This window comes from Triticum aestivum, chromosome 5D (genome assembly GCF_018294505.1).
Source record: "Triticum aestivum cultivar Chinese Spring chromosome 5D, IWGSC CS RefSeq v2.1, whole genome shotgun sequence".
In the NCBI taxonomy this organism is placed as follows: domain Eukaryota; kingdom Viridiplantae; phylum Streptophyta; class Magnoliopsida; order Poales; family Poaceae; genus Triticum; species Triticum aestivum.
Genome location: NC_057808.1, coordinates 329344741 through 329416283, shown reverse-complemented (window position 1 = coordinate 329416283; position 71543 = coordinate 329344741). Strand labels below are relative to the sequence as shown.

The window sequence follows — 71543 nt, the reverse complement described above, 5'->3', positions numbered from 1 at the left end:
TCCGCAGCTCCTGCTTTGAGTTACAAATATGAGCAACGGCACCGGTATCAAATACCAGGAGCTACTACGAGCGCTGGTTAGGTACACATCAATAACATGTATATCACATATACCTTTGCTATTGCCGGCCTTCTTATCCGCTAAGTACTTGGGGCAGTTCCGCTTCCAGTGACCGTTTCCCTTGCAATAAAAGCACTCAGTCTCAGGCTTGGGTCCATTCTTTGTCTTCTTCCCGGCAACTGGCTTACCGGGCGCGGCAACTCCCTTGTCGTCCTTCTTGAAGTTCTTCTTACCCTTGCCTTTCTTGAACTTAGTGGTTTTATTCACCATCAACACTTGATGTTCCTTTTTGATCTCCACCTCCGCTGATTTCAGCATTGAATATACCTCAGGAATGGTCTTTTCCATCCCCTGCATATTGAAGTTCATCACAAAGTCCTTGTAGCTCGGTGGAAGCGACTGAAGGATTCTGTCAATGACCGCGTCATCCGGGAGATTAACTCCCAGCTGAGACAAGCGGTTGTGTAACCCAGACATTTTGAGTATGTGCTCACTGACAGAACTATTTTCCTCCATCTTACAACTGAAGAACTTGTCGGAGACTTCATATCTCTCGACCCGGGCGTGAGCTTGGAAAACCATTTTCAGCTCTTCGAACATCTCATATGCTCCTGTTGCTCAAAACGCTTTTGGAGCCCCGGTTCTAAGCTGTAAAGCATGCCGCACTGAACGAGGGAGTAATCATCAGCACGCTGCTGCCAAGCGTTTATAACGTCTTGGTTCTCTGGGATGGGTGCTTCACCTAGCGGTGCTTCTAGGACATAATCTTTCTTGGCAGCTATGAGGATGATCCTCAGGTTCCGGACCCAGTCCGTATAGTTGCTGCCATCATCTTTCAGCTTGGTTTTCTCTAGGAACGCGTTGAAGTTGAGGGCAACATTAGCGTGGGCCATTTGATCTACAAGACATATTGTAAAGATTTTAGACTAAGTTCATGATAATTAAGTTCATCTAATCAAATTATTCAATGAACTCCCACTCAGATAGACATCCCTCTAGTCATCTAAGTGAAACATGATCCGAGTCAACTAGGCCGTGTCCGATCATCACGTGAGACGGACTAGTCAACATCGATGAACATCTTCATGTTGATCGTATCTTCTATACGACTCATGCTCGACCTTTCGGTCTTCCGTGTTCCGAGGCCATGTCTGTACATGCTAGGCTCGTCAAGTCAACCTAAGTGTATTGCGTGTGTAAATCTGGCTTACACCCGTTGTATTCGAACGTTAGAATCTATCACACCCGATCATCACGTGGTGCTTCGAAACAACGAACCTTCGCAACGGTGCACAGTTAGGGGGAACACTTTCTTGAAATTATTGCGAGGGATCATCTTATTTGAGCTACCGTCGTTCTAAGGAAATAAGATGTAAAACATGATAAACATCACATGCAATCAAATAGTGACATGATATGGCCAATATCATTTTGCTCCTTTGATCTCCATCTTCGGGGCGCCATGATCATCTTCGTCACCGGCATGACACCATGATCTCCATCATCATGATCTCCATCATCGTGTCTTCATGAAGTTGTCACGCCAACGATTACTTCTACTTCTATGGCTAACGTGTTTAGCAATAAAGTAAAGTAATTTACATGGCGTTATTCAATGACACGCAGATCATACAAAAAATAAAGACAACTCCTATCGCTCCTGCCGGTTGTCATACTCATCGACATGCAAGTCGTGATTCCTATTACAAGAACATGATCAATCTCATACATCAGATATATTTCATTCATCACATCCTTTTGGCCATATCACATCACAAGGCATATGCTGCAAAAACAAGTTAGACGTCCTCTAATTGTTGTTGCAAGTTTTTACGTGGCTGCTATAGGTTTCTTAGCAAGAACGTTTCTTACCTACGCCAAAACCACAACGTGATATGCCAATTTCTATTTACCCTTCATAAGGAACCTTTTCATCGAATCCGTTCCGACTAAAGTGGGAGAGACAGACACCCGCTAACCACCTTATGCAACTAGTGCATCTCAGTCAGTGGAACCTGTCTCACGTAAGCGTACGTGTAAGGTCGGTCCGGGCCGCTTCATCACACGATGCCGCTGAAACAAGATAAGACTAGTAGTGGCAAGATAATTGACAACATCTACGCCCACAACAAGTTTGTGTTCTACTCGTGCATAGAAACTATGCATAGACCTAGCTCATGATGCCACTGTTGGGGATCGTTGCAGAAATTAAAAATTTTCTACGCATCACCAAGATCAATCTATGGAGTCATCTAGCAACGAGAGAGAGGAGTGCATCTACATACCCTTGTAGATCGTGAGCGGAAGCGTTCAAGTGAACGGGGTTGATGGAGTCGTACTCGTCGTGATCCAAATCACCGATGACCGAGCGCCGAACGGACGGCACCTCCGTGTTCAACACACGTACGATTGGGAAGACGTCTCCTCCTTCTTGATCCAGCAAGGGGGAAGGAGAGGTTGATGGAGATCCAGTAGCACGACGGCATGGTGGTGGAAGTAGCGGGGATCTCGGCAGGGCTTCGCCAAGCACAGCGAGAAGGAGAGGTGTCACGGGAGGGAGAGGGAGGCGCCAGGGGCTTGGGTGCTTCTGCCCTCCCTCCCCCCTCTTTATATAGGGGTCCAGGGGGGGTGCCGGCCCCCTGAGATCCCATCTCAAGGGGGGGGGGGGGGGCGGCGGCCAAGGGGGGACTTGCCCCCCAAGTCAAGTGGGGTGCCCCCACCCCTAGGGTTTCCAACCCTAGGCGCAGGGGAGGCCCAAGGGGGGCGCACCAGCCCACCAGGGGCTGGTTCCCTTCCCCACTTCAGCCCATGGGGCCCTCCGGGATAGGTGGCCCCACCCGGTGGACCCCCCACTATAGGAATCAACTATTTTGCCGTCTGCCACGGCGGACGGCAAAGGCATGAACGGCGGACGGCAAAAGGCTCCGGCAAAGTAGGCTACGGTAAACAGCTACTTTGCCGTCTGCTTCCTGGCGGCTGACGGCAAAGGCCCTTTGCCGTCTGCCGCGGACGGCAAAGAGAGCGGACGGCAATAATTGCGCTGTCGGTCCGTTAAGTGGGTAACGGCAGGCCTTTGTCGTTCGCCGCTGACGGCAACCTTTCTAGTGCCTTTGCCGTCTGCCGCTGACGGCAAACTTTCTAGTGTCTTTGCCGTCCGCCATATGATGTCATCTACACGTCACTACATGGCAGGCCTTTGCCGTCCGCCGCTGACGGCAAAATCGTTTACTCTTTGCCGTCTGCCACTGTAGGCAAACTGACCAAATGGGTCAGCTCCCAGGAAGCACAGCTGGATGCCATGTGTCTTCTTTGCCGTCCGCGGCAGACAACAAAGAGCCCGTTGCCATATTGGGTCTTTTTTCTGTTTTTTATTAAATCCAACAATTTTCATAGAAAATATATATGACATATATAGATATATTTCACAAGGCAATTACAGAGCAAACATATAAGATATCCAACATGCATAGTTCCATCATACATAGTTCCATCACATAACTTCATCACATATGTTCCATCCAACTACCAAGTTCCATGCATAGTTCCATCCAACTACCAAGTTCCATGCATCGTTCCATCATACATAGCAAGTTCAACATAGAGGCATCCAACCATATATATTACAATAGTTTCATCCAACGATACATGCATAGTTCAACGATACAAAAGAAACAGAGAAAGGGATAAGGAGCACTCCATCTATGCAAGCTTTCGTCAAGTGAATGAAATCTGCAAAATGAAAAATAAGAAAGTTAGAAATAGGTGACTAGAATAAGAAGACTAGAACAAGAAGAGTATAACAAGAAGAAGACTAGAACACGAAGAGTAGAACAAGAAGAAGACTAGAACAAGAAGAGTATGTCATTTATGAGCTAACTTACGTGAAATGGATCATATATGAGCTAACTAAGTTGAAATGGGTCGTTTATGAGCTAGCTAAGGTGAAATGGATCATTTATGAGCTAACTTAGTTGAAATGGGTCGTTTATGAGCTAATTAAGGTCAAATGGATCGTTTTTGAGGTAACTAAGGTGAAATGGATCGTTTTTTAGCTCACTTAGGTGAAACGGATCATTTATGAGCTAATTTAGTTGAAATGGATCGTTTTTGAGCTAACTTAGGTGAAATGGATCATTTATGAGCTAATTTAGTTGAAATGGATCTTTTTGAGCTAACTTAGGTGAAATGGATCATTTAAGAGCTAATTTAGGTGAAATGGATCGTTTTTTAGCTAACTTGGTGAAATGGATCGTTTATGAGCTAAATTAGTTGAAATGGATCATTTATGAGATAACCTAGGTAAGATGTGTCATTTTGGAGTTAACCTAGGTGAAATGGGTCATTTTAAAGCTAACGTAGGTAAAATGGATCATTTAGGAGCTAATCTAGGTAAAATGGGTCATTTTTTAGCTAACTTGGATGAACTGGATCATTTATAAGCTAACCTAGGTAAAATGGGTCATTTTAGAGCTAACTTAGGTAAAATGGATCGTTTATGAGCTAACTAAGCTAATTATGCAATTTTTGACATAAGTAAGCTAAGTACAGATCGTTTTAGAGCTAACTTAGGTAAAATGGATGGTTTTGGAGGTCAGTAAGCTTATTAAGTCATTTTGGAGGAGAAGAAGCTAAGTCTAGGTCATTATGGTAAGCATTGGAGGAAATAAAGCTAAGTCTAGGTCTTTATGCATGTGTTAAGCAAAACACTAGATAAACTTACCAAGATCCAGGAGGTGTAGGAGCGGGCTGGCTCGTGTCGGTAGCTGGAGAAGGATCGTGCGATGCTTGTCTGGAGTTACGCTGCACCAAAGATCATTTCCAATGTCTTGTTAGCATGATGACACTCAAATGTTAATACTAGCAAGTAATGTCCATTCAAATTAAACTCACCGTGGTCCCAGGAGCAATCACTGGCATCGGCGGAGCGGTCTGACCGGTCTTCTCGCACACAGACTGCACATTTGGTTTTGACGACTCAGTCATACTAGTTAGTAATGAGACAAACACTACATGAATGTTTTGGCTAATCTGCAGAAGAAACTTACCACAAGGAGCTCGTACATGGCCCTTGCCTGCATGTCATTCCGTGCCCTCTCCTCCTCCATCATCTTTGTCGTCCTCTCCTCCAACTCCCGCTGCCTCTCCGCCGCCTCCGCCAGAAGTTTCTCCGTTCTATCTCTCTCACTCTGTATAGCAGCCTGCAACACCACTCACATGACCATTTGTAATCATTGATGGAAGCGCACACAATGTAATGGAGAAAGATAACTAAGTACGTATCACTAACCTTGATGGCGAGTTGCACTGGCCGTTCACAAAGCCTTATCTCAGGAGCGGAGCTCGACTGGCGCGCCTTGATCTCCGGGAGAGTGCTAGGACAACGGATAAGTCCATCTCCAATGGCTATGGAGCCATGGGACCTCCCGCCACCAGATATCATCACCAGCTCTGGATCAATGGGACCCTGGCTCGGGTTAAAGTCCTCCCCTTTCCTCGCCTTCCCCTCATCTCTATATCTCACGAGCTTGTTGTGGGAGGAGATGTTGGTGAAGTTGTTTGCATCATCGAGGTCAGACTGAGAGAAAGCCTTGACTTTCTTGAAAGAGGCAGTGTGGGCCATGGCATACAGGTCGTACACCTCTAGCACCTTATCCACCTTATTGTGGCGTGCCTGAAAGAGAGAAACAATGTAAATTAGTAATTAAAGGGCTCAAGCTAGCATGATGAATGAATTGCATGAATCATGAAGCAAACCACATACCCAGTTGCGCCCGAACTGATATAAGTTGGAGCTGCCTTGATGGTGTGGCACACCTTCCATTTGGGCACGTTTGTCCTTGGCCTCGTTGTGGAGGGCTAGCCATTCTTTTGAGCACCACTCATCGACCAACACCTCCCAACAATCCATCCGATCCGCACACCATCTCGGAGGTGCCTAAGTTAGCAAATAGAAACTTGAGCGCTACGGCTAAGAATTACTAAATGAAGGAACTTAAGTAGAAGGCCTTAAGAATTACCTTCATGTACTGCTCCTTACTCAGGAACTTATCGCGGCACACCGGCTTGGTCTTCTTGATACCATGCAAGGCGTAGTAGTCTCGAACAGCCTGCACCCGAGCCTCGTGCCGTAAGTTCTGGAGTAGGCGCTTGCAGACGTTCTCGATAACATGTGCCGCGTCCTCCTCGTATCCCTCCTCACACCTGTAGAATGTCTGCAATCAAATGAGACAATATTGATTAGTACAATTAATAACTAGCTAGTTGAAGATTTTTAAATGTGTAAAGGAGAAATTACCCAGAACTTTCTGATCACCATGTCTGCCCTCGTGTCGCACACGACACCGTCGATAATCTCATCCGGCGGGGCCGGGGCAGCCACGTAGTGCTCCCAGCTCAATCCAAGCTCTGGAAGCCGACCCTCACCAGGCAACGTGACAAACCCCGGGAAGTTTTGCCGGCAAAGAACTCTAAGGACGGAGTTGGGCCGGCGGACACTATGATGGTGGTCCCAACCCCTGCAGCATGACAAGGCCAACACATTAGTTATTTGAAGAAACGTGAATGCAGAAGGTACAAAAATATTAAATGCACTTACGTACCTCTCCCCATCAGGGAAAATCAACCACCTCTGCTCGCGGGTCGCCGGCACGGACGGGAGCCGTGTAGCACCACGCTGGTAGACGGTGCCCCCCTCCTCCTCAAGATCAGTCGGCTCCCCGCCATCATCAGCATGGCCACTCGGCTCCTCGGGCTGATCCGGCCAGGTACCCCATCCGGACGTGTGCTCCTCCGGGGTCTCATGGGCCGAACTCTCGTGGGCCGAAGGCCAGTCGACCCGAGGCTCGTGGGCCCAAGACCCATGGACCGGAGGCTTGTGGACCGGAGTCCGTGTAGCCTCCTCCTCGGACGAGTCCACCCTAGCAGTCACGTGCTCGGGTGAAACAGCTGGGGGTGGCGGCGAGGAAGGCGCCGTAGCAGTCACCCTACCTCCTCTCCCGCGACCACATGCCCCACCTCCTCTCTTCCTACCTCGTCCCCTGCTGGGCACCGCGGTCGACGAAGAAGGGCCCGGCGGTGTGGCCATACTGCCCAGCAACGCTCGGCGGAGATGTGCGTCTGGAATGGAAGACCTCAGACCACGCACCGACGAAGAAGGGGCCTTGGCGCGCTCCCGACCAGCGCCCACCATCTTTCAACACCTGCCATGACAAACAGTAAACAAAATTAGTACAACATAAAAAAAAAGACCGACATGAATAATAATATGTGTATCATCATCAAGTACAACATAAAAAAATTTAATACCTGACACTACTAATAATCTCGATCAGTATCATCAATAAATGCATAATCATCATCATCACTATAATCAATGACGGGCTCATAGGGTTCAGTGGCATCAACATGTGGAAGGCCACCTTGACGTAATCGGTCAAGCAATGACAGGTCATCCGCAGCAGTAACCTCTTCTTGTTCCGGCTCTTCTTGTTCCTCCTCTGGGGTGATGTCGGATTCACTGTCGCTGTCTACTTCAATGTTTTGGGGTGAAGTATAGCGGTTCTTGAAACGCTTTTTGGAAAGACGTGTCTCTTGGAAGAATTCTCCTTCATATGTGTCTGGGTTAATGTGAGGTTCATAATCCTCTTCCTTTGGGGGAGATAGTCTAGCACGTGGCAGCACTTCATAAACGACATCCCAACCTTTCAGATTTGGATTAGTTTGGCAGGCCCACGGTAGATAGAATACTTGGGTCGCCTGTTGAGCCGTAATATAGACATCAGGAACATCTAAATGGGTGCTTTGGTTGATTTCAACTAGCCCTATATGTTCATGAGTCCTTCTAGTCTCCTTCGGCTGAAACCAATAACATTTGAAGACTACGACATTCGGTGGGTTTTCACCATAGAATAGAAGTTCATAAATTGCTTCAACTCTCCCATAATACTCGGTACCTCCTTCGCCGATAGCAGATACACAACAATTTGTAGACTTTCGGTCGGCCATAGATAGCTCTTTGCCATAGGTACGAAAGCGATACCCGTTGATGTCGTATTTGTCAAATGAACGGACCTTATAGTCAAAACCATTAGCGACTTGTCTCAATTCGGCGTCCATAGACTCTGAATTAGCCTACAAGTTTAATATGAAAGGATTGTTGCATTACGCACAAATTAGCGAATGAAACCGGGATAGCCGCCTACAAATTAGCCTACAAGTCTAATAGAAATTACCGTTTGTTTGAACCAAGAGATGAAACCGGGATAGCCGCCTCCTTGCTTTGCGAGAAGCTCATACTCTTCGACAGAATCCTTTTGGATCACCGTTGCATACGAGAATAAGGCGACGTATCGACTGTATGAAATATCCAGGAATAAGAGCAGTTCAAAGGAAATAGAAGTTGTGAAACTATGTACCGAGAACTTACTCGATGTACGGCCGCACTTCTATCAGGTTGTTGAAGATATACAACGAAATGGTCCGCCATTGTTCGTTATCCAAAGATACTGGATTTGAAACACTGGCTGGTGCGAGATTCCCTTTGAATAGGCTGAGGTTGGATCCACCCTTTTTAGGGTCGTCAGCATTGTACCGAGGCTTCGGATTATGCAAATGACGATTTTTGGCTTCGTAGTGTGCTGTCACGAAGTTTGCCGCCTCCTCAGTGATGAATGCCTCAGCCATCGATGCTTCAATTCTACGTTTATTTTTACATTTTTGTCGAAGCGTCTTCTGCATCCTCTCAGTTGGGTAGCACCAACGATTTTGCACGGGCCCCCCCAATCTTGCCTCGGTCGGGAGATGCAAAATCAAATGTTGCATTGGATTAAAGAAGCCTCGTGGAAAGATCTTCTCTAACTTGCAGATCAACTCCGACGCCAACTCTTCCATTTCTTCTAGCATGCCAGGCGATAGTTCTTTCGCACAAAGAACACGGAAGAAATAGCTGAGTTCTGCCAGTACTAGCCATTCATCCTCAGGGATGAAGCCACGCAACATCACCGGCATTACCCGCTCAATCCATATGTGCCAATCATGACTCTTGAGACCAAATATCTTCAATTTATCAAGACTGGCTCCCCTCTGTAGATTCGCTGCATACCCATCGGGGAACATCAACTGCATTTTCACCCACAAGATAATTTCCCTCATAGCTGGCCTTCCAAGATTGAACCATGCCTTTGGCTTCGTCCAGTTCTGCTTTCCTTTCGGTTCTTTCATGTTTTGTAACGGCCTATCACATAGCGCCTCCAGATCGACTCTAGCCTTAGTATTATCCTTTGACTTCCCATCTATGCCGAACAATGTACCAAAAAGTGCCTCGGCGATATTCTTCTCAGTGTGCATCACGTCGATGTTGTGTGGGCAAAGGAGGTCTTTGAAGTAAGGCAGATCCCATAAGCATGTTTTGTGAGTCCAGGCGTGCTTAGAATTATACCCCTTGAAGTACCCTGGATGCTCTGGATCTGGCTCGAGAGCGTTTAACTGATCCAGGGTCTGTTGGCCTGTCAATGCAGGTGGTGCAGAGTTTTTGACAACTCTACCTCTGATGAAGTTCTTCTTGTCTTTCCTGAACTTATGGCGAGGATTCAGGAACTGTCTATGCATGTCGAAGCAAGAAAACTTGCGACCGGCTTGAAGCCAACGAAACTCAAGAGCTCCCTTGCATGTGGGGCACGGGAACCTTCCATGCACACACCAGCCAACGAATAGCGCATACGCCGACAAGTCATGCGTCGAGTACATGTACCAGACACGCATTATGAAGTTCCGTTTGCTATAGGCGTCATATGTCTTGAACCCATTATCCCAGGCTTCTTGCAATTCGTCCTTAAGCGGTTGCATGTACACATTCATATTTTCCCCCGGATAGTTGGGCCCTGGAATTATCAACGTCAGGAAAATGTTCTTTCTTTGCATAATCTGTCCGGGGGGGAGATTGAGTGGAAAGACAAATACGGGCCAACAACTGTATTGGGCTGCCGTCATACCAAACACACTGAACCCATCCGTGCTGATGCCGACTCGAGGATGCCTCGGATCTGCCGCTTTGTCACCATGTAATTCATCAAACTTTTTCCACGCAACACCATCCGATGTGTGTACAATCATCAGATTCCCATCTGCATCTAGTTCGGTTCTTTTGCCCGTTTTGTGCCATGTCATCTGTCTGGCCGTCTCTTCGACCATGAAAAGACGTTGAAGTCTTGGTACGATTGGCATATACCGAAGAACACTAACGGGGATTTTGGTCTGTGTCTTCTCACCCATACCGTTGTCTACCACAACATACCTGGAAGACTTGCAAATGGGACAATAGTTCAAGTCCGCATAGTCAAGCCTAAACAAGACACATCCTTTCTCACAGGCATGTATCTTATCATAGGGCATCTTCAGTGCACGGAGGATTTTGTCCGACTGGTACAGGTTTGCAGGCATTACATGGCCTTTGGGTAGAAAGCGTCCAAATACTGTCATCATTGCATCGTAGCATTCTCTGCCCAAGTTGAACTGAGCCTTCAGAGCCATTACTTGTGAGATGGCATCCAGCTGACAAAGCTCAGTGTGCTCATGGAGCGGACGTTTTGAAGACTCCAACATTTCATTGAAGGCCTTTGCAGATTCCTCCATCTCCTCGTCCGAATCCCGAGCATCATCGAAGTCTTGCACCATGTTTTCCATCCCGGTACCATGCTCGTCGGTGCGACGACGATCCACCTCAGCTCGGTCACGTTGGGAAGACTCACCATGAAATGTCCACACCGTATAATCGGGCGTAAAACCACTCTTCTGCAGCTGTTTGCCCATTTCAGCCTCTGTCCTCTTTTCCCAATTGCCGCACCGTAAACAGGGGCACCAGGTTTTCCTCTGGCCATTTGCAAATGCGGCTCGCACAAACCCCTTGGTTTTTGTGAACCATTCAGTGCTCCATTTGTTCTGACCAGTGTGACCGGTGTACATCCACGCACGATCACTCATCTTGACTTTCAGAGCTACTAGACACACAACAAATATATATATATAATTCACCATGTATATATTCATCAGTTGATCTACTTTGTCAATTTTATTACGTCCATGCAACCTACACTCTAATAGGTAATGATAGGTCCTAATCCCACCCGAGTATGTTTAGATTGGGTTCATTTTCCCATGCTATGCTCCGGATCCTACGCAAAATTTCGGCAGCACCTCCCCGCTGTTCTCCTGATACACGTCTCTGCAATAAACAGAGAGGATGTGTACCCGGAGAACAACAGGGGAGGCACTGACGAAATTTATGCGTCGGATCCGGAGCAAAGCATATGGGAAAACGAACCCAATCTAAACATACTCGGGCTGTCCATGGATAGCGTTGGACAATTCGAAAGAATCAAGGTTAAAATATGCAAATGCATGCATATTTATAACTATGACGCTTTCGAACGGGAGACACATATTGGTTACGCATACTGATGATTCAAGACACATATATAGCTAGCTATCAAGTTTCATCGGAATAGATCAAATAATTAATGGGGGAGGAGGGCATGTCATTTGTGCTCACCCACGAACGAAGGGGCAGAGCTCGTCAAACGCACGGCGAGGTCGTCGAACACCAAACCTTGCAGCGATGAAACAACTGCACATTTAAAACTACCCGATCAACACAATTATATATGATGTTTTTCATAACAAAATCGAAAAATATATGACCTAACTAATAATTCACAAATATATGACCCCGTCGGCTTCTCGAAGGCCAAAGAACACCTTTTCGGGAGGTGTCGGGGGTCGGGGTGTCGTGTCGGTGTCGGGGTGCCGTGTTGGGGTCGGGGTCGGGGTCTCGGGGTCGGGGTGTCGGGTCGGGGTCGGGGTGCCGTGTCGGTGTCGGGGTAAGGGTGGGTGTGGTGTCAGGGTGTCGGTGTCGGGGTGTCGTGTCGGGGTCGGGGTGTCGTGTCGTGTCGGGGTGTCGTGTCGTGTCGTGTCGGGGTGTCGTGTCGTGTCGTGTCGGGGTGTCGTGCCGGGGTGTCGTGTCGGGGTCAGGGTGTCGTGTCGGGGTGTCGCGTCGGGGTGGGGGTGTCGGTCGTCGAGGTCGGGGTGTCGGTGGTCGGGGTGTCAGGTGTCGGGGTGTCGGTGGTCGGGGTCGGGGTGTCGGTGGTTTCTCCTCCTCTCCTCTAGCTTTCTCCTCCTCATCCTCCTCCTCCTCCTCTCCTCTTTCTTCTTCTTCTTCTTCTTCTTCTTCTTCTTCTTCTTCTTCTTCTTCTTCTTCTTTCTTCTCCTCCTCCTCCTCCTCCTCCTCTTCTTCTTCTTCTTCTTCTTCTTCTTCTTCTCCTTTTTCCTCTTCTTAAACCTAGCACTAAGTAACCTAAAACAAAACTAAAACTAAACTAAAAGTAATCTAAACTAAAAACAGAAAAAAAATCTAAAACTAAAAAACTAAACTAAACTAAATCTAAAACTAAACTAAAAGTAATCTAAACTAAAAAATAGAAAAAACAGAGAAAAGGAGAAGAGGGGTGGGGCTCACCTGCGGCAGGGGTGGGGTGCTCGCCGACGGAGGGGCGTCGGAGGGGCGCTCGCCGACGGAGGGGCGGCGGGGTGGCGCTGGCCGGGCGGAGGGGGCGACGGGGCGAAGGGGTGGGGGGGCGACGGCGCGGAGGGGGCGACGGGGCGGAGGGGTGGGGGGGCGACGGGGCGGAGGGGGCGACGAGGCGGCGCCGGGCGGCGGGTGGGGGGCGACGAGGCGGAGGGGGAGACGGGGCGGAGGGATGGGGGCGGCGGGTGGCGGAGCGACGGGGCGGCGACGGGGCGGAGGGGTGGGGGCGGCGGGTGGCGGAGCGACGGGGCGGCGGCGGGGGGCGGGGGCGGCGGCGGCAGTGGGGTGGGATGTGCACGGTGGCGGGGCGCGTCGGGGAGGAGAGAGAGGGAGAGAACAGAGAGTAACGGGCAGGGGGTACGGGCCGTTAGGTAATCGGCTCTTTGCCGTCCGCCTTTTTGCCTCTTTGTCGTCTGCTGGCAGACGGCAAAGAGGTGGGGCGTTAAGTTTTTTCCAAACGGGCGGGGGGGCGGGGGGCCACCTCTCTCTTTGCCGTCTGCTAGCGGACGGCAAAGATTCTTTGCCGTCTGCTAGCAGACGGCAAAGAGCTCGCAGATGGCAAAGAGCTTCTTTGCCGTCTGCTTTTGGGTAGCTGATGCCAAAGAGCTTCTTTGCCGTCAGCTAGCAGACGGCAAAGAGCTGGCAGATGGCAAATTAGCTGATTCCAGTAGTGCCCGGGACCCTTCCGGTGGTCCCGGTACAATACCGGTGACCCCCGAAACCTTCCCGGTGGCCAAAACTGGACTTCCTATATATAATTCTTCACCTCCGGACCATTCCGGAACTCCTCATGACGTCTGGGATCTCATCCGGGAGTCCGAACAACTTTCGGGTTACCGCATACTAGTATCTCTACAACCCTAGCGTCACCGAACCTTAAGTGTGTAGACCCTACGGGTTCGGGAGACATGCAGACATGACCGAGACGACTCTCCGGTCAATAACCAACAGCGGGATCTGGATACCCATGTTGGCTCCCACATGTTCCACGATGATCTCATCGGATGAACCATGATGTCGAGGATTCAATCAATCCCGTATACAATTCCCTTTGTCAATCGGTACGTTACTTGCCCGAGATTCGATCGTCGGTATCCCAATACCTTGTTCAATCTCGTTACCGGCAAGTCACTTTACTCGTACCGTAATGCATGATCCCGTGACCAAACACTTGGTCACATTGAGCTCATTATGATGATGCATTACCGAGTGGGCCCAGAGATACCTCTCCGTCATACGGAGTGACAAATCCCAGTCTCGATTCGTGCCAACCCAACAGACACTTTCGGAGATACCCGTAGTGCACCTTTATAGCCACCCAGTTACGTTGTGACATTTGGCACACCCAAAGCACTCCTACGGTATCCGGGAGTTGCACAATCTCATGGTCTAAGGAAATGATACTTGACATTTGGAAAAGCTCTAGCAAACGAACTACATATCTTGTGCTATGCTTAGGATTAGGTCTTGTCCATCACATCATTCTCCTAATGATGTGATCCCGTTATCAATGACATCCAATGTCCATAGTCAGGAAACCATGACTATCTGTTGATCAACGAGCTAGTCAACTAGAGGCTCACTAGGGACATGTTGTGGTCTATGTATTCACACATGTATTACGATTTCCGGATAACACAATTATAGCATGAACAATAGACAATTATCATGAACAAGGAAATATAATAATAACCATTTTATTATTGCCTCTAGGGCATATTTCCAACAGGCGGGGCGCGGTCGTCGGCGCGGGCGGCTGCGGGTGCGGGCGGCGGCGCCGGCGGGCGAAGAGGAGGCGGCGGCGCGGGTCGACGAGGCGGCGAGGCGGCGAGGGAGGAGGAGGCGGAGGCACGCGGGTGGAGCCGGGCGGCGGCTCGGGTTCCGCGGGCCAGACGCGGGCTCACGGGCCGGCGGCGGCGCGGCGTACGGGACCGCCACGTGGCGCACGGAGATTGGCTGCGGGCGGCGGCGGCTGAAACGTCCGGCGGCGGCGGACGTGTCCGGTGGCGGCGGGGGCGGTTTTGCTAGGGTTTTGACCCGGATTTCGAAGGGGGAGGTATTTTTATAGGTAGAGGGGGCTAGGAGACTCCAAATGGACTGCGGTTTTCGCCCACATGATCGTGATCGAACGACCGAGAGCATGGAGATGACTTAGAGGGGTTTTGGGCTGTTAGGAGAGGGTTTTGCTGCAACACACAAAAGGACTTTGCGGTTACCCGGTTAACCGTTGGAGCATCAAACGACCTCCAAATGGAACGAAACTTGACAGGTGGTCTACCGGTGGTATACCAAGGCCACTTGGCAAACCTCGGTCCATTCCGAAAATGTTTAATACCCGCTCACGAAAAGAAACAAGAGGGACGCGCCGGTGCGCGTGGGAGTGCCGGGTTGCAAAACGGACAACGGGGAAAATGCTCGGATGCGTGAGACGAACACGTATGCAAATGCGATGCACATGATGACATGATATGAGATGCATGACATGAACAAAATGCAAAACGAAAAACGAAACCCAACCACGGAGGGAATATCATAACACATAGCCGAAAAATGGCAAGAGTTGGAGTTACAAATATGGAAAGTTACATCCGGGGTGTTACACACCGACCCCTGTAGCCGTTCTTACTTTTGCCTCTGTTTCCATTATTGGAGTTCTTCTCCTTTATCCTGCCATGAACAGATAATCCCTCGGCTTGGGATGAACTCGAACCATCATGAGGCACCATTAATTTCATCTTCTCCTTAGAGTTCAAAGCTTCATAAACTTCATTAAGCGTGAGAGTATCACGACTGTATAATATGGCGTCTCTAAAATTGGTATAAGAACTTGGCAGTGAACAAAGTAACATTAAAGCAGTATCTTCCTCTTCATACTTAATCTCCATTGCAGCTAGATCAGATATGATCTCTTTAAATTCAGAAATATGATTCAAAACATTACCTCCCTCGGGTAACCTGTGCAGGAATAATTTTTGCTTCAAATGCATCTTGCTGGTCAGATCTTTAGTCATGCAAATCCCTTCCAGCTTTAACCATAGAGCGGCGGCAGTTTTCTCACTCAAAACTTCCTGCAAAATATTATTATGCAAATGGAGTTGAATTTGTGACAAAGCCTTACAATCAATTCTTTTCTCCTCATCAGTCCAGTCCTGAATTCTGTTCTTCCCAAAACTATCCAGTGCTTCGTTATAGTCGGACTGTGCCAACAACGCCCGCATCTTGACTTGCCATAGGGTAAACCTTGTGTCATGGTCCAGCAGCGGAAGATCGTACTTCATGGATGCCATGAGTAGATTAATCTGTGTGCACAAAGTAGTACAAGCCGGTAGAAAAAAATCTTGACGGAATTTAATATGTGGAGCAATGAAACAGAGTAAATAGCACCTGGTAGCTTCCTCTTGTGCACGTAGCAACAGAAGACAAAAAATCTGATTTGGAGAAGATGCCTTCACGTGACGTAGTACTAGTAGCTGGCTGTTGTACTACTAGTACCGATCGCTATGGATTTGATTAGTCTTCAGGCCAGGAAAAAAGTAGCAGCAACAGTTGTTGAGGGGGTGTTTGGTTCAGAAGTCCTACGACTTTTTCTAGTCCCAGGGACTAATCAAAAAAGACTCTCTAGTAGAGTCTTTTTCTAGTCCCTATAGAAAAAGTCCCTCCCGTTTGGTTCCTAGGGATTTTTTTAGGACTTTTTCTAGTCTCTGGGACTAAAAAGTCCCTGAACCAAATACCCCCTGATTCCTACGGGACTTGAAGCCTGCGACTTGTGGACGTGGAGCAGCGGCGACGACTCGGCGGCTCGATGGATCGCCTGTTGGTCTCCGCAACGCGGCGACTTTGTAGCAGCGTACGACGGCTTTATAAAAAATCAATCTTCTGTTGGTCTCGATCTCAGATAAGAAAAGGCTACAGCCGAAAACCAGTCGATTTAGGCGACCGGCCGCGGCGCACGAAACGCAGCCCTAATCCTCTCCCTCCCAAATCTCGTATCTGAAATTTGGCTCTGATACCATTTATTAGATAATAACGAGAAATAAACGAGACAAAGAGACACAAATTTTTACGTGGAAACTCTTGCGGGAGAAAACCACGGACACACGAAGGCGCAATTACTATGAGGAGGAGTATTACAAGCACGAGACGACATACTGTCTTAGGTGCGACTACATGGGTATATATGAGCGCAATACATGAGAGTCCTTGAAGGACAAGTAAACAAGTTGTACTCGTACGCGTTGACGTCAACGCAAAGGCCCACACCAGTTGTACTACGTCTAGTACAATACAGTATAATTTGGATCACAATTTAACATGTAAAGAAATTAGTTGTGGCACGGACGACATCCACTGGAGATTGGCAGCGGTGGCATGAATCTCATTGGTGTCACGGGGATAGGATAAGGCTAGGGTTCGAACAATATACATATATGTTTTCTTATACCGAGTTGTTATGAGATGCATTTTCATAAGGAAACCACCTCAGTTATATATGCATGCAATTTCTCCCACTAAACCAACTCTAGCATAAGAGTTTTCTTAATTGATATTTTTCCGAGAGATTTATTCGAGTCAGTCGTCCTATAGAACCACCATGCATGCCCTAATTAGTATTGACAGGAATATCTTTCGTCGTAATTTTTTTCTGACAAGATGCAGATGCAGACTCTCATACATACATACACTCACCCCCTATGTACGCATGCACGCACACCCTATCCCTATGAGCATCATCGAGAGACTGAGCCGGTACACCTTCTTGAGATTGATGAAGTCATCACAAACGTCTTCGTAGTCGATGGAAATGTCTCCTCCCATTGAACGCACATCGCTAGAAGGCCTGAAATAAATTAGAAAAATGCGAGCACCAGTGTCAGTAAATTCCAAAAAGTACTAGAAAAATTAAAAAAAAATCCAATTTTCTTTTTGCATGGAAGATGCTTCTGTGCGTGAGCTCTGCTTCAAATTTGATCTTATTTGAACATCTAAGTATCTCTTGTTGGAATATTAGGCAAGTTCATGATTAATTCCAGTAAATAATTCATGACTAGAAGAGATACTAGCATGCAAAAATCTAGCAAACTAGAAGAACAGCAAGACATGCATAACAGCAGCAAACACGTAACAATAGCTGTAGAAACAGACATGAACAGAGGATGTTGGACGTACTGATCGTTAGCTATTATGGGTGCGACAGGGTTGATGACGATGTTGGCAACGATCTGCTGCTGACGGCGATGAATACGACGATGAGTAGCACCGCCCGACTTGGACGGAAGACGACCCGTGATGACGAATTTGAGCAGTCGCGCACAGCGCTTCCCAAAAACCTAATTCGTCCTCTCCCGGTGCAGGATCGCAAAGACGAACGGTTCCGGAGACCTGCTCTCCCACGCGCCGATGCACGCCGGCGTTTGGGATGGAGTAGACTACGATGGCGGCGCAAGTTGTGAGATGAGGCAAAACCCTAGGTGTTTTTCGGTGTGTCTCTGGCCGCAGCCGGTAGCTGTATATATATTAGGACCAGAGGCGGTATTGTGTCGCGACCACAATCCCAAACCGACTCGGTTTCTAATTCGTATACTTACCGGACAAGAAATCAAAAACTTGTCTGCCAAGACATAAAAATAAAACGGCAAAAGGAAGCTGCGCTCCTGCAAGGAGACGGACCGGATTTCGGCGGACCATTCACGCGCATGTCGCATGTACGCGCCGCCTCGCCTCGCCACGCCACGGCCCGGCCCGGCCCGGCCAGGCCAGGCCAGGCGAGCGAGCGCGCGCGTGTGGTTTTCCCTTTCTCTTCTCACACACCACTTAGAGTGGTGGAGAGAACCCATTATATAAAGAGGTCCAACTCTTCTTCAACTTCCAAGGTGGGACTAAACTTAGCACCACCACTTGCCATTATACACATGGGCTTTGAGATTTTAGAAATTTCTATGGGCCTAGCCCATTAATTCTAACAATCCCCCACCAGATCTCAAATACCCATTTAGAGATTTGCCTTCTCTCACCACTTGTTTAATATACCAGTGTTTCAGCAGAGACTGTTAAGTTGAACTTCTGCCTAGAACTTTAAGCTACATCCATTCACAACTTGACAATGGACTATGCCTTGAATTGCTAGTTTTGTGTGAACAGGTTTCACTCAAAGTCTTAACCAGTACCTGACCGCCAGTAGGCTACCCCGCGGTTTGGAGCTTATACGTCATACTCCCTGGTCTCTTCGTGAGCTTACTAGAGATCACCCAAATCTCATAGACTGCGACGTTTACAGTCAGAACTCATATAGGTGTGTTCTTTCAAGACTGCTCTGTAGGACAGCATCTTTGCTAATTATAGCCAATAGAACCACATTAAGGCATGTTGCCAACCTGCCTTACAGATCTGAGCCTTACAGCTCTGAGAGTTTTGCATCTTCACTTGGAGACGATCGTAAGTTATTACTCTCCTCAGTTAACCAATAGCTTGTTCTTCCCAGATCCTAATTCACGGGATCTCCGATCACAAAGGTTGGGTTACTACTATGGTGTAACATCTATGGGTCTCATACCCATCTCCCTCGATGCAATATCTATCACATTTCGTGATAGTCCCTTTGTAAAGGGATCTGCCAGGTTTTTGTCTGTTTGTATATACGTAACAGTTATTACTCCGGAGTTTCTCAACTTCCTGACAGACTTCAAACGTCTTTTCACATGTCTTGATGACTTTGCATTATCTTTAGAATTGTTCACTTTAGCGATAACCGTTTGGTTATCACAATTCATAAGAATAGCCGGTATAGGTTTTTCAACAACCGGCAAGTCCATCAAGAGCTCACGCAGCCATTCTGCCTCAACAGTAGCTGTGTCCAAAGCAGTTAATTCTGCTTCCATAGTTGACCTCGTCAATATGGTTTGCTTGCAAGACCTCCATGACACTGCGCCACCACCATGAGTAAATACATACCCACTTGTTGCGTAAAGTACATCAACATCGGAGATCCAATTTGAATCACTATATCCTTCTAGCACAGCAGGATGCCCTGAATAAGTAATTCTGTAACTCATAGTACCTCTCAGATAGCGCAAGACCCTTTCTAGTGCATGCCAATGATCATCACCCGGGTTGGACATGAACCTACTCAGTTTGCTCACAGCAAAAGAGATATCTGGTCTTGTAGCGCTAGCTAAGTACATGAGTGAACCGACAATTTGAGAGTATCTTAATTGATCTCTCGTTTCTTTCTTGTTCTTTCTGAGTGTCACGCTGGGATCATAAGGTGTTGGAGAAGGCTTGCTATCCATAAAACCGAATCGGTTCAAGACCTTCTCAACATAGTGAGATTGCGTTAATGTAATCCCACTCTCATCCTTAATAAGTTTGATGTTTAGAATTACATCGGCTTCTCCCAGATCTTTCATGTCAAAACTTTTTGATAGAAAAGACTTGACCTCATTAATTGCATTAATGTTTGTACCAAAGATCAGTATGTCGTCCACATACAAACATAATATGACACTATTGCCCCCACCATTGCGATAGTAAACACACCTATCAGCCTTGTTAATGACAAATCCTGCAGAAGTCAGAGTTCTTTCAAACTTCTCATGCCATTGCTTAGGTGCCTGTTTCAGACCATACAAAGATTTTAACAACTTGCACACCTTTCTCTCTTCACCCTTTACCACAAACCCGTCAGGCTGATCCATATAGATCTCCTCTTCCAACTCTCCATTGAGAAAAGTTGTCTTTACATCCATTTGATGAATGATAAGACCATAAGAGGCAGCCAAGGAAAGTAACACTCGAATGGTGGTCATTCTAGCAACGGGTGAATAGGTGTCAAAGTAATCTTCGCCTTCTTTCTGAGTGTAGCCCTTGGCCACTAGCCGCGCCTTGTACTTATCAATAGTACCATCAGGCTTTAGCTTCTTTTTGAACACCCACTTACAGCCCACAGGTTTACAACCATATGGTCTATCAGTTAGTTCCCAAGTTCCATTAGAAAGAATTGAGTCCATCTCATTATGAACAGCTTCTTTCCAATCATCTACATCCGGAGATGCATATGCTTCTGCAATCGTCTTGGGTGTGTCGTCCACAAGATATACAATGAAATCATCACCAAAGGATTTTGCAATCCTTTGTCTCTTGTTCCTTCTAGGAACTTCATTGTTATCCTTCTCAAGGACTTCCTCATGTGATTGTTCGAAATATTCATCAGTTGTACTAGATTCAGGAATTATCTCAGAAGAAAATCTAGCAATGCTATGCATATCTTTCATAGGAAATATGTTCTCAAAAATGTTGCATCACGAGATTCCATTATAGTATCAACATGCATATCAGGTACTTCAGATTTTACCACTAAAAACCTATAAGCAATGATCCGTTGAGCATACCCTAGAAAGACACAATCCACTGTCTTTGGTCCAAGTTTGCGTTTCTTAGGAATAGGAATATTGACCTTTGCCAAACATCCCCAAGTGCGCAAATAAGAAAGTGATGGTTTTCTCCCAACCCACTCCTCATAAGGGGTTTTCTCTTTATTATTGTTGGGAACTCTATTCAGGACATGACATGAAGTCAATAGAGCCTCCCCCCACCATGCCTTAGATAAACCAGCAATGTCTAACATGGCATTCACCAAGTCATTCAATGTGCGGTTTTTCCTCTCGGCCACTCCATTTGATTGAGGTGAATAGGGAGGCGTCCTCTCATGAATAATACCATGTTCCTCACAAAATTCATCAAAAACTTTTGGAAAATACTCTCCACCACGATCGGACCTAAGACGCTTGATCTTTCTCTCTAGTTGATTTTCAACTTCAGCTTTATAGATTTTAAAGTAGTCTAATGCTTCATCTTTAGTCTGCAACAAATAAACATAGCAAAATCTAGTCGCATCATCAATCAAAGTCATGAAATATCTCTTTCCACCTTTTGTCAACACACCATTCATCTCACAAAGATCAGAATGTATGAGTTCTAGAGGTGCCAAGTTTCTCTCCTCGGCAGCCTTATGAGGCTTTCGAGGTTGCTTAGATTGCACACAACTATGGCACTTAGAACCTTCGGCAACTGTGAAGTTCGGAATTAAACTCATGCTGGATAGCCGAGACATTAAACCAAAATTAATATGACATAAACGAGAGTGCCAAATACTTGCATCATCATTAACACTAGCACAAATTTGGTTTATTGACTTATTGCAAAAATATGAAAGAGAAAAGCGGAACAAGCCTCCGCACTCATAGCCTTTTCCTATAAATTGTCCAAATCTTGACACGATTACTTTATTGGACTCTAAAACTACCTTAAATCCATCTCGACATAGAAGGGAGCCGCTAACTAGATTCTTGTTCATAGTAGGGACATGCTGCACGTTCCTTAGTTGCACGATCTTTCCCGAAGTAAACTTCAGATCCACCGTGCCAATGCCACGAACAGAAGCATGTGACCCATTCCCCATTAGGACGGAAGAATCCCTTGCGACCTGATAAGAAGTAAACAGGGAGATGTCAGCACACACATGAACGTTAGCACCCGAATCAATCCACCACGAAGATGATTGAAATACTGAAAGCACAATAGGTAAATTACCATACCCATCAGTATTGCTAGCGGTCACCATGTTGACAGTCTTGGAGCTTGTTTTCCCTCCGCGGTCTGCACGTTCAGGGCATTCCTTGGAAAAGTGTCCAGGCTTCCCACAGGCGTAGCACTCTAGCTCAGCCTTGTTGAACTTCTTCTTCTTGAAGGTAGTAGTCTTGGTAGGCTTGTTGAAAACAGGTTTGTTCTTCCCTTTGTTCTTGTTCTGTGGGTACCTCTGCACCATGTTAGCAGTAGGCTGAACCTCACCTCCTTTTTCAGTAGTATCTTTAGCCCGAGCTTTTTCCTCAACATCAAGAGATGCAATCAGATTTTCAACTGATATCTCCTGTCTCTTATGCTTCAGAGTTGTGGCGAAATTCCTCCATGAAGGAGGCAACTTTGCAATCATGCACCCAGCCACGAATTTGTCGGGTAGAACACATTTAAGGAGTTCAAGTTCCTTCACAATGCACTGTATCTCATGAGCTTGTTCAACCACAGAACGGTTATTCACCATCTTGTAGTCATGAAAACTCTCCATGATGTACAGTTCACTGCCTACATCTGTTGCACCGAATTTTGCATTCAGTGCATCCCACAGAATCTTTCCGTCATTTATGTGCATGTACACATCACACAGACGGTCAGCAAGAACACTCAGAATGCATCCCACAAACATAGTATTGGCTTCCTGGAATTTTCTCCGATCTTCGTCGGTCATTCCCTCTGGAGCACCAACACTAGCATGGAAAACTTTCAGAGCAGTAAGCCAGAGCGTGGTCTTCACCTGCCACCTCTTAAAGTGCACACCGGTAAACTTATCCGGCCTCAGTGCATCAGCGAATCCAGCCATAGTTAACTCAGGAAATTGCCTATATTTAGGTTTTTGGATTGTTGGAATATTAGGCAAGTTCATGATTAATTCCAGTAAATAATTCATGACTAGAAGAGATACTAGCATGCAAAAATCTAGCAAACTAGAAGAACAGCAAGACATGCATAACATCAGCAAACACCTAACAATAGCTGTAGAAACAGACATGAACAGAGGATGTTGGACGTACTGATCGTTAGCTATTATGGGTGCGACAGGGTTGATGACGATGTTGGCAACGATCTGCTGCTGACGGCGATGAATACGACGATGAGTAGCACCACCCGACTTGGACGGAAGACGACCCGTGATGACGAATTTGAGCAGTCGCGCACAGCGCTTCCAAAAAACCTAATTCGTCCTCTCCCGGTGCAGGATCGCAAAGACGAACGGTTCCGGAGACCTGCTCTCCCACGCGTCGATGCACGCCGGCGTTTGGGATGGAGTAGACTACGATGGCGGCGCAAGTTGTGAGATGAGGCAAAACCCTAGGTGTTTTTCGGTGTGTCTCTGGCCGCAGCCGGTAGCTGTATATATATTAGGACCAGAGGCGGTATTGTGTCGCGACCACAATCCCAAACCGACTCGGTTTCTAATTCGTATACTTACCGGACAAGAAATCAAAAACTTGTCTGCCAAGACATAAAAATAAAACGGCAAAAGGAAGCTGCGCTCCTGCAAGGAGACGGACCGGATTTCGGCGGACCATTCACGCGCATGTCGCATGAGGCGAGCGAGCGCGCGCGTGTGGTTTTCCCTTTCTCTTCTCACACACCACTTAGAGTGGTGGAGAGAACCCACTATATAAAGAGGTCCAACTCTTCTTCAACTTCCAAGGTGGGACTAAACTTAGCACCACCACTTGCCATTTTACACATGGGCTTTGAGATTTCAGAAATTGCTATGGGCCTAGCCCATTAATTCTAACATCTCTCGGCAAAAAAGACAAATTTGAGGTTTGTGAAACAGTTTACTGTTCAGGTGCTGTTCTGACCCAATACGTGTCTTTTGCTCAGAGCTACTCAAATGTTCAAATGAGCTGAAATTTGAAGTGGACCTCACGCACAGAAGCATCTTCCATGAAAAAAAACCCGGATTTGTTTGAATTTGTTTTTGTATTTTCTTTGAATTTACTGTTCATCCGGTGCATATGAGTACATGCTCAGAAATGGATATTCACAACCTAGAAGCATTAACAAAACTTTAAAGGAGGCGAGGCTTTGATAGAGACGTCTTTAAAGAGGAAAATTTCCATTATTTCACTTGCTAAATTAGCAATTGTCGACCATCTTTTACACTTTTCTTTACAGATCTACGATGCATAATATAACAACACAAGTAATAATAATTACTCAACACACGAGGGCACACATGTATCAAATATATAATACTAGAAAAAAAACAAAAAAAAAACATCACAAGTAGTAATAATTACTCAACACACGAGGGCACAATATCAAATATTCAAGCCTCGGCGTAGAGGTGAGCCGGGAGCTTGGGCTCCACGACGGCCTCCAGTGGGTACTTGCGTGGTGTTGACAGTCCAAAGATCTCCTCCATGCTCAGCTCCACGCCATCAGGGAGCCTCCACGTGAACCCGTGCAGGAGGTTCGCCAGACTTACTTGGATCACCTTCAGCCCAAGACTATACCCCGGGCACATCCTGCGTCCCGACCCGAATGGAAGCAACTCATAATCCTGCCCCTTGACGTCGAGCCTGCTACCGAGGAAGCGTTCTGGCATGAACTCCTCCGGCGCTTCCCACAACTCCGGGTCACGGCCAATAGACCAGACCATGACTAGCACCCGTGTGCCGGCGGGGATGTCGTAGCCGTTGATAGACGTGTCCTCGCGTGAAAGGCGGGGTACAAGCATCGGCGCTACCGGGTGCAACCGCATGGTCTCTTTGACGATGGCATCCACATAGGGAAGGCTCGACATGTCCTTTTCGGTGACCCATCGGCCTCGCCCCACCACACGGTCCAATTCCTCGGTGGCTTTCGCGAGCACCTCTGGCTTCTTCAGGAGCTCTGAGAGGGCCCATTCCACTGTCACCGCGGAGCTCTCCGTGCCGCCAGCAATGAGGTCCTACACGAGCACGTTTCAAAATGGTGTTGATTAGTGTGAAATGTAGGACTTATTGGTGATGTGTAAATGAGTGATGCTGTACATAGTTAATTAAAATCAGTTCAACTGCTTGCACAATCTAAATGAATTGCAATGTCACGGTCCAATTTGGGGTATTGCCACTGATATGAAAAGTTCATTTCTCTATTGTATTTGGTGGAACTTCTCTACAGTTGACACCTGGTGAGACGTGCCTATCAACAATCCCATTATTTGCCCCAGAGTTCAGATAATGGAACTATTAAAGTCTGACTCGCTTAGACCGATAGAACAGACGATAGCAACAGGACATAATATACTTGCTGGCTTTTCTGCTTAGAACGATGATACTTGTTTTGTTTTCAGTGCAGGCAACCAACTACATTTGTGTACGAACCTAGTCTCAAAGCACATGAATTGTTGTTGTAGGAGCAAGCAGGGGATAAATATGCAGTAATTAAATTGAGTGCAGGGAAGGAAAGCAATAGCAGTAGCATTCACCTGAGTGAAAGCCTTGACGCCCTCTCTGTTGAGCTTGACCTCGAGACCGGGATCGCTGGCGAACTGCAGCAGCACGTCCACCATGTCCTTCACCACGAAGCTCTCCCCCTGGCGGCGACGGCGCTCGCTGTGCTCGTCGACGACGTGCTCCAGGAACCGGTCGAACATCTTGCTCAGCTTCTTCATCCTCTTGATGTACCCCTGCAGGTCCATCCAGTCCAGCCACGGGATGGAGTCGCCGATGTTGAGCACACCGTTGAGCAGGAACAGCTCGTCGATCATCCACTTGAACTCGTCGGGCGTCGTGATCACCGCCCCTGCCTCGTCCCTCACCTCCTTCTCCAGGTACTTCTTGCCCATCACCATGCGCGTGATCACGTTCAGGCTCACCGTGGACAGGTAGTCCTTGAGCACCACCACGCGGCTGGCACCGGCGCCGCCGCGGTAGAGGTCGCCGAGGAGGGCGAGCACCTCCTCCCTGCGGATGTACTCGTACGACTCGAGGCGCTTGGCGCTGAAGAGCTCGGTGAGGCACATCTTGCGGGCCTGGCGCCAGTAGGCGCCGTAGGGGGACCAGGTGATGTCGCTGTAGTTGTAGGTGGTGTACCTGCCGGCGGCGGTCTTGGGGCGGTCGGTGAACACCACGTCGTGGGTCTTGAGGAAGAACTTGGCCATCTCCACGGAGGAGCCGACGACCACCGGGAAGGAGCCGAACTGGAGTTGCATGAGCGGGCCGTACTTCTTGGACAGCGCGTGGATGGAGCGGTGCGGGAGCGTGCCGATGAGGTTGAGGTTGCCGATGATCGGCCACGGCTTGGGGCCCGGCGGGAGGTTGTACTGGCGGCGGCGGCGGAAGACAAGCTTGAAGAAGAGCACCGTGGCGAGCACCACGCCGAGGAAGGACGCAAGTTGAGGAAGCTCCATTGGGATCGCGGGCCGGGTGATCAGCTCGATGCAGGTGGGTGTGGCTGAGTGATGTGTTCAAGCTTGAGCTGGCTGTTGAGCTCGTTGTGGTGCTTCCTCAGACTGCGTGCGGCCTACTTATAGATGGCGTCGTGGCGAGGTGGAAGGAGCGCGTGGTGGGAAAGTAGGGAGGAATCGAAAAAGACTTGGAAAACTTGACGAAGACACTGATGCTGACGTCCATTTCGTGGAGAAAACGTGGTGAGAGTTTACTGCTGCTCAGCAACAGACTTCACTGTAGACGGTGTATACATACAACGCGGGATCATGGGATCATGACTAATGTAATTTAGCAACTAAACATGCACGCACAAATTGAATTTGGCTATGTTTTTGTCTAGGAAAGGCTATCTTTAAGCAGATCCATGCCCTTTCTGCATTCAGTTTATTCTAGGAGTCCAGCCTTTTTTTGCTTGATTGTATTCAATTATTTCCATTTCGCCCAGACCTAAAGTGTATGGACATCCATGTTAAAAAAAATAGGCTATGGACGCTCTGACAAATATTTGGTACTCCATCCGTTCACTTTTACAAGTCGTTTCAGACAAGTAAAATTATGTTGTTTTGCACACTGTCTGAAACATCTATAAAGCCTTATAAAAATGAATAGAGGGAGTATTTTGGTCGTTGTACGTGGTACATGCGTATGCATCTCTTTGGGTGAGCACGCACAGCACATCAGGCATGAAACGGGGCCAAATCCGACAAGTTTAATGGCGCGGACACAAGATCTCTGACGCTGATGGCCACACGGAGAACGATACATCAAGCCCATCATGGTTCAGACGCCACTGCACACACGTTCATCTGCCCATCATACCATTACCAGATGCCGGCCACTTCTTGCATCCAGCCTTTTGTTTCTCAATGCACAATCGCATAAGTACATTTCACCGGACGCTGATCAAAGGATCCGATTAAGCTAGCTGTAAAACCGGGGAGATGCGTCTGTCAAGTCTGAGCTAGTACACCGCAACTACCAGCAAACCTCACGGAACCCGACTACCCGAGCTAGCAAAGACCAAATCTTCGTGGCGTGACTTGACCCTGATTAGCAAGTCCGGAGCAGGTGGGCATATCCTATTCGTTCCTGACGCGAAATCGCACTGAAGGAAGAAGTGGCTAGGATAAGAAATTGCCGCTTCGATGTCGGGACCGACCGTACGTGTGGACCTGACGGACCTCTCCGATGGCGTCCACACGCAGGTCGCGAGGGGAATTGCTCGGGCAGCCGTGAGGAACACGCCGCACGGCGGACGTGGAGACGGACCATGGTGGACGACTGACCGCGGAGCTGTCCGTTTCGAGAAAGGAACACTTCATTTCCGGCGCCGATCTTTCGTGGCAGACCTCCCCGGGGCGGCCAGACACCCACACTGCCACACATACACGAATGGGGCGGTTTATCTCTGTGATAGAACGCCGAAATTTGCGCGGTCACGGCATACACCTGCCCAGCTGCACATTTGCCTTGCGGTCCATAAAGTTGTTGGATTTCATGAGTGGGCGCATCGATTTTTAACTTTTAATTTCTGAAACTTATGGTTTTTGCTGTTCGTTCGTCGTATAAAGTTTCAACAGCTGAAAGTTAGCAAAGTTTTGAAAACTCGTCCATGAATTCAAAACAAGTCTTATTCCAAAGCCCTCGTCACAAGAAACACGAATATATGTAAACGAAATTTAATTTAGACTTTTGGTTCAAAACAATGAAAATTGAAAGCCAAAAAAAGGGGTGCATGCCACAAATCCCCTCTTGCTAGAACGCTTGGGAGATGGTGAAAAGGAACAATGACAAGCACGAGAGGAGAGAGGCAATAGGGTGGTACCAAACACTGGACAGTGCAGACAAATCCCCTCCCGGCCTCCCCCATGTCACTCCCACAGGGGTGGCCACTGTTAACCTTTTTCGGCCACCCCTCACCGCACCTTCCTGCCTTCCCTGCAGCCTAGAAAGCTGACGGGAAGCCCATGGTGCTCCAGAGGATGGCGGCGGCGAGGTGTTCATCCATCGGTGGCTCGCCGCCTCGCGTGCGCCGCGCCTCTTGTTCTCAGGTTCGATCGTGCGGTGTTAGCAGCCAGGCCAAAAAAGGTTAGGTGCACGACCGTGCTGGTGTTGGCTTGTGCTTGAGCGGGCCACATTTGGGCCCAAGGTGGACCATGATTGCTAGATCAACGGCTTTGGCATGGAGGAGGTTATGTGGCATTACAATTGTCCCTATGGTGGGGCTGCCAGCGGTGGAGTGGCGGGGTTGGCTCGGAGCTCGTTGGGGGTTCTTGTTTTGCTTGGCTTGGTTTGGACCCCGTGCCCAGGTCTAAAGGTACCACAACGTATGTTATGTCCGTGGGGCTATCGACCGTCAAGACGGAGAAAGTGGCGGCGGTCTAGCCGGTATTGGATCACACAAGAGGGCAGTGGTACAATATTGAGCTAAGTCCTTGCTTCTGGTTGTGACCTATGCAGACGACAACGATCCCTTTGGGCACCACCTCTTTTTCGAAGGCGACGTTGAGGCAGTCTAGCCGCTTCTTTGCTAGGAGCAACACCGGTGGGAAACCTCTAATTGTCTAGGGGGTCGTATGGTGATCGATGAAGGCACCTCACTCCTCTCGGGGGATCGTTCTAGTAGTTCATACCAGCTCGAGGGACCTGAGTTGGTGGTGGCCGGTCGGTGTTGATGGTTCGAAGCATCATGTAGTAGTACTATGAAACGAGATGAAATTCGTCAAAATTCAAAATATGTAGCATGAATCTTAAAGCAACTTGGAACGGCAGGTGCGTGTACAGTATCCAGTGACAATCAGAAAACTGAAAGTTTGAAGTCCTATTTACGTTGGGGCATGAAAAATACTCCCGTGTAGAATAGTGATCACTAAAATAGTGATCTAAAGGCTTCTATATTAGTTTACAGAGTGAGTGTCGAATGAAAAACTTCTTCTCCCTGTAGAAACCTACTTTATTTGGCAGCACAGTCAAGCTCGCACGATGGGACCCCCGTGAAGAAGTGACAGACGACCGGCTGGAGGTCTGCCTCCACAGAATGAAAATACTCGGAAAATGGAAAGGAGAGCACCGTCTCTTTCCCGAAATGGACAGCTCGAGGTCAGTCCGTGGTCGTGGTGGTCAGTCCACCGCACCGTGTATTTCCCACTGCCGTCCGAGCAACTCCCCACGCGACCTGTGCGCATACACCATTGGAGAGGTCCACACGTACACGAACCCGACATTGAGCGGCATTTTCTTAGTGATAGTATTATGCTAACCACTAGTGCCAGTGCGATGTTCCGTCAGGATCTCGATCTTCACCTGCTCTGAGTCTGCCAATCAGGCTCCGGGTCAGTCAAGTCGCCAAGATTAGTCTTCGCTAGCTCACGCCACGTCCATGGTTTTTCCCTGTGGTTTGCTGCTAATTGCGATGAAATATTCAGACCGGAAAGGCGCGTCTCCCCGATCGACGCCCCACCGTTACCCACGCACGATTGCGCTGGCTGAATAATGTGAACTTTCAACAAGATCTAAGCATCAAGAATTTTATCTGCAAGTGCGTTTGTAGGGATAAGTGTAGTGTACGTGAGTGATTGTGTTGTGTTTACAAAAAATTATCTGCGTTACGGATGCTTGAGCCGGGAAGATGTTGAGTAAAACGTGTGCTGGTGGACGTGTGGACCGTGATGGCCTCATCTATCGTTTTCATGGCCGACTCCTGTTGCCTGCCTTGTACAGAGAGCCTCACTCCGATTTGGCCATCGGTATCAGATATATCTTTCTATTTTGCCCCCACACACTTCCCTGTCTGCTGTGCTTGCTCACTGATAGAGACGGATAAATAGAATCAAGCAAGAAACATGCTGCATTCTAGAAATAGGTAGAATACAGAAACAGTGTAGATATGTATAATGACAGCCTTTCTTATACAAGACAGAGAAAATAAATAAATATGCACGCCACATGCGTCGGTTTGTTTGAGCCTCTAGTTTGCAATCTAAGAGCAACTTTAGCGGACCCGCTAAAGTTTAGTGGAGTAAACGGCCGAGTATACTTTATACCAGTACTTTTGCTTCTCTAAAAATTAGTTGTTTCTAATTGATCACCAATATTTAGCGGTGTAAAACAAACTTGAACGGCAAAAACACAAATTCAATGCACACAAACACAAATTGGGTTCAAATAAGTACATAAAGCTTACTTAAACACAGTTTGGTGCCGATTCGGAATAATTTACATAGAAATTAATATGAACTAGAAGAAAATTTAGACTAAACTAACCGAAACTTACTACTCGCTGTGATGCGCTCCCCGACCTTCCGTTCCTCCCTCGTCTCCCGTGCGGAGACCATCGACGGGTCTACGGGCTCCAGCCGCGGCTTCTCACCAAAAGCGAAGTTCCGTTGGCCTTCGTACTGACATGCACTAGTAGAAAAAGAGCCTATTGTCCCGGTTCGTAAGGTCCTTTTGTCTCGGTTTAGGAACCGGGACTAAAAGGTCGTTACTAATGCCCTAGGCCTTTAGTCCCGGTTCTTACACGAACCGGGACAGATGGGCCTCCACGTGGCCGCTGGGGCCAGCCCAGGCAGGAGGTCGTTTGGTCCCGGTTGATGACACCAACCGGGACCAAAAGACATCCACGCGTCAGCATTTCAGGGGCTGAGGTTTTTTTTGAAAGGGGGGAGGGTTTAGGGGGTAATTTAGGGTGTGTAAGCTAGCTAACAAAGAGAAGTGTCCTCTCTTATTTCCGTGCTTGGTTTACCAACGCTACTGCTATGCCTAAACATGGCTTAGATTAAAGTGAAGGCAACATGTGGTGCATGTCGAAAGTAATATTAATCCTAACTTGATCAAGTTTGGATTAGTACGACTTTCGACATGCACCACATGCTTGTTGCCTTCACTTTATTCCAATCCATGTTTATTTCACTCACTGATATATAATAACTCTTAATGCCCGCATCATGCATCATCATAATAACAAGTCCTACTAATCATCATCATACAACTTCTACTCGTTATTAATAACAAGTCATACGATCATCATCCTCATAGTCATCGAACCAACCCTACTTAATTGTTCTAGGCACATGATCATCAGTATTAGGTAGGACCTAAATACACTCTTTAAGGTAAAATATCATAAAATAATATAGACCCTGACTCTTCATTATGAAGAATGGAGATCATCCTGTCTCCAATTCTTGCGCTTCGCTTCCTTTTGCTTCCAAGAACCTCCTTACGACTGTCCATACATTTTTTTCATTCCTTGATTTTCATGTCTCCACTTCTTTTAGAAATCCGGTATGGACAGTTCAGATTCGTAGGATGACCTGGATGTATGTTCAAAACATCAAGGCGACCACTCTGATACATCAGACGAGGCACACAATCCTCTGGGATTATCTGTTGAAAAACATAGTAATAGCTTCATAGTTAGCAATGATGTACTAGTTTTAGAAGTATGCAAAAGATGCACGGATGTCGTAATAGTAAGAAATCTTACCAGGGTATCTCTATAGTAGTTACCGTAGTTCAACACGTGCACTAGTGGCACGTATTGACCATAATGTGGAGGAGTTTTACAATAGATATTGTAATTCTCAAGATCAGTACAAAATCCGACCAGATGAGTTTTCTCCTTATAAGTTAACGCAGAGCCATCGGTGTAGTAGGTTATGTCTACCATGTTCCGCACATTGTTTGAACAATCAAAATAAGCTGTCAACTATTTTGAAATGAACAATATAAATTAGCTAATAACTATGTTTGAGAAACTCATATTGCGGTAGAATTGGAGGCGTATCAACAAGGACCCAAATGTCCATATTGTCTTGCTCGATGTCAGGATCACCAAGATCCATGGTGACAAGCATACCCTCATCAAAACCATACATCTTGCAAAATGCTTCCCAATTTTTGCAACCAAAATGGGTTACGCTCTCAGAATTATACAGATTTACTTCAAAATCTATATCATGATGGGTCCTTAGGTGAATTTTCTTTGTTTCCATATTTTCATGGTCTTCAAAACCCATCCTCTCCAAGACGTAGCGTCTTGCATGGCATGGGATAAGCTAGTCGAATTATAAAAGATGAAAAGTACATGTTGAAATAGTTGAAGTCGTGCTTAATTACGAAAAAAAATAACACTTGTCGTCGTTGCGTACCGTTTCAACATCGAAGGTCTCCTCCAGCTTAATACTGAAGCGCCGATCTTCGTCCAGGTGAGGCCTGTCGCACAGACCTCGGTCGTCGTGGCACCCGTCGCACTCCCCCGGGAGACTTTCGTCGTCCGAGTACGACATTTCCTATGTTCATAATTCAAATATTAAACGTCTACAATTAAATATATGTACTAAAAAACCTAAGTTAGATCATTATTATTCATCACGGGTTGACTATCGGTCTGTTGAGTCTTTTCTTGAAAACTCTCAGCTCACGTGGTGTATACATTCGACCGTTGGTGATGGTCGCTCCTCTTTTCATCCCCGAGTGCATTACACCAAAATGTCTAGCACACGAGAATGAAGGAGAAGCGACCCCCACGACAACAGTCGGGATTCTTCGTCCTCTCATATATATATGGTGGAACTCTCCCTCACTGATTCCTCTCTGACATTTGCGACCGTCGGTGATGGTAGCTCCTCCTTTCGTTCCCGAGTGCATTACACCAAATTGTCTAGCACACGGGAACGAAGGAGAAGCTACCCCCACGACAACAGTCGGGATTCTTCGTCCTCTCATATATGGTGGAGACTCAACAGACTTAAAGTCAACCCGAAATATCGTTTAATTATCTTTCTAAAACCAGTTCGTGGCTGGTCTCACCTCGAGGTTGGAGGGGGTCGGTGACGGGGACGACGGCTTGGATGATGGAGGGGGGCTCCTAGATTTCTGCGGAAACAAAAACCCTATAAGCTATCAACTAATCATATGCATACGCCTTGCATAGTGCTTTCCAATTTTAGCATTCAAAGTAGGAGTAGTTTTCCAATTTGAGCATTTAATAAGCAAAATCAAATCACAAAATAAAGTAGTATTCAAATTAGGATGCATTTAATTATAAGCAAAACTACATCATCTCCATGCGTCCGTACATCGTCGAATATTATCACTAATACACCTCGAATACTATCATACATATAGCATCGCTAGTACAGCTAGAACCGTAGTACCCGACGGGTATCGGCGCGGGCGGTGGACACCCAAAGAGAAGGAACCATCACAGGATCATAGCTCCAGTGAGATCCCTGAAGAACCTGCCAGGTATTGTCGAACCTGCCAGGTATTGTCGAACCTGCCCTCCAACGCAACCATGTAGCGACATACGTGCTCGTCCTCCTCGCTGACACGGTGACGTACCACCTCTGCGGTGTCCGGAAGTCTCGGCACCGTCACTGGCCCGCGCGACCGCAACCAAACAAGGATCGGGTCAACGACGGGCTGGCTCCTCACCAACCTACGCCCCCCGGAAGGTAGCACCTCCCAAAACCAGCCCGGCGGAGCTCAGTCCTGGACATGGCCCCTCTGATCAAGCCGGCCTCCTCCGCCGAGTCGACGACGAGGATGCGGGATTGGCATCGTCGACGTCAATGCGGGAATAATTGCTTTAACTAAAAAAATAAACTAGTTCTATTAATTTTCTTGCTAAAAATAAACTACTTCTATAGTAGTTTTATTAAATCAACTAGTTCAACTACTAAGCACTTACTATAAATAGAATAAAGTAGTACTTACTAAAAATAAACTAGTTTAACTAGTTCTATTATTTTTCTAACTAATTCTATTAAACACTTTCTAAGTAGTACTTACTAAAAGTTATCGGGGAGGGGGTATATCGACAACGACATACCCGATAAAAAATAAGAAGAGGAAGAAGAAGAAAAAAAAGAGGAGAAGAAGAAAGGAATAGAGGAGGAGATCGAAGAAAAAAAGAAAAAAAGAGGAGAAGAAGAAGGAATAGAGGAGAAGAAGAAGAAGAAATAGTCTTTTTTTTTCTTCTTTTTCATCTTCTTATTTATTTCTCCTCTTCTTCCTCTCCTCTTCTTATTATTCTTCTTCTCCTTCTCCTTCTCCTTCTTCCTCTTCTTATTTTCCTTTTTTCTCTCCTCCTTTTTCTTCTAAATATGAACATATACATAAATGACTTTGATCATACACAATTTTCAGATTCCTACACAATATGAACATATACATAAATTGACAAAGAAAATTCTATGAACAAAAAAAAATCATAAAAATTCTATGAACAAAATTACAACAGAAAAAAATCATAAAAATTCTATGAACAAAATTACAACATAAAATAACATAAAAATTCTATGAAAAAATTGACATATTCTTTGCATATGAACACACAAGCATTTGCATATTCAACAATAATATCACCAAAAAATCTATGAACAGAAAAAAATTCTAACTTTTGCATATTCATTTATGAACCAATTACAACAACTCAATTAATAACTACACATCTAAATTAGGAAAATTCATATGAGCTCACTGCGCAAGGGGGCGGCGATCGACGAGGAGGCAGGGCACGGGGGCGACGGTGAGGGGCGCGGCGACGGGCGACGAGGAGGCAGGGGGCGGCGACGGCGACAGTGAGGGGCGCGGCAACGGGCGACGAGGAGGCAGGGGGCGCGGGGCGACGACGGCGTCTCGGCGGCGCGGGACGGCGTCGGAGGCAGGGGCGACGACGGCGACGGTGAGGCGCAAAGGGGCAGCCTGGCGGCGTTGTCGGGGCGGGGAAGACGAACTGAATGAAAAATTTCACAAGTGCTAGTTATATAGACGAAGCATTGGTCCCGGTTCGTGACAGCAACCGGGACGAATGCGACCTTTAGTCCCGGTTGGTGGCACCAACCGGGACTAAAGGGGGGAACTGGTACCGGTTAGTGCCATGAACCGGTACCAATGCACCCCTTTAGTCTCGGTTGGTGCCACCAACCGGGACCAAAGGCCTTGTGCTGCTGCGCCCGTGTCGAAAGTTTAGTCCCACCTCGCTAGCTGAGAGGGGCGCGCAGTGGTTTATAAGCCCCACTGCCGCCCCCCTCTCGAGCACCTCTCCATTGCAGGCTTACGAGACTAATTGTCACTGCTATGCCTGATGGGCCTTCTGCGGGCCTGAATCCTGGCTCATGGATGGGTTTGTAGTCGTATTCAGGCCTTGGTGGCCCAGTAGGTGGCATATTTTTTTCCCTGTTTTTTTGTTTTCTTTTTTGCTTTATTTATTTTGTTTTGTTTCTACTTACAACAAAAAACTTATTTATTTTATTTTATTTTGTTTCTGGTTACTTATTTATTTTACTTTATGATAATTCTTTTTGTTATTAATTAAAGTTTCTAACAAAAAAGTTCTTTACGAAAATTCTTTTTGCTTTTAATGATTTTGAACAGAAAATACTTCATAATTTTAGTTGCATCAATTTTATATAATTTTAGTTTCAATAATACTAGAGGTTGCTTATAATGTTTTGAACAGAAAATACTTTGATAATTTTAGTTTCATAAATTTTATTTATGTTATTAAAGTTTATTTTATTTTATTTTATTTTGTTTCTACTTATATATTTATTAAAGTTATATTATTTTGTTTATAATTGAGAGGGTTACGGCAAAAACTGGATGCACTTCGTGTACAAAACGGACAATCTCTTTCGAAGTATCAGGATTTCATACAGAAACTCGTCTATTACAAAGGGATTTCATTTTTTTAAACTTATTTGAACTCCTGACTTTTTGTGTGTTCAAAATGCACCATTCAAAGACACATCATAAATTTTTAACATTTTCTGACTTCATTTGTTATTTTTCATGCATTTACTGATTATTTTGAGCTATAAGACCCTAAAATTGAAAAGCATTTCAAATGAACTCTGAAAAGGTTGCAAGTTGGCATGGTATCATCATTTCATCCACATAGCATGTGCAAGAATGTTGAGAGGGTTACGGCAAAAACTGGATGCACTTCGTGTACAAAACGGACAATCTCTTTTGAAGTATCAGGATTTCATACGGAAACACGTCAGTTACAACAGGCATTTCAAATGAACTACGAAAAGGTTGAAATTTGGCATGGTATCATCATAATAGTTGTGGAGAGAAAGTCTTCAATTTTTCTTCGCTTGTGTCCTTTCCTTATTGAGCCGTAACCATGGATAATCATCATCATTTATCAGGATGCTTGGGTCAGCCTTGACTTTGAAGGGAGGAATTTCATGAAACTTTTCATAATCTTCGGACATGTCTGACTTGCCCTCCACTCCCACGATGTCCCTTTTTCCTGAAAGAACTATGTGGCACTTTGGCTCATCGTATGATGTATTCGCTTTCTTATCTTTTTTTCTCGGTTTGGTAGACATGTCCTTCACATAGATAACCTGTGCCACATCATTGGCTAGGACGAACGGTTCGTCAGTGTACCCAAGATTGTTCAGATCCACTATTGTCATTCCGTACTGTGGGTCTACCTGTACCCCGCCTCCTGACTGATTGACCCATTTGCACTTAAACAAAGGGACCTTGAAATCATGTCCGTAGTCAAGTTCCCATATGTCCACTATGTAACCATAATATGTGTCCTTTCCCCTCTCGGTTGCTGCATCAGAGCGGACAACGCTGTTTTGGTTGGTGCTCTTTTGATCTTGGGCGATCGTGTAAAATGTATTCCCATTTATCTCGTATCCTTTGTAAGTCAATACAGTCGAAGATGGTCCCCTGGACAACGAGTACAGCTCATCACAAATAGTGTTGTCACCTCTGAGACGTGTTTCCAACCAACTGCTGAAAGTCCTGATGTGTTCACATGTAATCCAGTCGTCGCACTGCTCCGGGTGTTTGGAGCGCAGACTGTTCTTGTGTTCATCGACATACGGGGTCACCAAGGTAGAGTTCTGTAGAACTGTGTAGTGTGCCTGAGACCAAGAATATACGTCCCTGCATATTATTGAGTCCCCTCCAAGCGTGCCTTTTCCAGTCAGTCTCCCCTCATACCGCGATTTAGGAAGACCTATCTTCTTAAGGCCAGGAATGAAGTCAACACAAAACCCAATGACATCCTCTGTTTGATGGCCCATGGAGATGCTTCCTTCTAGCCTAGCGCGGTTACGGACATATTTCTTTAGGACTCCCATTAACCTCTCAAAGGGGTACATATTGTGTAGAAATACGGGGCCCAGAATGACAATCTCGTCAACTAGATGAACTAGGACGTGCGTCATGATATTGAAGAAGGATGGTGGGAACACCAGCTCAAAACTGACAAGACATTGCACCACATCACTCCTTAGCCTTGGTATGATTTCTGGATCGATCACCTTCTGAGAGATTGCATTGAGGAATGCACATAACTTCACAATGGCTAATCGGACGTTTTCCGGTAGAAGCCCCCTCAATGCAACCGGAAGCAGTTGCGTCATAATCACGTGGCAGTCATGAGACTTTAGGTTCTGGAACTTTTTCTCTGGCATATTTATTATTCCCTTTATATTCGACGAGAAGCCATTCGGGACCTTCATACTAAGCAGGCATTCAAAGAAGATTTCCTTCTCTTCTTTGGTAAGAGCGTAGCTGGCAGGACCTTCATACTGCTTTGGAGGCATGCCTTCTTTTTCGTGCAAACGTTGCAGGTCCTCCCGTGCCTCAGTTGTATCTTTTGTCTTCCCATACACGCCCAAGAAGCCTAGCAGGTTCACCCAAAGGTTCTTTGTCACGTGCATCATGTCGATCGAAGAGCGGACCTCTAGGTCTTTCCAGTAGGGTAGGTCCCAAAATATAGATTTCTTCTTCCACATGGGTGCACGTCCCTCAGCATCTTCGGAACAGCTACTCCGCCGGGACCCTTTCCAAAGATTACGTGTAAATCATTGACCATAGCAAGTACGTGATCACCGGTACGCATGGCGGGCTTCTTCCGGTGATCTGCCTCGCCTTTGAAATGCTTGCCTTTCTTTCGACATTGATGGTTGGTCGGAGGAAATCGACGATGGCCCAGATACACATTCTTCCTGCATTTGTCTAGGTATATACTTTCGGTGTCAGCTAAACAGTGCGTGCATGCGTGGTATCCCTTGTTTGTCTGTCCTGAAAGGTTACTGAGAGCGGGCCAATCGTTGATGGTTACAAACAGCAACGCGTGCAGGTTAAATTCCTCTTGTTTGTGCTCATCCCATGTACATACACCGTTTCCATTCCACAGCTGTAAAAGTTCTTCAACTAATGGCCTTAGGTACACATCAATGTCGTTGCCGGGTTGCTTAGGGCCTTGGATGAGAACTGGCATCATAATGAACTTCCGCTTCATGCACATCCAAGGAGGAAGGTTATACATACATAGAGTCACGGGCCAGGTGCTGTGATTGCTGCTCTGCTCCCCGAAAGGATTAATGCCATCCGCGCTTAAACCAAACCATACGTTTCTTGCGTCACGTGCAAACTCAGCCAAGTACTCTCTCTCGATTTTTCTCCACTGCGACCCGTCAGCGGGTGGTCTCAACTTCCCATCTTTCTTACGGTCCTCACTGTGCCATCGCATCAACTTGGCATGCTCTTTGTTTCTGAACAGTCGTTTCAACCGTGGTATTATAGGAGCATACCACATCACCTTCGCAGGAACCCTCTTCCTGCGGGGCTCGCCGTCAACATCACCAGGGTCATCTCGTCTGATCTTATACCGCGATGCACCGCATACCGGGCATGCGTTCAAATCCTCGTACGCACCACGGTAGAGGATGCAGTCATTAGTGTTGGGGATCGTAGCAGAAATTCAAAATTTTCTACGCATCACCAAGATCAATCTATGGAGTTTACTAGCAACGAGAGGGAAGGAGTGCATCTACATACCCTTGTAGATCGCGAGCGGAAGCGTTCAAGAGGACGGGGTTGATGGAGTCGTACTCGTCGTGATCCAAATCACCGATGATCCTAGCGCCAAACGGACGGCACCTCCGCGTTCAACACACGTACGGAGCAGCGACGTCTCCTCCTTCTTGATCCAGCAAGGGGGAAGGAGAGGTTGATGGAGATCCAGCAGCACGACGGCGTGGTGGTGGAAGTAGCGGGATTCCAACAGGGCTTCGCCAAGCGCTGCGGGAGGAGGGAGATGTGTCACGGGAGGGAGAGGGAGGCGCCAGGGCTTAGGTGTTGCTGCCCTCCCTCCCCCCACTATATATAGGGCCAAGGGAGAGGGAGGGCGCAGCCTTGGCCCTTCTTCCAAGGAAGGGTGCGGCCAGGGAGGAGTCCATCCTCCCCAAGGCACCTCGGAGGTGCCTTCCCCCTTTAGGACTCTCCCTTTCCCTTATCTCTTGGCGCATGGGCCTCTTGGGGCCGGTGCCCTTGGCCCATATAGGCCAAGGCGCACACCCCTACAGCCCATGTGGCCCCCCGGGGCTGGTGGACCCCCTTGGTGGACCCCCGGACCCCTTTCGGCACTCCCGGTACAATACCGATAATGCGCGAAACTTTTCCGGCGACCAAAATAAGACTTCCCATATATAAATCTTTACCTACGGACCATTCCGGAACTCCTCGTGACGTCCGGGATCTCATCCGGGACTCCGAACAACTTTCGGGTTACCGCATACTAATATCTCTACAACCCTAGCGTCACCGAACCTTAAGTGTGTAGACCCTACGGGTTCGGGAGACACGCAGACATGACCGAGACGACTCTCCGGTCAATAACCAACAGCGGGATCTGGATACCCATGTTGGCTCCCACATGCTCCTCGATGATCTCATCGGATGAACCACGATGTCGAGGATTCAATCAATCCCGTATACAATTCCCTTTGTCAACCGGTATGTTACTTGCCCGAGATTCGATCGTCGGTATCCCGATACCTTGTTCAATCTCGTTACCGGCAAGTCTCTTTACTCGTTCCGTAACACATCATCCCGTGATCAACTCCTTGGTCACATTGTGCACATTATGATGATTCCTACCGAGTGGGCCCAGAGATACCTCTCCGTTTACACGGAGTGACAAATCCCAGTCTCGATTCGTGCCAACCCAACAGACACTTTCGGAGATACCTGTAGTGCACCTTTATAGCCACCCAGTTACGTTGTGACGTTTGGTACACCCAAAGCATTCCTACGGTGTCCGGGAGTTGCACAATCTCATGGTCTAAGGAAATGATACTTGACATTAGAAAAGCTCTTAGCAAACGAACTACACGATCTTGTGCTAGGCTTAGGATTGGGTCTTGTCCATCACATCATTCTCCTAATGATGTGATCCCGTTATCAACGACATCCAATGTCCATGGTCAGGAAACCATAACCATCTATTGATCAACGAGCTAGTCAACTAGAGGCTTAATAGGGACATGGTGTTGTCTATGTATCCACACATGTATCTGAGTTTCCTATCAATACAATTCTAGCATGGATAATAAACGATTATCATGAACAAGGAAATATAATAATAACCAATTTATTATTGCCTCTAGGGCATATTTCCAACAAGTAGGGCATGCATGTATCTTCTGCACCTCCAATCCTAGAGGGCATACGACCTTCTTTGTTGCGTACGTACTGTCGGGCAATTCGTTATCCTTTGGAAGCTTCCTCTTCAATATTTTCAGTAGCTTCTCAAATCCTTTGTCAGGCACAGCATTCTCTGCCTTCCACTGCAGCAATTCCAGTACGGTACCGAGCTTTGTGTTGCCATCTTCGCAATTGGGGTACAACCCTTTTTTGTGATCCTCTAACATGCGATCGAACTTCAGCTTCTCCTTTTGACTTTCGCATTGCGTCCTTGCATCGACAATGACCCGACGGAGATCATCATCATCGGGTATATCGTCTGGTTCCTCTTGATCTTTAGCAGCATCATCGGGCACATCCTCTAGTTCCTCTTGATCTTCACCAGCTCCCCCCATTGCAGCATCACCGTATTCAGGGGGCACATAGTTGTCATCGTCCTCTTCTTCTTCGCCGTCTTCCATCATAACCCCTATTTCTCCGTGCCTCATCCAAACATTATAGTGTGGCATGAAACCCTGGGTGTGAAGGATTTTCCGGTCAGAGTAAGACTTCGTATTCCCACATTTAGGGCATGGACAACACATAAAACCATTCTGCTTGTTTGCCTCAGCCACATCGAGAAAATTATGCATGCTCTTAATGTACTCGGAGGTGTGTCTGTCACCGTACATCCATTGCCGGTTCATCTGCGTGCATTATATATAATTATGTGTGTCAAAAGTAAGAAAATCAGACAAGTATCTATCTAAAGTAAGAAAATCAGACAAGTATTTATCTAAAGTAAGAAAATCAGAAAGAAGATAAGAACAAGAGGCTCACCACGGTGGTGCCGGCGACGAGATCGGCGCGGGCGATCGACGGCGGTGAAAACGGGGACGGGGTGTGACGGACCGCTAAACCTAGACAAATCTCGGGAAAAATGGAGCTCCGAGGTCGAGCTTCGAGAGGAGAAAGCTTAACTAGTGTGGCTCAGGCATTTCATCGAACACCTCGTGTGCATAGGAGGTGAGCTAGAGCACCCAATGCCCTCCCCCTCGCCGGCCAGCAAAAAACAGAGCACTGTGGAGTGCTCTGCTGCGGCGATGGGGTATATATAGGCAACTTATTTGTCCCGATTCGTGGCAGGAACCGGAACTACCCCCCCCCCTTCTGTACCAGTTCTAGGCACGAACCGATACCAATGGCTGTGGGCCAGGAGCGCGGCCCATTGGTCCCGGTTCGTGCCTAGAACCAGAACAAATAGATCCAGACGAACCGGGACCAATGCCCACGAGGCCCCCACCGGCCACCTGGGCTCACGAACCGGGTCTAATGCCCCCCATGGGTCCCGGTTCGTGAAGAACCGGGACTAATGGGCTGGCCAGGCCCGAACCAAAGCCCTGTTTTCTACTAGTGATGACATGTAGGCCCGCGCCGCCTGCTCGGCTAAATGGAAGGAGCAAATCCAGATCTTCTTGTCGGTGTGCCGATCGGTTATCTCGACCACCCACGTTCTCCAATTCTGCTGCCGCACGCCGATGCACTGCCTCTGTGGCGGCGGCGGCGGAAGATCGGGGAAGCCGGGCAAGCGGCCGTGAGAGGAAGAAGATGTTGCACGGGAGGAAGTAGTTCCGCGACCTCGAGAACGCTCGTGGCGCCGCGGATCCACGTTGTGCGTGGGCGGTGGGGGTCAGGTCATATCGGCGGCGGGCCGGCGTTGGAGTGGGTGCGGGTGAGGTTGGGCGGCGGGGATCGGGTGGAGGGCCGGTGGAGAGGCGAGGTTGGATTTTTTTTTACTCCGCGGCCACGAGGAGGAGTAAATTTAAGGGTCACGCGCTGCTTGCAGTATATATTTTTGGGTCTGTTTAGGACACATCTAGATGTGCCATAGTTATGTCACATCTAACCTGATGTTCACTATGTTTGTGGTCTTTTTTTTTGTCTCAGTTTTTTTTTGTTCCTTGTTGCTGGGTTATTTGTGAAAGGTTAGATGTGACATCCTTAGAAAACATCTAGATGTGAGTTAGACAAACTGTATATTTTTTAGAGGTAATTACACCGATGGTGCTTGAACTTGTCATGCATGTTCAGTTTAGTGTCTGAACTTGAAAAATACATTGAATTGGTTCTAAAACTTGGCTAGCGCATGCAAATACGGTGCTAAACATATATGTGCTGACATGGCACCCCACCTGTCAGTATAGAAGAAAAAAATGGAAACATAAAATTATGCTCATTTGGAGTCGAACAGCGACCTGCTCTTTGATTATTCACGCGCTGACCACTACACCGAAGAAGCAAAATTGCAAATTAAGGCGTGCACTGCTTTATGTATGATAGCATGACTTTTGGTGTTTAAATAGGCTGCATAGGGTGCCCATTTGGTACAGATTAACTTTTTTTAAAAATGTTAAAAGTCTGTAAATTGTAATTCATAATAATAAAGTCAGATTCAAATATTTGTGTATTATTAATAATTACTTCCTGATATACAAATATTTGTGTCATCAATAATTACCTTGTGGCATAAAAATATTCGTGTGCACGTATTGCTAAATTTTAAAAAACAGGCCCCATGTCATGTTGTGGGTTATAAATATTTTCGAATATTTTTGGTACATAAATAATAACCTCATGGTACACAAATATTTATGTGGAGACACAATAAATATATAGAGGCATGTAATAAAATAACTTACTAAAAAATGTTCCTTTAATTTTTAGAAATATTCACTTATTATTTAGAAAACAATAGTTTAAATATAAGCCATGAGTGTTTAAAAATGTTTAGTAAGTACACACTTTTAAAGTGTACAATCATGGATTATATTTAAGAATGTTCGTTAAATACATTTTTAAATGTTTAGTGAATACAATCCATAGATGAGGTAATTATTAATAACACACGAATATTTGAATCTAAAATTTATTATTATGAATATAATTTACAGACCTTTTACATTTCTCTCTGAAAAAATAACATGTCCTAAATGGCCCACTGGATGCAGCGCATTTAAGCACCAGAATCCCTTTTGTTTAGCATTCATTAATATGTAATGGCCAAAGGTGCGATCATACCGTGTGTGGTGCAGTGGTCGGCGTATGCTCTCTTCAACCTGCAGGTCATGTGCTCGTCTCTAACCGGGCACTATTTTTAATTTCAATTTTCTATTTGTTCTGACATACATATGGGACCACTTGTCATAAAGGCACATATATTATTAAAGTAATCTTGCTTCGCCACTACAAGTGGCCCCATGCCATGTCAACAAATACGGGGCCACATCAGCACACTACACGTCTAATACAGATGAGATTAGCACCGTATTTGCACGAGTCAGCCAAGTTTTAGAACTAGTTCGGCATATTTTTCAACTTTAGGCACTAAAGTGAACATCCATAGCAAGTCCAGACACTACTGATGTATTTACCTCTATTTTTTACTCCTTTAAGTTTTCTTGGGCTTTGGCTAGATGCCGGTTAGAGAGAAAAACCAGTTTTTTTTTCTTGGGTAGAGTTGCTCTATCACATGCATGTTTAGCAGCTAAATCACACTAGTCATTATCTGGTGATCCCACGCCGTTTGATTACACCCTTTAGTGACATACTTACATTTCTTCCGATTCCACCTCGTCAGGTAACGCTGAGCATGTGTCTGAGTGTCTCACACGAAATGTTCTTCGTCAGTCAAGTTTTCCAAAGTCTTCTTCAGATTTCCTGGTGCTTTCCCACCTCCACTTCGCACGACGACGCACGCGCTCTTCCAGTTCCACCTCGCCATCTATAAGTAGGCAGCACCACCACGACCTCAACACCCAGCTCAAGCTTGAAGGCATCACTCAGCCACAGCACTTGCATCATCATCAGCGTACCTGCCCGGTCAGGTTCGATCCCAATGGAGCTTCCTCAGCTAGCGTCCTTCCTCGGCGTGGTGCTCGCCACGGTGCTCTTCCTCAAGGCCGTCCTCCGCCGCCGCCGCCAGTACAACCTCCCGCCGGGCCCCAAGCCGTGGCCGATCATCGGCAACCTCAACCTCATCGGCACGCTCCCGCACCGCTCCATCCACGCGCTGTCCAAGAAGTACGGCCCGCTCATGCAACTCCAGTTCGGGTCCTTCCCCGTCGTTGTCGGCTCCTCCGTGGAGATGGCCAAGTTCTTCCTCAAGACCCACGACGTGGTGTTCACCGACCGCCCCAAGACCGCCGCCGGCAGGTACACCACCTACAACTACAGCGACATCACCTGGTCCCCCTACGGCGCCTACTGGCGCCAGGCCCGCAAGATGTGCCTCACCGAGCTCTTCAGCGCCAAGCGCCTCGAGTCGTACGAGTACATCCGCAGGGAGGAGGTGCTCGCCCTCCTCGGCGACCTGTACCGCGGCGGCGCCGGTGCCGGCCGCGTGGTGGTGCTCAAGGACTACCTGTCCACGGTGAGCCTGAACGTGATCACGCGCATGGTGATGGGCAAGAAGTACCTGGAGAAGGAGGTGAGGGACGAGGCAGGGGCGGTGATCACGACGCCTGAGGAGTTCAAGTGGATGATCGACGAGCTGTTCCTGCTCAACGGCGTGCTCAACATCGGCGACTCCATCCCGTGGCTCGACTGGATGGACCTGCAGGGGTACATCAAGAGGATGAAGAAGCTGAGCAAGATGTTCGACCGGTTCCTGGAGCACGTCGTGGACGAGCACAGCGAGCGGCGTGGGCACGAGGGGGAGAGCTTCGTGGTCAAGGACATGGTGGACGTGCTGCTGCAGTTCGCCAGCGATCCCGGTCTCGAGGTCAAGCTCAACAGAGAGGGCGTCAAGGCTTTCACTCAGGTGAGTGAATTAATTATGTTTATCCCCTGCTTGCTCCTACAAAAACAATTTAGTACTCCCTCCATTTTTTTAGTCTGCATATAAGATTTGATCAAAGTCAACCTTTGTAAAGTTTGATCAACTTTACAGAAAAAAATATCAACATCTAAAATACTAAAACTATATGGTTTGAAAATTAATTTCATGATGCATCTAACAATATTGATTCATATTGTGAATCTTGATTTTTTTTCTATAATATTAGTCAAAGTTAATAAAACTTGACTTTGACCAAATTTTATATGCAAACTAAAAATGATGAGAGTATGTGCTTTGAGACTAGGTTTCGTACACAAACGTTGTTGGTTGCCTGCACTGAAAACAAAAACAAGTATCGTCGTTCTAAGCAGAAAAGCCAGCAAGCATATTATGTCCTGTTGCTATCGGTCTAAGCGAGTCAGACTCTAATAATATCCATTATCTGAACTCTGGGGAAAATAATGGGATTGTTGATAGGCACGTCCCACCATGTGTAGACAAGTTCCACCAAACACGGTAGAGAAATGAACTTTACATTCCAGTGGGCAACACCCTCAAATTCAATCGTGACATTGCCATTCATTACTTGGTCACAATACTCGCAACTGATTCTGTAACTGTGTGCAGTATAAGACTCATTTGCACATCACAATAAATTTCGAGTTCTCACACTAATCGGCACCATTTTGAAACGTGCACCTGTAGGACCTCATTGCTGGCGGCACGGAGAGCTCGGCGGTGACAGTGGAATGGGCCCTCTCAGAGCTCCTGAAGAAGCCAGAGGTGCTTGCCAAAGCCACTGAGGAGTTGGACCGTGTGGTGGGGCGAGGCCGATGGGTCACCGAAAAGGACATGCCGAGCCTTCCCTATGTGGATGCCATCGTCAAAGAAACCATGCGGTTGCATCCAGTAGCGCCGATGCTTGTACCCCGCCTTTCCCGTGAGGACACGTCCATCAATGGCTACGACATTCCTGCCGGCACACGGGTGCTAGTCATGGTCTGGTCTATTGGTCGCGACCCAGAGTTGTGGGAAGCGCCGGAGGAGTTCATGCCGGAGCGGTTCCTCGGCAGCAGGCTCGATGTCAAGGGGCAGGATTATGAGTTGCTTCCATTCGGGTCGGGACGCAGGATGTGCCCCGGGTATAGTCTTGGGTTGAAGGTGATCCAGGTAAGCCTAGCGAACCTCCTGCACGGGTTCACGTGGAGGCTCCCTGATGGCGTGGAGCTGAGCATGGAGGAGATCTTCGGACTGTCCACGCCACGCAAGTTCCCGCTGGAGGCTGTCATGGAGCCCAAGCTCCCAGCTCACCTCTACGTTGAGGCTTGAATATTTGATACATGTGTGCTCTCGTGTGTTGAGTAATTATTACTACTTGTGTTGTTTTATTTTTTCTATAATCTTTTTCTAGTATTGTATGGTTTGCGGTGTAACTAAAGTGATCGAGATGTGCAAGGAAGGGTGTAAAAAAATGTTTGGTAATTGCTAATTCAATAAGTGAAATAATGGGATTTTTTCCTCTTTGAAGATGTCTTTATCAAAGTCTCGCCTAGTCCCGCGCGACTCCAGTTGGTGGGTGGGCGATCTAATGGCGCTCCTTGTATATCGCCTCCGGCGGAAGCGTTAAACCCTGGCGATCAGAAGAAGTTCCCCACCACGATGAACTAGTAGGCGTTTCAACTTTCAAACAGCAGCACTTACTGGCCATGGGAACAAAGCACGTTCCATTGATGAAGAAAAAAAAATATGTTGGCCACATTCGTGAGGGCCGGTGGTCGAGTCTGTGAGTGTTTTTTTAATAAGGGGCGCTTTAGGCCATCTTTAAGGTGGACCTGTAAATCTCCCGCAACCGTTCGGACCGCGGAAGCCATTCAACATCGACCTGTATCGGTCCGTGAAGCGGTCCGGGTGCGATTTCTCTCGCAAATCGGAGACAAACGTGGAGAGATTTGCGGGAGTCTGGACCGATCCGAAACCCGTTTCTGACCGCCCTGTCCCAAAAAAGCCCTCCCCTCCCCCGCGCGCTCCCGCCCAGCGCCAACTGCCCGCATTCATGCCGCTGTAGAGCGCGCCGCTTAACATTGAAGGGGGCTCAGGGCGGACACAACCTCTCACTGCCTCCGCCATTAAAGCGGCACGCTGACAGATGGCGTCGCCCCGACGCGTCCTCGGTGTCCGCGCCTATTCAATGTCGGAGACACGTGACTCCACGGGACGGATATCTACCGCGTCCGTTCAATGCCGTTGTCCGTCCGTCTGCCGCCATTAAGCGGGCTCGCCGGCCGAGAAACGCACTCTGGGGCCGCGCATTGACGCACCCGAACGCCTCGCCTCCCCGAAATCCGCTATACAAAGGCAACCACACCCGGCTAACTCCACACCATAACACCAGCTCCTCCACATCCTCCTCCCTTGCACTGCATCCGCCATAATCGCCAGGGGAAAGCACTGTCGGACGGTCTGTCACCGGAGATGAAGCAAGCGGTGGCCGCCCTTGCCGCCGCCTGGCATAGCCGCCGTGCCACGCGGATCAAGGCTGGCTTGCCAGCCAGCTTGCCTGAGGTCTCCGACGACGACGACACCACGATGGAGACGGGCTCCGACGACTCCGCCCCATCTCTCGCGCCTCCTGTGCACGCCGGCTTCATCATGGAGCAGGCGCAGACGCAGTTCAACGCCGTCATGGCGGAGGTGCAGCCTGCGCCAGCGCCTTTGTCGGCGTTCCAGCAGGGACAGGAGGAACAGCGGTACAACATGTTCCTTCTGGAGCGGCACCGGTTGGTGGAGGGCCAGATCTATGGCGAGCGCACGAGCGAGGAGGCCGTGGCGGCCATGGCCGCGGCAAACCCCACCTTCATGGCGGAGCAGCGTGTCATCTACTATGTCGTCCGCGCTCAAGCCGCCGCTCGCCTGGAAGCGGCCGCCGCGGAGGCGCAATTTTAGGTGATCGCGGAGGAGAACAACGCCAGTTTCGCCTCCTACGCGCCGGCGCCACCATTTTCATCGTGGACCTCACGTCCACCGGCGACGGACGGAGTGCGGACTCCTCCGAGGATGAGTAGGCCACGGGAGGCGGCGGTGCCTTTTGTCCCATGTGGGTCGGTACGTCTCCCGTGTTTTACTCTTCCTCCCGGAGACCTCACCTTCACTTCATCGGTCTTATCGTCGATGCTCACGGAGACGGCGGGAGGAGGACGACACGGGCTTGGACGCTGGGCGCCGCCGTCGTAGGATAGGTTTAGGGGCGGTCTCTTTTTTGTTCTAAATGTAGTTAAGTCCGCCGTGTTTGTATGAAATCCGTCATGTTTATACGAATTCCGACCGTGTTTGCATGAATTTCATCCGGTTTGCTGAAAAATAGTTTGAAATATATGCGGCTAGCGTTGGATGTCGACCTCCTGCATCCATGTTCGCGGACTGGTCCCTCCTATCCGCGGACGGATGCGGGAAGATTTTTGCGGGTTGACGGTAGAGATGCCCTTATTACATAGTATAAAAAGTATAAGTATCCATCGTCAAACCAAGTCCAAACTCAGAAGGAAAAAAAATGAAATACAAGTAATCATAAAAGCATCAAACTAGTACGAGCGTACTGTGGCTAATGTTAGAGTATCACCTCTGAGTACTAGTTAATTAAGATTTTCTTTAGAAAGAAGGCCGAGGGCCCGCGTGAAATAAGTGACGCCTTGAGAAACCTCCATGATCAGCTTACAAGACACACGGCAGAACAAGCAAACAAAAAATAAAACAAAAGAGCTCAACTTGATCGTCAAGGTCCTCATCCACCAAGTCGCCATAGCAATGGAACAGATATAGTGAGAAACATGAAGTGAGCAGAGTGAAGGAGGTGGGAACCAAGTCGTGCTGACTTCCATCTCCGCTGCTAAAGAGGCCCACCTGCCCTCTCGCCTTGGTTCGAAGGGCGTCGCACCGTCAGCATGCAGAGCCGCTCGCCTTAGAGCTCGAACAGAATCAGACAAGAAGGTCGCCAAGGGGCAGAAACCAAGCGTGACCACCTAACCATGCCAAGCTCGTCGCATGGTCAACACCGCCGATGTCCATGTTGACGTAAGTGATCGGTACGACGCATCAGAAGGAGCGAAAATCAAAGGGAGGCATCGCCAGAGCAGGTCCCAAGTATCGCCGAATACCTGTCATCAATGGCCCAGCACACTCACAACCCCTTCATCCCACAGCGGCGCTTCCAAGAAGGGGACAACACCGCACGTCGCTGCCGCCAAGTCCGGAAAGGATTGAGTTTTCACTCAGGAACCAAGGGATGAGAAGGAAGGGGTCCTTGACAATGCCTCCAAGAAGGGGATCAACATTCGCGGATGTCGTTGTCGTTGTGGCCGTCGACGAGCCAGGGATTTCTCCCAAAATCCAAACCACCACCAGAGACATGCCACCCCACGGCTAGGACCGGCAAGTCCTAGATCCGAATGGCAAAGTAGCTAGGTGAGGCAACCACCTTCAAATCGGACATGAAAGAAGGACGAAATGCTCCACATACTGCCGCCAACACCCACCATCCACTCACTACCCGCCGCAGGGCAGCACCATCCACCATGGCTGAGGCAGACGCCTTAGATCCGAGAGACCACCCTCACATGTTACCAACCGGCAACAGGCCACAAGCACGCACGCAACCAGCCCAACAGTCGCACTAGTACCACGCCATCGCACTTTGCAACCACCAGAGACACCGACACCCATAGCTGAGACGCACGCACACACATATTCCCGAGGTCGGATCCGAGAGGAAATCTAGGCAGGGGCTTGGTCAACGACGCCAGTTCTGCTAACCTTCGGCACATCGTAGCCAAGGTCTGCTCATCGTCATCGCGAAGACCAGCCATGCCGCTAAAATCAAGAATCGTTGGGACGGTTTGCCGCTTACCGCCACAGAGGAGGCCGGGAGTCGCGCAATTGCATACTTCTTACAAAAATTAGCAACATATGCATAGTTCCAGCCAAAACAAATGTTCCTACCTCATGTGCTTGCCCACACAATCAGCTTCGGTCGATCCCCTCGCCTTGGTGAGTGGTATCCATAGCCATGCCAAACTTGGGTTAATCTTACATTCAAGTATCTCAGTTAGCTGAATCGTCAATTGAGCTAAGCCAACTAAAGCAACATCTGTAAAGGCTCATGAACAATAACCAAACACTAATAATCTGCGTCATCTCCTGACATAACAGACAGAATAATACAACCTAAAACATAGAAGTTCAACTAAAATTTATGTTGAGTAAGAAAAAGTGTCTGGATAGGCATGACTAAATGCTTGTATTCACTTCCTCTATTTCTCTATGAACAATGGTGGCAAAATAGGCTAAGCAGTTTATCTTCATAGTCAGTGATTTCAGTATCTACATCACCAAGTATATCGAACTTTGGTCTTAATTAAGCACCTACGTTATCATCAACTTTGCTTCAAAGTTTTCAAACATCATACAAAGTGACATATATAACTAGGTGGTGTCCCAAGTGCAACATATAATGCAAAGAAAGCATTAGTGATCAAATTATTGGTTCAAAATTTTCAACCAGTTGTGTCTCCAGATAAAAGAACATCAAGAGATAGTCATCATCCAATTCTTTCGCGCTTTTTGTGCTCGGGTTCTTATTTGGATTTGGTCGCAGTGGATTAGCAAACATGAGTCGTTTGTCGTCGTTTCCTTGTGTCGGTGGATCACCGTGCGCACGCCATAGTCCAACATGGCGTTGATGTGTTGCAGCTGCCAAAACGGCATGACTAAGAGCTTGTTCCTCCGACGGGCAAGTCGACCCGGGCTTCCTCAAAGATGGGGAGGTCGACCTGGGCTTCCTCGAGGACGGAGAGACAATCTTACTCGAGGGCTATTCCGGTCAACCTTTTGACCCAGTGTGAATGTAAATAATTTTTATGCTAAATTTTTATATTTATTTAAACTAATCGTGTACTATCGTGGTTTTTGTAACAGAAAAAACATAATATATTTTTAGTGAGCATAATTTTCTGTTACTTATCTATCATAGTTAACCACATAATAATGTTGCTAAATATTGTTACTCTCTGAATTGCTCCAAAATCGTCATGTATGTCAATCAAAAAATTCTTTCTCTTAAATTTAAATTGTACATTCTTCATAAATTACATGTTTTAAAATGTATGTGTGTGTTCATATTTTTTTCTACTATCATTAAATATTATGTTAGAGATTTCCAACATCATACACACTAACAAATAACTTAATAATAGTGTATAGTGTATCACTAGGTAAGCATATATATAGTTACTTCTAGTGTATGACAAATGTTTTTGCGACTTGGGCTCAGTAATAACTGGAAAACATGTACATTATGTTTTACTTGTATTTACTATATATCCCGATGTTAGCCACCACACGCCCAAAAAAAATGTCTTTTGCAAGTCATTTAGCCTGAACATCCTATAACATCGTTCGAATAAATCTTTGTTGTGCATGTCAAAAGATTTAGAGGTCATGAGGGAGGATGAATATTTATTATTTAACCGGAGTCTCAATAGAATTTGCTATTCCTTCATATCCATATTAATTGTCACAGTTTTAGTACATACAACTTTATAGTACTAAAGTTGTATTAAAGCCGTGACAACACGACAATTAATATGGGTTGGAGGAAGTAATAAATATGTACTAGCGGCTTCTTTTGTGAAAGTAAACATTTAGTATAGCTACTCTTCTGTTTGAAATTATTCGAAATTCTGGTTTTATCCTAAGTCGTCTCTTATTTTTGAATCACTAGTACATATAGAAGATTATTTCTTATTTTGAACTGGAGTAGATTTGGAAAAGTAGTTATTGCCTGCTGAAAATCACTAGCAAGATACCCGCAAGAAAAAAAAATCACTAGCAAGTTTGCTTCGGCCCTGTTTCGATGCCCCAGCACCTCGTTTCAATCCAAATAATATGAGCATAGTGTTGACATCAACATTTACTTTCATCCGCGATACTAGCTAAGGCGTTCACGTATCCCTCAAAAAAAAAACTAAGGCATTCACGTGTCGCCTCGCCTGTAATGGTTTTCAAGTTTCTCCTCCACTTTAGTAGCGCACAACACTCATTATAGGCGGGTCGGCGAAAGGGCCGCGGAGCCACCAGTCGGCGATGTACCCGTTGGTGGCCTCCGTGTAGTGAACTCCATCCCAGTTGACGAACGCCGACGGGTTACTGCATGCGGTCGCCCCCGGCATGCCGCAGATGGCGCTGCCGTTCCAGTTGTACGTGCCGCCGGCTCCGCAGCAAGCCCGGAGAGCGTCCGCCTCGGTCACCCCTGCAGCAAAATTCCCAGGCAGCTCAGTGGCTGGCCACGCCGCAAAAAGCAAAGGTCAATAGGAGTACATACTAGTGCAACCAAAGACTCCTTACCGTAATGGCTGGGGTTGCGGAGGATCTTGATGATGGGGCTGTAGAAGTCGGCCAAGATGATGGTGGCACGGGGGTACCTGCCCCTGAGAGAGACGACTGCGGCGCGGAGCCGGGAGTTGTGGACCGTGGCCACGCGGTTGACGTCGATGAGGCAGCCCATGGGGTCGTACTCCGTCGTGTTGGGGCCGGAGCGGCTCGTCAGCATGGTGGGTGAGCACCCCAGCGGTGGGTTCCCCGGCACCACCACGTAGACCGCGCCTCCTTTGATGAGCCCCTGTGGTGCCAAGGTGAACCAACACGGTTTAGTCATGCTTTTTATTCATCATCAATCAAACTAACCAACAGGGCACAACACTGGTTCAAATGCAAAATTCAGTGCTGATCAGTACGGAGCCTGAATGCATTACAGGTTATTTGAAACAGGAAGAAAGTCTGTCAGCATGGATATAGAAGATCTTCATCAGGGTGCAGTCCTTACCAATCCAGAGGTAAGAGCGGGTTTCAATCTAAGCCGTCAATCTATCTAGACCTCTAGTAAGGATAGCAACAGTTAATCAAGGTACACACCTCAAAGAGAACAATATTAGGCGGGTGTATCCTTCCATACAACCATATCCAACAGTCCTCAATCGAATTTTGTGGATGTACCAATCTTGCACAAAGTTAGTTCAATAGTTGCAATACATGATGCTTTTCTTAAGTGTGAGATATGTATTCTAGACTACATTTAAACCACACAATCTGAAGTTTATAGCATGCTGCGGTGTGGTATTGTATTCAAGCTTCAGTGTCCATTTTCAATCACTTGACTATTATTTAAATCCAGTTTTAATCTTATAAAACTCTAAAACCCAACAAACTTTACACTCGGCTTTTAAAATTGGATATATGTGGTATCTCACCTATCTGAAAAGGGTTTGGTGGATGATGTGGTGCTTGTTTCGTTTTCGCGCATGTAACCCATTCAGAACAAATAATAAGTAATTAGAAATCAAGAAAGGGATAATTGATTTGAAATTAGGAATACCTTGGAAGAAAACTAGAATTTTAAGACAAATTATGCGAAATTTCCCAATTTTAAAATAAAACATTAGAAAAAGAAAAGAAAAAAATAAAAATTTGAGGAACATTAATGGAGAATCATGAAATATGGTGAATGCTCACGCAGTATTTCTGAATTTTTCTACAATACTTCTGGTTTTCCTACTTCTTTTTAAAATACATAGTTTTCTGGTGTTTTCCTAGACTTAGATCGTATTTTTCTGATTTAAAAAGCACATACAGGTATATATTTTTTTCTAAGAATCGGTATTTCATCATAAATCTTCACATTCTTCCAAACATGATTTATTCTATATTTTTTGTGTTTATTATTTGTATTTGTGTTGACTGGGTTGCCACGTGGGCAAAACAATCACTGCGTCATCGAACAAATTTCTTTTAGTGGAGTAAAGGAATAAACATATCTTGTGTTGAAATTAAGGTTTTTTTTTCGGTTTTAAAGTTTAGGAACCAAAGTTAAACTTGCCCAAGGTCCAAGGACCAAAATGTACTTTTTCCTTCTAGAAAAAGGAGATAATTGTGTCACATTTAACTCTGAAACTATATTCCATTTTAAACAATAATCCTTTGAATTTATATGTTAAATCCATATTCTATTTCAAAACACTAAATCATGAACCTTTTTTCTTACCAAACATAAGTGTACCCTATTGTGCTTATGCCAATCTTGTGCGAAGGATAACAACAATTCTAATTAGTTCCCTGCCTTGAAAAAAATCAATTGGCCCATTTGACTACTTCTAACTGATGTGAGGTGTGCATCTAATCAATAAGTTATAGCTCTGAGATGTGATGTGCAAAGACAATATACTCCTTCTAATGTTAGAGACCACCCTAATGTGAGGTGTGCGTCTAATCAATAAGTTATAGCTCTGATAGGTCATAGTCAACCCTTACCTTCTACTCCCTTCGTTTCAAAATAGATGACCCAACTTTCTCTTTTTGAGGATACGCACGAGCGTGTGTATCATATATATTAGAGAAGGAGAGGGGGTAAAGAGCCCCTGCCACCAATGTCTTACAGGTGATTACATGCCGTGACGCAACGGCCCACCGTCCACTACTTGTACCAGCACTCCTACGGCTACCTGACTTACAGCTGGCCACCTAGCTAGAGACCCGAGGAAAGCCTCGGTACCCAACTTTATACTAACTTTAATACAAAATTAGTACAAAGTTCGGTCATCTATTTTGGAACGGAGGGAGTAAGAGGTTAGAGATCATCCCAGGGTGTGCATCTCGAGATAAAGAAACTAATTTGAGATGTGATGTGCAAAGACAATACGAACCCTTTGAAGGCCAAAGTCAACTCTTGCCTTCTAATGTTAGAGATCACCCTACTAGTTAGATTACATAGTAAACAAACGGCTCTCAGAAAATCTGTTGTGTTGTAGTACAAAGCAAAAAACGGGTCTCAGAAAATCCGATGTGTTGTACAAAGCAAAAACGGCTCTCAAATATACCTCCACGGCCGTGGCAATGTTTTGGACAACTGTAGGTACATGCGACATCACTTCGTCCTCAGTCTTGCCGGCAAACCATAGGAAGTTGTAATCGTTCACTCCAAACTCCCCAACGAAGAAGAGAGACTTACTGAAGCAACCTTCGCACCCTGTATTAACAAGTTGCTCAGCATTTGACTTGTACGTAGACAGTAAGTAATTACACCATAAAGTCCATAATATATAATATAGACCGGAGAGCGAGTCACTGACCTGAGGTCTCGGTCTTGTTGCAAATCGCTGGCCTGAGTTGCTCGAACCAACCCAGCTGCACGCTCAGAGAATTGTTCAGAAGCTTAAACTGAACTATGTTGTTCTTCTCGAAGTAGTCGACGTCGATCGCCGGTGCGCCGCCGACAGCGAAGTTTACGCCTTTGGAGGCGTCCGAGTCATTCAGCAGGGAGGGTCCAAGAAGGGGGAGACCAAACTCCTGGGCTACAATGCACTCAAACTTCAATGAGTTCATTCAATGCTTTAAGAGTCAAATCATATCAAAACGATAAATTAAGGAGTACAATGGATCAGATGGCTCAACGACTTACCGATGAAATCGATGGTGTTTCTGCCGTCGCTGAGGCGGCCTGTGGGGTGGCCAAAGAAGGTCATCCCGTAAGGAAGCTTGTCATGCACGACGGGCACAGCCGGCACCATCGCAGCGGCCATGATCAGAAAGTTGCCCGCGTCGATGTAGGAGTCCCCGAGGGAATACATGGCGGTGAAGAAGCGTGAGTCGGAGCTCACGCCATGGATGCAGGAGAGGAAGAGAATGGAGAGCGCGAGAATGAGCTTCATGGTTGCTGGAGGTTGGAATGGTGGAGAACCCAAGTCACACGAGGACTAGTTATAATGGGCGCTGCCCAGCTGCTATGCCAGAAGAAGAGAGTTGTGCATCTTGTCAACGAATGGCAGCTTGCTTTCAGCGCGTAAAAACAAAACGAATGCTAGATTGATTATGCATTGTTTGAGGTCGTGGAGAGCTATTACTTATTGGTGTTGACAGATAGCACTGATTCAAAATTGAGATGAGAATATTTCAAGTGCACTTACTTGACCTCCACTGGCAGGTCTCTAAGATTAAGAGTAGGAGAGCGATTGTTTGGCATTAATGGTTATGATAAAGAAATGTTTGATCGTGCCAACTTGACAACTTGATTGCGTGGCGCTAGTATATTTCGATTGCTAGCTAATCAGTTTTAGTTAAGACTTCGCATATGGCTTCAGTAAGTGGTCACCCAGTAACCTTGGTGATGTACAACTGAGCGAGATCTGAAGGGGCAAATCGTACAGTACTATTTTAAGACAGGCTTCAGTGAGTGGGCAAGTAGCCAATTTCAAGGTTCGGCAACAGAAGGTACTGGCGAACTGTTCAGATGCAACGAGTTAGTTCCTGGGGCCAAAAGATGAGGAGTGGCAACGGGCCATAGAGGTTCGGCAACAGAGGGACTGGCGAACTGTTCAGATGAAAACAGTGAGTGGGCAAGTAGCCAATTTCAAGGTTTTTTTTTGAATGGTCAAAGGGGGGGGGGGGGGCATCCCCACCTGAATATATTCAATTGAATTTGCCTAGAAGCCTCGGGGCTCCATACAAGATTGGTTCAAGTGAATCAGAGTACACGGGGGAAAACAAGAGAAGAGATATAATCGAAAACACACAAACACATCCAGAGGAACCTCCGGAAGACCCGCCGAGGAAAAGGCACAGAAGAAGGCCTTCCGATGATCTGAAGCTGGACGCACCACCACCCACCGACCGTCATAACAAATCTCATCAGCACAACCAGCAAGGAGAAGGACCTCAACTTACATCTTCATCTGACTAAGCAAGGATAAGAGCCTTGAACGTTGGTCGTCTCGTCGCCACCCAACAATACCCCGCAGAGGTAGAGGTGTCGTATGGGAACGGGGTGATCCATTGAGTAGGATAACGCCCCCGCTAACCCGGCTTCGGATGAAAATCAGACCCATTCCGACGCATGGTTGAGCCAAGATCTCGCAGACAGAGCACCACCTCCTCGCCAACAGAGCACACACCACCGTCGACCCCAAGCCGGCCGCACCACCGCCACCATCAAACCGCAACGAGCAGCCACCACAGAGACCAACCGAGCTGAACCCAGATGATGCCTTCAAGAAGGGACGCGACGCAAAAATGCGCCGCCATCGTCCGCCCCAGACGAACCTGGGACATGGGTTTCCCGGGAGTTTTTTTCCAAGGGGCAGCCACCATGACAGCGCCGCCTCCAAGGAAGTTCGCAGCGCCCGACAGGAGCAGGACTTTCGCCCAAGTGAGCAGACCACCTCCAATACAGCATCGATTTTGATCGTGGGGCACTACTCTCTGCACCACCACAGAGAAGGGCCACTGCAGCCCCGCCGCCACACATGACCAGATCCAGGCCACCGCAAGCCAGATCCGGCAAGATCCAACATGCCCCCGCCGCTCCCCACCAGAACCGAGCCAATCCGAGGCCGGCAGGCACGCCGCCCACGCGCAGCGCTGCCAGAAGGCAGCACCACACAGCCAAAGCGGACGGCAGCACCGCGGGGGAAGGGCGAGCACCACCACCCTGTGCCTAACAAAGCAACCTCCGCCGGACCCCGCCGACCGAGTCCAGCGGCCATCTCCGACACCACCGACGCCCGCCGGGCGCCAACACGGCAGGGAGGCGCCAGATCAAGGGAAGGCCGATTTCAAGGTTCGGCAACATAAGGTTCGGCTGTGAAAAGAGTACTGCAATCCTTACAAAGCTTTCATAATTCGTAAGGAGTTCATAGCCGTCGGTGCTAAATTGTTTCATGGGGTATTTTCTCAGCACGGGCCATTGAGGCAAGCAACATTTTCACAGCTACAGGTCTTGACGGATGATCAGCTGAGCCAGCCCTAAGCAAAAGCTACAAGTTGTAGGAAGAAGCTGCACTCAGCACTCTTGCCTACCACATTTCCAGTACAGCAGAAGCTGCAGATTTACAGGGCCTTGAAGAAAAGGTTACGAAAATGCAGGATCTGCGGATTCAGAAAAGGCATAATGTCCATGATAACCAAACTTAACCATGTCATCACAACAGTCGTCTCTGATTGGCTAATATCAGGGGCGAATAACAACAGTAAAAAAAATACTTGTAGCATATGTTGCTCCAAAATTTCATGCTTATGTCTGATAGAGAGGCTGCCTCGATACTGATGCCTAAGTCCGTACACAGGTTTGATAGCCTTAAAAGATGGTACTGGACTATTTACCACTGAACCTATCGACCGAAAGTCCTTAAACTGACCGGTTACAGATACTAGCCTTCTCCAGTGGTCACTCAGGGTTTTCGGCCACCTTTTGCTTCTTCGAGTGCTCCTTGTTTTTCTTGGCGTCACGGCGCTCCCGCTTCAGACCCTTTATGTTGCTTGTTACGGTCAATTTTGAGACCTTTCAGACAAAAAAAACATGAATCAGATTAGTATGAAGATTGGTTAAATTCGAACTTCAACTGCTGATGAAAGAAATTAGACACAAACCTCCTGGTCTGGAATGTAGATCCTGCCCTGCTTGCCTTCAACTGGATTATTGGTGACATTTTTCACCTGCAAACATGTTAATGTAGTTGTGAATACATACTGACATACAAGTTCTCAGTGAGAAATTAGGACAGAAAATATGGTTGTTTAGGGCTAATGGCACCAGTTAGCAACCTAACCATCAAGATAACAAAGTCTGATGAGGAAAAGACAGCTGTTCCATTGGAATTACCTTCTTAGCATGACCAGGAGCCTTCATAGCTTCTTTCTGTAAACTTTCAGCTGCTTGTCGGTGCCGCCTAAGTACCAGGTCCACTGAAGGCCCAACTTCAACCAGCTCCATTCTAGGAATAGATGTGCCTGACCTTTTTAGACGGAGAGCGCAGTGCATCATGTAGACGGTAGTAGGAGAAATTGCTGTGCACACGAATATCCGATCTACACCAGCAAGGTTCAGATTCTCTACCACCTGTATCAAAAATAAACTAATTAAGCTCAAGAATTACCCATATATATCCTACACGCCAACTTATCTATAAAGATGCACACCTCTCCTTTGAAATGATCAAGCAGCATTTCCTTCAAATGCTTCAGTCCTTCAACACTCTCAAAGTGCTCCCCAATGAAAGCAAAGAAAGGCTTTGTCCCAAGTTTAGGTGCCAACTTTTTATCATATGCATAGGATTCTATGGATTTGTAGTTCTCAACTCCCACTTCAACGAGGTCATATATGTGGTGATCGTAAGTCCTTCCCAGAACAAGATTGTTGGGCCTCTTCTTTGAATGAGAACCATACTGCAAACACATAAGTAGTTACAGTTAAAAATAATGGAGAATAAAGTTTAGTATGCAAAGGAAAATGAAAAAAAATCATTATATCAGACATGGAAAGAGTTTCAGATAGGTTTCATACTGGTGCTTAGAAAGTCACCATCTAGCTCATTATAAAGCAATTTTACTTCTGGGAAAATCATCTATTGAAATTTATTTTCTCAAATGAATAACAATTGCCCATTCCCAAGAACTACTCCCTCCGTCCCAAAATTCTTGTCTTAGATTTGTCTAAATACGGATGTATCAAGTCACCTTTTAGTATTAGATACATCCGTATCTAGACTAATGTAAGACAAGAATTTTGGGACGGAGGGAGTACATAACAAATCAAGGCAGCATAATACGACTTACCACTAAGAGGCTGCAGTCAGATTTAAGGGAGAAGAACTCCAGGGAAGTTTCACCCCCGCTCTCAAATGGCCTGATGCTGTCGTTCTTCTTGGTGTACTTGACAGCATGATCACGCTTCAGGTGGAAAAGATCTGCCAGCACAGAGTTCAAAACTGCGCTGGTCTTTGTACCATGAAGAATAAGCATCTTCTTGCCATTCTCAACCTAGATCAAGCAGTAGAACATGTGGTTAAGCAACTAAATTAAGATTTACATGTTGTTATCTGTACAGAGCATAGAACATGTGACAGAAAATGTGGCCATTCCTTTTGTGTGTAACTCGATTCCTATAAGAAAAATACAGCACACTACTCTGAAACTAATTTGGGAAATTGCTGGAAGATGCCAGCCTACGCTTGGCCAGAGTCACGAAGACTAACGCTCAAATACTGCATAAGAAACTATCTACACTTCGTTGTACCTATACATATCACAACAATGATTTGCGCTTACTGTATGGTTGCATATTTGTAATAATTATAAACGGGGATGGTGTTCTTCTGGTACTGTGGACTGAAGGCACATTCGCAACAGCTGCATAAAGGATGGAAGGGAGCAGAAGCTTACGAGCTTGGGCGCGTGCTTGAGGAGCTCACGCTTGGCGCGCATGGACTTGGGAACCCTGATCGCCATCTTGCTCATCTTGCTCAAGCCGCGCGGGAAAGGGACTGAGGCCTCTAGCGAAGGGTTTACACCTCTGGCGAAGCTTGGAAAGCACCTACTCGCTGCTCAAACAAAAATTACAGATCAGTGCGAAGAAGATGACAGGAGAAGGGCTGAAAAATCGACCAGCACAAAAATCGCTGCGCCCAGCGGCCAGCAGCATCCCTGGCGAATCCGTACGCCGCAGCCGGACGCGCGTCCGAGCGCTGGCGCCGCGCGGCACACGAGATGGGAGAGAAGAGGGAGGAGAGGCTGGGGGGAGAGAGGAAGGTGGGAGGCTGACCTCTGCCGCCGTCGGGTGGCCTCGTTCGACCGCCGCCGCCAGTCGCGAGAGACGAAGGGAGAGGAGCGCTAGGTCTTTCGTTCGTCTGAGGGTTTTCAGGGGTGGTTTAGGGGGAGCGACGCGAGCGACCGATGCAGCTGATGTCTTGTGCAGCAGGCCAGCGGGCCGCTTCACGGCCTCTCTAGGGTCTGGGCCTCAGCAAAGATACCCACCACTCAAAAGAAAAAACAAAGATTGGGCCGTCAATGGCTTGCTCGCGACAGCGCTTCCATTCTCACTAGCAGCGTAATTGGGCCGACCCAACAGATCTGCACACATTAAAAAGGCATAGCGCGAGCAGGAAATGGCTAAAGGGCCCGACAGGAGTTGCAAAGGTTAACCTGGATGCAGCGCATCTAAATAAAAAATAAAAAAATAAAAACTGGATGCAACAGTTTCAAAGAACAACCCCTCAAAAAAAGAGCAGTTTCAACGCTGAGCAACCCCTTCGATCTAGTCTGCTCCTACGCTTTTTTACCATGTCTCTTGTGCAGATGGCCTTGTAAGCGTTGTAACCACATGCTTATACTCTCCTTCTATCAATGAAAAGATACACAGTTTGCGTATTCGCGGGAAAAAAGGAACAGTAATCGGGGCGCAAGTGCGGCAATATGCCACGATGATCAGGGTAGATATCTTGGCGCCTTAGTCATTGTTTTTGATGGACTAGTTGATCTTGAGTGGCTGAAAGCACACGCTTGTTGCGAGGCTCTCTCTTTAGCGGATGATCTCCATCTTAGGAGTGTCTTGATAGCCATGGATTGTGTGGCTACTGTCAACCATCTGAAGAATGTATTATTGGGAAAATCAGTGACCAATTGGAGACATCAAGCGGAGAATGTTACGGTTTCAAGTTTCTGAAGTAATCCATGAAGCAAGAGAATCTAACTCTGAAGGAAATGGTCTTGCTAGGGCCACAGTTTCTTTAGTTGGGGCCGTTATATTTGGTTATCCATCACTCCGGATATTCTCTTTGTACGAGAAGTTATTGACGTTTAAATAAAGTGTGGTGGTGACCCTAAAAAAACCAACCTGTGGTTGGATGGTTAGGTCATCTAAAACGCTGACCCACAACCTGGACACCGTATTTGTCCAGGGTGACTAGTCCACGCATACGGATACGGGAGCCGGTCATCCAAAGTTGTCCGCATCTGTTCGGTCACATTTTGAAAGAATTTTAACGAGACTGAACAAATTGGATGCATAATTAAACACACCAGATGATATTCATGTTAGGAAACGTTGCATGGAAAACAAAAATACTTCTACACACATGCAAGATCTATCAAGGAGATGCATAGCAACGAGAGGGGGAGAGTGTGTCTACGTACCCTCGTAGACCGTAAGTGGAAGCATTTTACAACGCGGTTGATGTAGTCGAACTTTCTTCGCGCTCCAACCGATCTAGTATCGAACACGCGGCACCTCCGCGTTCTGCACACATTCAGCTCGGTGACGTCCTCGGCCTTCTTCATCCAGCAGGAACGCGGGGTAGTAGATGAGTTCTGGCGGCACGACGGCATGGTGACAGTGATGGTGAAGTTATCTCCGCAGGGCTTCGCCTAAGCACTACGAAAATATGACCGGGGGTGTAAACGGTGGAGGGGAGCGCCGCACACGGCTAGGCAATTGTCTAGGGTGTGCTAGGCGCCCCCCTCCCACATATATATATATATGTGTGTGTGTGTGTGTGTGTGTGTGTGTGTGTGTGTGTGTGTGTGTGTGTGTGTGTGTGTGTGGGAGGGAGGGAGGAGCAGCCATAGGAGGCGCCCAAGTAGGAGGAATCCCTCCCAAGCCGCCCCCCGCCCCTGCCATATATAACCGAGGGGGAAGGAAAGAGGGGGGGAGAAGGAAGGAAGGGGGAGTCCTACTCCACACTTTCCTTTCCCTTCCCCTCTCTCCTTCTCCTCCTAGGCCGGCCTGCTATGGGGGGCGCACCAACCCCTTGTGGCTGGTGCGTTCCCTCTCTTGGCCCATAAGGTCCATATCTTTTGCCGGGGGAGCCAGGAACCCCTTCTGGTGACCCGATAAGTACCCGGCACCCCCCGAAACACTTCCGGTGTCCGAATACCATCATCCTATATATCAATATTTACCTCTCGACCATTTCGAGACTCCTCATCATGTCTGTGATCTCATCCGGGACTCCGAACAACATTCGGTCACCAAATCACATAACTCATATAATACTATATCGTCAACGAACGTTAAGCGTGCGGACCCTACGGGTTCGAGAACTATGTAGACATGACCGAGACACCTCTCCGGTCAATAAACAATAGCGGAACCTAGATGTCCATATTGGCTCCTACATATTCTACGAAGATCTTTATCGATCGAACCGTTATGACAACATACCTAATTCCCTTTGTCCGTCGGTATGTTACTTGCCCGAGATTCGATCGTCAGTATCTTCATACCTAGTTCAATCTCGTTACCGGCAAGTCTCTTTACTCGTTCCGTAATACATCACCTCGCGACCAACTCCTCAGTCATTTGCTTGCAAGCTTATGATGTGTATTACCGAGAGGGCCCAGAGATACCTCTCTAATACTCGGAGTGACAAATCCTAATCTTGATCTATGCCAACTCAACAAACACCTTCGGAGATACCTGTAGAGCATCTTTATGATCACCCAGTTACGTTGTGAGGTTTGATAGCACACAAGGTATTCCTCCGGTATCCGGGAGTTGCATAATCTCATAGTCGAAGGAATATGTATTTGACATGAAGAAAGCAATAGCACTAAAACGGAACAATCATTATGCTAAGATAACGGATGGGTCTTGTCCATCACATCATTCTCCTAATGATGTGATCCCGTTATCAGATGACAACTCATGTCCATGGTTAGGAAACCTTAACCATTTTTATCAACGAGCTAGTCTAGTAGAGGCTTACTAGGGACATGATGTTTGTTTATGTATTCACACATGTATTTAAGTTTCCGATTAATACAATTCTAGCATGAATAATAAACCTTTGTCATGAATAAGGAAATATAAAATAACAACTTTATTATTGCCTCTAGGGCATATTTCCTTCGGTCTCCCACTTGCACTAGAGTCAATAATCTAGTTCACATCGCCATGTGATTTAACACCAATAGTTAACATCGTCATGTGATTAACACCCATAGTTCACATCGCCATGTGACCAACACCCAAAGGGTTTACTAGAGTCAATAATCAGTTCACATCGCCATGTGATTAACACCCAAAGAGTACTAAGGTGTGATCATGTTTTGCTTGTGAGAGAAGTTTAGTCAACGTGTATGTCACATTCAGATCCGTATGTATATTTGCAAATTTCTATGTCTACAATGCTCTGCATGGTGCCACTCTAGCTATTGCTCCCACTATCAATATGTATCCAGCATCCGAATTGGTGTCATCCGAATTGGGGTCAAAGCTTGCATCGGCGTAACCCTTTACGACAAACTCTTTATCACCTCCATAACCGAGAAATATTTCCTTAGCCCTCTTAGGTAACTAAGGATAAATTTTGACCGATGTCCAGTGATCTACTCCTGGATCACTATTGTACCCCCTTGCCAAACTCATGGCAAGGTACACAATAGGTCTGGTACACAGCATGGCATACTTTATAGAACATATGGCTGAGGCATAGGGAATGTCTTTCATTCTCTCTCTATCTTCTGGCATGGTCGGGTTTTGAGTCTTACTCAACTTCATACCTTGCAACACAGATAAGAACCCTTTCTTTGACTGACCCATTTTTGAACTTTTTCAAAACTTTGTCAAGGTATGTGCTTTGTGAAAGTCTTATTAAGCGTTTTGATCTATCCTTATAGACCTTGATGCTCAATATATAAGTAGCTTCACCGAGATCTTTCATTGAAAAAACTTGTTTTCAAGTATCCTTTTATGCTATCCAGAAATTCTATATCATTTCCAATCAACAATATGTCATCCACATATAACATCAAAAATGCTACAGAGCTCCCACTCACTTTCTTGTAAATACAGGCTTCACCATAAGTCTGTATAAAATCATATGCTTTGATCACCTCATCAAAGCGTATATTCCAACTCCGAGATGCTTGCACCAGTCCATAGATGGATTGCTGGAGCTTGCATACTTTGTTAGCACCTTTAGGATCGACAAAACCTTCTGGTTGCATCATATACAACTCTTCTTTGAGATATCAATTAAGGAATGCAGTTTTGACATCCATTTGCCAGATTTCATAATCATAAAATGTGGCAATTGATAACATGATTCGGACGGACTTAAGTATCGCTACGGGTGAGAAAGTCTCATCGTAGTCAACTCCTTGAACTTGTCGAAAACCTTTTGCGACAAGTCGAGCTTTGTAGACAGTAACATTACCATCAGCGTTAGTCTTCTTCTTGAAGATCCATTTATTCTATATGTCTTGCCGATCATCGGGCAAGTCCACCAAAGTCCACACTTTGTCCTCATACATGGATCCTATCGCAGATTTCATGGCCTCAAGCCATCTGTCGGAATCTGGGCTCATCATAGCTTCTTCATAGTTCATAGGTTCGCCTTGGTCTAGTAACATGACTTCCAGAACAGGATTACTGTACCACTCTGGTGCGGATCATGCTCTGGTTGACGTACAAAGTTCAGTAGTAACTTGATCTGAAGTTTCATGATCATCATCATTAGCTTCCTCTCTAGTTGGTGTAGGCATCACGGGAACGGTTTTCTGTGATGAGCTACTTTCCAATTAGAGAGAAGGTACAACTACCTCATCAAGTTCTACTTTCCTCCGACTCACTTCTTTCGAGACAAACTCCTTCTCTAGAAAGGATCCATTCTTAGCAACATAGATCTTGCCTTCGGATCTGTGGTAGAAGGTGTACCCAATTGTTTCCTTAGGGTATCCTATGAAGACGCACTTCTCCGATTTGGGTTCGAGTTTATCAGGCTGAAGCCTTTTGACATAAGTGTCGCAACCCCAAACTTTAAGAAACGACAGCTTAGGTTTCTTGCCAAACCATAGTTCATATGGTGTCATCTCAACGGATTTAGATGGTGCCCTATTTAACGTGAATGCGGCTGTCTCTAATGCATATCCCCAAAACGATAGTGGTAAATCGGTAAGAGATATCATAGATCGTACCATATCTAATAAAGTACGGTTACGACGTTCGGACACACCATTATGCTATGGTGTTCCAGGTGGCGTGAGTTGTGAAACAATTCCACATTGTTTTAAATGAAGGCCAGACTCGTAACTCAAATATTCGCCTCTGCGATCAGATCGAAGAAACTTTATTTTCTTGTTACGATGATTCTCCACTTCACTCTAAAATTCTTTGAACTTTTCAAATGTTTCAGACTTGTGTTTCATCAAGTAGATATACCCATATCTACTCAAATCATCTATGAAGGTCAGAAAATAATGATACCCGCGTGCTTCAACACTCATCGGATCGCATACACCGGTATGTATTATTTCCAATAAGTTATTAGCTCGCTCCATTGTTCCGGAGAACTGAGTTTTAGTCAACTTGCCCATGAGGCATGGTTAGCAAGTATCCAATGATTGATAATCAAGTGATTCCAAAAGTCCATCCTTATGGAGTTTCTTCATGCGCTTTACACCAATATGACCTAAACAGCAGTGTCACAAGTATGTTGAATTATCATTATCAACTTTGCATCTTCTGGCATCAATATTATGAATATGCGTATCAACTACGATCGAGATTCAATAAACCATTCAGATTGTGTGTATGACCATAGAAGGTTTTATTCATGTAAACAGAATACCAATTATTCTCTGACTTAAATGAATAACCGTATTGCAATAAACATGATCTAATCATATTCATGCTCAACGCAAACACCAAATAACATTTATTTAGGTTTAACACTAATCCCGAAGGTATAGGGAGCGTGCGATGGTGATTGTATCAACCTTGGAATCACTTCCAACACACATCATCACCTCGCCCTTAACTAGTCTCTTTTTATTCTGCAACTCCTGTTTTGAGTTACTAATCTTAGCAACTAAACCGGTATCAAATACCCAGGGGTTATTACGAACACTAGTAAAGCACACATCAATAACAAATATCCTTTGTTCACTTTGCAATCCTTCTTGTCCGCCAAGTATTTAGGGCAGTTTCGCTTCTAGTGACCATTCCCATTGCAGTAGGGGCACTCAATTTCAGGCTTAGGTCCAGCTTTGGGCTTCTTTACGGGAGTGGCAACTTGCTTGCCATTCTTCTTAAAGCTCCCTTTCTTTCCCTTGCCCTTTTTCTTGAAACTAGTGGTTTTTTTAACCATCAACACTTGATGCTCTTTCTTGATTTCTACCTTCGCCGATTTCAGCATCGCGAAGAGCTCGGGAATCGTTTTCGTCATCCCTTGCATATTATAGTTCATCACGAAGTTCTAGTAGCTTGGTGATAGTGACTAGAGAACTCTGTCAATCACTATCTTATCTGGAAGATTAACTCCCACTTGATTCAAGTGATTGTAGTACCCAGACATTCTGAGCACATGCTCACTGGTTGAGCTATTCTCCTCCATCTTGTAGGCAAAGTACTTGTCAGAGGTCTCATACCTCCCGACACGGGCATGAGTCTGAAATACCAGTTTCAGCTCTTGGGACATCTCATATGCTCCATGGCGTGCAAAACATTTTTTGAAGTCCCGATTCTAAGCCATAAAGCATGGCGCACTAAACTATAAAGTAGTCATCATATCGAGCTTGCCAAACGTTCATAACATCTGCATCTGCTCCTGCAATAGTTCTGTCACCTAGCGCTGCATCAAGGACATAATTCTTCTGTGCAGCAATGAGGATAATCCTCATATCACGGGCCTATTCCACATTATTGCTACTATCATCTTCCAACTTAGTTTTCTCTAGGAACATATCAAAAACAGGGAAGCTACAACGCGAGCTATTGATCTACAACATTATTTGCAAATACCATCAGGACTAAGTTCATGATAAATTTAAGTTCAATTAATCAAATTACTTAAGAACTCCCACTTAAATAGACATCCCTCTAGTCATCTAAGTGATACGTGATCCAAATCAACTAACCCATGTCTGATCAACACGTGAGATGGGGTAGTCATCAATGGTGAACATCTCAATGTTGATCATATCTACTATATGATTCACGTTCGACCTTTCGGTCTTAAGTGTTCCGAGGCCATGTTTGTACATGCTAGGCTCATCAAGTTTAACCCAAGTATTCTGCATGTGTAAAATTGTCTTACACCCATTATATGTGAACGTAGAGTCTATCACACACGATCATCACGTGGTGTCTCTAAACGACGAACTGTAGCAACGGTGCATACTCAGGGAGAACACTTTTACCTTGAAATTTAGTGAAGGGATCATCTTATAATGCTACCGTCGTTCTAAGCAAAATAAGATGCATATAAGATAAACATCACATGCAATCAAAATATGTGACATGATATGGCCATCATCATCTTGTGCTTTTGATATTCATCTCTAAAGCATCGTCATGATCTCCATCGTCACCGGCTCGACACCTTGATCTCCATCATTGCGTCGTGGTCGTCTCGCCAACTATTGCTTCTACAACTATTGCTAACTCGTAGCGATGAAGTAAAGCAATTACATGGTGTTTTCATTTCATACAATAAAGAGACAACCATAAGGCTCCTGTCGGTTGCCGATAAATTTACAAAACATGATCATCTCATACAACAACGTATATCACATCATGTCTTGACCATATCACATCACAACATACCCTGCAAAAACAAGTTAGACGTCCTCTACTTTGTTGTTGCAAGTTTTACGTGGCTGCTACGGGTTTCTAGCAAGAACCGTTCTAACCTACGGCAAAAACCACAACGGTGATTTGTCAAGTTTGCTATTTTAACCTTCTTCAAGGACCGGCCACAGTCAAATTCGATTCAACTAAAGTAGGAGAAACAGACACCCGCCGGCCACCTTTATGCAAAACTAGTTGCATGTTTGTCGGTGGAACCGGTCTCATGTGCGTGGACATGTAAGGTTGGTCCGGGCCACTTCATCCCACAATATTGCCGAACCAAAATAAGATGTTGGTGGTAAGCAGTATGACTATCACCACCCACAACTCTTTGTGTTCTACTCGTGCATATCATCTGCGCATGGACCCGGCTCATGATGCCACTGTTGGGAAACGTTGCATGGAAAACAAAAAAAATTCTACGCACACGCAAGATCTATCAAGGAGATGCATAGCAACGAGAGGGGGAGAGTGTATCTATGTACCCTCGTAGACCGTAAGCGAAAGCGTTTTACAATGCGGTTGATGTAGTCAAACTTTCTTCGCGCTCCAACCAATCTAGTACCGAACGCACGGCACCTCCGCGTTCTGCACACGTTCAGCTCGGTGACGTCCTCGGCCTTCTTGATCCAGATAGACGGTGAGGTAGTAGATGAGTTCCGGCAGCACGACGGCGTGGGACGGTGATGGTGAAGTTATCTCCACAGGGCTTCGCCTAAACACTACGAAAATATGACCGGGGGTGTAAACGGTGGAGGGGGGCGCTGAGGGAGTCCTAGATTATGGGGTCCTTGGGTGTCCGGGCTGTGTAGTATGGGCCGGACTGATGGGCCATGAAGATACAGGATAGGAGGCCTTCCTCTGTGTCCGGATGGGACTCTCCTTTCCGTGGATGGCAAGCTTGACGTCCGGATGTGTAGTTTCCTTTCTCTGTAAACCGACTTTGTACAACCCTAGGCCCCTCCGGTATCTATATAAACCGGAGGGGTTAGTCCGTAGAGGCTATCAGAATTTATATAGGCTAGACATCTAAGGTTTAGCCATTACGATCTCGAGGTAGATCGACTCTTGTAACCCCTATACTCATCAAAGTCAATCAAGCAGGAAGTAGGGTATTACCTCCATCAAAAGGCCCAAACCTGGGTAAACATCGTGTCCCCTTTGTCTCATGTTACCTTCGATCCTCAGACGCACAGTTCGGGACCCCCTACCCGAGATCGGCCGGTTTTGACACCAACATTGGTGCTTTCATTGAGAGTTCCACTGTGTTGTCAACGGCGGGATCGATGGATCGCCTTGTCATTAATGACAACATTATCTCTGGAGGGGCCCTAGCTCCGGGACAGGTCCTCCAGCTCGGTGGTTTCACCATGGGCGCCCGCGCGGCCGTTAAGCCAAAGGCAGCCCTCGAAATCGCTAAACATCGTCTTCGCATCGGCCTTGAACACCACGAAAAGATGGATCCATCAGATGTCTCGTCCTTATACGAGCTACTAGATCGCATCACCGCCCTGGGAGTTGCAATAGACTACGATCGGATTGGGCCTAAACCCGATCAGAGGGAAATCAGGTCCCCACCGATCACCCATCTGGTAGCGGTCGTGGAGGAACAAGCCGAGAATACTTCTCCCCCTAAGTTAAAAACAAGCTATGTTCGGATTTACGAGTCCTGCGAGCCGGATACCCATCTTCGGGAAGAGACCTCATGTCCTCTGAACATAGAACAAGGCGTTGAGCCCAAAGGCCGCCAGGACACTCCGGATCGGCCGGTGACCTCGCAAATTCTTCAAACTCGGGATGCAATAGTGGGTCAAGGTTCGGATTTTAGCCCACCCACCCACCACAAGAAATATTCCACAAGCAATTCAGGTCCTCTAGATGTATGCGACCTTATGTATGTTCAGCAGCAACCTGAGGAAACGATCCATCACTTTTGGGCCAGATTCCTCCTTGTTAAAAACAAGATCAAAGATTGATGCGACGATGACGCGGTTTCAGTATTTTGTCGCAACTGTATGGACGAGGGAATCCTTAACGCCCTCAACCGCCGCCGCATATTGCACTTTGCAGATTTGGCACACATCGTACAGAAGTACTGCGCAATGGAAAGCACATGGAAGGCCTAGACAACTCGATGGGAACCTCCTGCCTTCA

At 46.7% G+C, this 71543-nt stretch overlaps 4 protein-coding genes and 1 long non-coding RNA gene across 5 annotated transcripts; 2 read left to right on the top strand and 3 right to left on the bottom strand.

The window, feature by feature from the left end:
* Positions 1–24306: 24306 nt before the first annotated feature.
* LOC123121529 (trimethyltridecatetraene synthase) lies at positions 24307–26719 on the bottom strand. Its single transcript, XM_044541534.1, has 2 exons — positions 25695–26719; positions 24307–25175 (listed from the first exon to the last, which is right to left on the bottom strand). Exons 1-2 carry the CDS (start codon positions 26616–26618, stop codon positions 24552–24554), a joined length of 1548 nt encoding a protein of 515 aa, XP_044397469.1. The 5' UTR covers positions 26619–26719; the 3' UTR covers positions 24307–24551.
* An 18190-nt stretch (positions 26720–44909) lies between these two features.
* LOC123121528 (trimethyltridecatetraene synthase) lies at positions 44910–47476 on the top strand. The gene is made up of 2 exons (XM_044541533.1): positions 44910–45931; positions 46655–47476. Exons 1-2 carry the CDS (start codon positions 45008–45010, stop codon positions 47276–47278), a joined length of 1548 nt encoding a protein of 515 aa, XP_044397468.1. The 5' UTR covers positions 44910–45007; the 3' UTR covers positions 47279–47476.
* Positions 47477–52870: 5394 nt separating this feature from the next.
* On the bottom strand, positions 52871–57727 carry LOC123121525 (GDSL esterase/lipase At5g45910). Its single transcript, XM_044541530.1, has 5 exons — positions 56451–57727; positions 56122–56343; positions 55870–56018; positions 53345–53618; positions 52871–53249 (listed from the first exon to the last, which is right to left on the bottom strand). Exons 1-5 carry the CDS (start codon positions 56698–56700, stop codon positions 53020–53022), a joined length of 1125 nt encoding a protein of 374 aa, XP_044397465.1. The 5' UTR covers positions 56701–57727; the 3' UTR covers positions 52871–53019.
* Positions 57728–58126: 399 nt separating this feature from the next.
* On the top strand, positions 58127–60721 carry LOC123121527 (uncharacterized). The gene is made up of 2 exons (XR_006459775.1): positions 58127–58619; positions 58722–60721. It is a non-coding gene; the product is annotated as an uncharacterized lncRNA (long non-coding RNA).
* Positions 58920–61707, bottom strand: LOC123121526 (ribosome production factor 2 homolog). The gene is made up of 7 exons (XM_044541531.1): positions 61584–61707; positions 61205–61362; positions 60599–60802; positions 59963–60208; positions 59646–59882; positions 59414–59479; positions 58920–59324 (listed from the first exon to the last, which is right to left on the bottom strand). The coding sequence occupies exons 2-7, from the start codon at positions 61277–61279 to the stop codon at positions 59211–59213; spliced, it is 942 nt and encodes a 313-aa protein (XP_044397466.1). The 5' UTR covers positions 61280–61362; positions 61584–61707; the 3' UTR covers positions 58920–59210.
* Between the last annotated feature and the right edge of the window lie 9836 nt (positions 61708–71543).

What these genes read in the sequence shown, in the direction of transcription:
- LOC123121529 (XM_044541534.1), bottom strand. Translation starts at nt 26,618, where the DNA reads ATGGAGCTTCCTCAACTTGCGTCCTTCCTCGGCGTGGTGCTCGCCACG. An exon ending in GCGTCAAGGCTTTCACTCAG is followed by an intron (nt 25,176 to 25,694) that starts GTGAATGCTACT and finishes GTGCTCGTGTAG; the next exon opens with GACCTCATTGCTGGCGGCAC.
- LOC123121525 (XM_044541530.1), bottom strand. Translation starts at nt 56,700, where the DNA reads ATGAAGCTCATTCTCGCGCTCTCCATTCTCTTCCTCTCCTGCATCCAT. An exon ending in CAACAAGACCGAGACCTCAG is followed by an intron (nt 56,019 to 56,121) that starts GTCAGTGACTCG and finishes TTGTTAATACAG; the next exon opens with GGTGCGAAGGTTGCTTCAGT. An exon ending in ACATTGCCACGGCCGTGGAG is followed by an intron (nt 53,619 to 55,869) that starts GTATATTTGAGA and finishes TTGGCACCACAG; the next exon opens with GGGCTCATCAAAGGAGGCGC.
- LOC123121526 (XM_044541531.1), bottom strand. Translation starts at nt 61,279, where the DNA reads ATGAGCAAGATGGCGATCAGGGTTCCCAAGTCCATGCGCGCCAAGCGT. An exon ending in TCAAGCACGCGCCCAAGCTC is followed by an intron (nt 60,803 to 61,204) that starts GTAAGCTTCTGC and finishes TGCTTGATCTAG; the next exon opens with GTTGAGAATGGCAAGAAGAT. An exon ending in CTGACTGCAGCCTCTTAGTG is followed by an intron (nt 60,209 to 60,598) that starts GTAAGTCGTATT and finishes ATGTGTTTGCAG; the next exon opens with TATGGTTCTCATTCAAAGAA.
- LOC123121528 (XM_044541533.1), top strand. Translation starts at nt 45,008, where the DNA reads ATGGAGCTTCCTCAGCTAGCGTCCTTCCTCGGCGTGGTGCTCGCCACG. An exon ending in GCGTCAAGGCTTTCACTCAG is followed by an intron (nt 45,932 to 46,654) that starts GTGAGTGAATTA and finishes GTGCACCTGTAG; the next exon opens with GACCTCATTGCTGGCGGCAC.